The sequence below is a fragment of the Papio anubis genome, chromosome 14 (assembly GCF_008728515.1).
Source record: "Papio anubis isolate 15944 chromosome 14, Panubis1.0, whole genome shotgun sequence".
NCBI classification, from domain to species: Eukaryota; Metazoa; Chordata; class Mammalia; order Primates; family Cercopithecidae; genus Papio; species Papio anubis.
In genome coordinates, this window is record NC_044989.1 from 95,955,417 (window position 1) to 96,027,505 (window position 72,089).

General features: G+C 40.4%; 1 protein-coding gene and 2 long non-coding RNA genes across 5 annotated transcripts; 1 reads left to right on the forward strand and 2 right to left on the reverse strand.

Annotated features, from left to right (window-relative positions):
- Positions 1 to 17,794: 17,794 nt before the first annotated feature.
- Positions 17,795 to 44,293, forward strand: LOC103877200. Of its 2 annotated transcripts, XR_001894395.3 has the most exons (4): positions 17,795 to 17,857; positions 18,069 to 18,321; positions 24,580 to 24,739; positions 44,166 to 44,293. It is a non-coding gene; the product is annotated as an uncharacterized LOC103877200 (long non-coding RNA). The 2 variants fall into 2 exon arrangements; XR_004178352.1 differs by lacking the exon at positions 44,166 to 44,293 and having other exon boundaries at positions 24,580 to 24,884.
- Positions 18,320 to 57,385, reverse strand: LOC103877201. 2 transcript variants are annotated; one of them, XR_002516820.2, is made up of 5 exons: positions 57,208 to 57,385; positions 56,615 to 56,644; positions 31,676 to 31,843; positions 26,141 to 26,291; positions 18,320 to 19,299 (listed from the first exon to the last, which is right to left on the reverse strand). It is a non-coding gene; the product is annotated as an uncharacterized LOC103877201 (long non-coding RNA). The 2 variants fall into 2 exon arrangements; XR_002516819.2 differs by lacking the exon at positions 26,141 to 26,291.
- Positions 57,386 to 58,256: 871 nt separating this feature from the next.
- On the reverse strand, positions 58,257 to 60,164 carry LOC108581720 (tripartite motif-containing protein 43B). Its single transcript, XM_017947831.3, is given in 2 exon segments — positions 58,257 to 59,437; positions 60,013 to 60,164. Coding segments are annotated over 2 exon segments (705 nt in total). The 3' UTR covers positions 58,257 to 58,884.
- Positions 60,165 to 72,089: the final 11,925 nt, after the last annotated feature.

The window sequence follows — 72,089 nt, forward strand, 5'->3', positions numbered from 1 at the left end:
TCAATAAAACACAGAAGACAAAGTGACCCCCTAATGCCTTAGATTCATATGCTATGATCCTCTAGCATCTTTTCAAGGAATGAAGAGAAGGTGGAATTGCACCTGCTTCTCTATGCCTAGGCATTCATTATTACAACACTAATCGTTTGCAATAGGGTTTCATTATTATTAAAACACTGATAGTTTCAAAGACTTACAAAAGGGAGGTTTTTTTCTTCCTATATATGTTTGAGAACTATATTTCATAAAATCACAAATCTATTTTGTGGAGGCTAGGCTTTGTCACTTGACTAGGCTGGACTACTGTTTGCAGAACTCCCTTCTCTGTGTGTTTCTGGTTCTGTTGGGTTACAAGAGACCTTCCTTTCAAGATCTGGTGGCAGAAGTGAGACAGCAGCCGTTTGGTACACGATGCGTGTTACCCTTTATCTGATCACTACCTCATTGGCCTGGGGCAACAGATGGAACTGAAACTGTGACACCTCCCCCTGAATCCTCCCTCAGTTTCTCTGACTCCCTGGGCCGATGTGTATTTGGCTCTGTGATAAAGGATTCAACTTGTCCTGTAGGACCCCAACCATCAAGGCCAGAAGCAATCTGATGGACTTCAGCACATTCTTATGGATTTCAGTTTCTCCCTGCTGTCCTCCACTTCAGAAAAAAATCACAAATGCAAATCCCCAAAGAGCTTCTTATGTGCAATGTCTAAATTGATCACAAGGGAGAATGACAGATTAGCTCTTTTCAGGTGAGAATCTTGGACTTGACTTTTCTTTTTTTTCTTTCTTTCTTTTTTTCCTTTTTCTTTATTTTTATTTTTCTTTCTTTATTTTTTTTTGAGATGGGATCTCACTCTATCACCCAGGCTGGAGTATAGAGGCACTATCTCAGCTCATTGCAACCTCACCTGCCAGGCTCAAGCAATCCTCCCACCTCAGCCTCCCAAATATCTAACACCACAGGCAAACACCACCACACCTGGCTAAGTTTTGTATTTTTGTAGACATGGGGCATTGCCATGTTTCCCAGGCTGGTCTCAATCTCCTGAGCTCAAGCAATCCTCCTGCCTCAGCCTCCCAAAGTGCTGAAGTTACAGGCATGAGCCACTGCACATGGCATTGGATTTGACTTTGATTGTTATAGAAAATCCTTAAAGAGTTTTGAGAAGAAGAATAAAATGATCTAATTTTAGTGTTTAAAAAGCTCACTCCAGCTGCTGTACAAAAAAAAAATCTTTAGTGGACAAGAGGAAAAGGAGGAAGAACTCTTTGATGGTGCCTTGGACTGGAGTTTTAGCTGTGAAGAAAGTGAGATATATTTTAGATCCAGAATATATCTTTAAGACTCAGCAGAAGAACTGAAAGATGGATTGTGTGGGAAGGTGAGAGAAAGAGAGTAATCCAGGGTGACTCCCAGGTTTTTGGCCTGAGTACCTGATTGTCTAGTATCATTTACTGAGATGGGGAACAGGTCAGGGTGTCGAGGAAAATCAAGAGCTCTGTTATTGAACATGTTGAGATTGTGATGCCTTTCAGATATCCAGATGGAGATGTCAGATCAATGGTAGGATGTACTCACGGAGCAGAGCCACATTCGCAGCATCTTCCGATGTGAACCTAGTGTGTTAGTGTCTGCATTTTGTGGATACATTGATCTAAGCTCATAAAGCAATGTTTGTCATGGGGCTGTATATCCAATAGAGGCTAAAGACTTAAATCAGCTTAGAAAAAAAATTGGCAGGCCACCAGTGTTTGGTTGGTTTTCCACTTTTTATCTACATGCAGTATACATGGAACAAAATTAATGAAATCATCAGAATAAATTTTATGTTATCCTGGCAAGTGAATATAAATACCCTTCCCCTCCTTTATGTGTATCCAATTCTTGCAAGTCTTTAAGCATAAATTCAAGTGTCACATAAGATGTCCAATATTACCTTCCCCAGAAAAATCTTTCCTACTTTGATCTCTTTGTTCACATCTCCCCTAGTGCTTACAGTCAGTACTGTATCACTTAGCATATCATTATTCTCTAATGGCTTCATTTACCTCCTGTTCCACTGAATTATAACCTGCAGGCAGGTGTGCCGTATATCTAGTTTTTTTTTTCATATCACTCACAGACTGAGAAAGTAGACCAAGGCAAAGACTGAAGAAGTATTCACCAAATCTATTTCTTTTTTCCCTTGGACACACAGTTAGTTCCAGGCTTCCTTGCAGTCTCACTGGCTGTTATTTGGACAATTAACAGCCAAGGAAAAGTGGGTGGAAGTTAAGTACAACATTTACAGGCCTGCCCCATGAGACTCTGCCAAATGGTCACCCTCTTTCTCTTTTTCTGTCTTCTGGCTGGATGCTGATGCCCAGGAAGACACATGGTGAGGATGGCAGATTTTCTTGTCACCCTGGGTCCCTGAATGATTGTATGGAGCAGCGTCTAAGGCAGTCATTGGACTCTTCATCACTGAGAAATACATTCTCCTAAGTTAGTACACTAAAATTTGGGGATGTATCTGTTGCAGCAACTAGCATTTTCTTTAACTAGTATCTTGTGCCTAGGACAGGCTTACAAAACTTTTATTTGGAGGCTGTTAGAACCTGTGAAAAGACTGTTAGAACCTGTGAAAATAATGGCTATTTTAGCTAGGCAAGTAAAGTCACTTGCTGTATTAGGCTGTTTCTGCATTGCTATAAAGAAATACCTGAGACTGGGTAACTTATTATAAAAGGACGTTTAATTGGTTATACAGGAACCATGGCTCTGATATCTGCTTGGCTTGTAGGGAAGCCTCAGGAAGCTTTTACTCATGAGAAAAGGTGAAGCAGGAGCAGGCACATCACATGGTGAAAGCAAGAGCAAGAGGAAAGAATTGCAGGGAAAGTACCACACACTTTTGAATAACAAGCTTTTATGAGAACTCACTATCACAATGGCAGCTCCAAGCCATAAGGGATCTGCCCCCAAGGTCCAAATACCTCCCACCAGGCCCCAAATCCAGCTTGGGGGATTATAATTCAACATGAGATTTGCCTGTGGACAAATGTCCAAACTCTATCACTTGCTCAGGTCATTTAGTTAATAAGTGGTAGACACAGGACTGTGTGATGTCAAAACCTATGTCTTAACCCTTACCTTGTATTGCATCTCCAACACCACTGGTAATTAATGTTGTGGCAATAAGAACATTATTACAACTTTAGGCGGTAACAGAAGTAATGGAAACCGAAAACAACAGCAACCACAACAACTTCCTATGTAAATTTCAGCAAACTAATGACGAGGCTAGAAGTGATTGGGATGAGCTATGCAGAGCAGAAGAGGAAGAAAACACAGAGACAAATGGAAGGAACGGCAATGCCTCTTCTTCCGAACCCTGTAGCACACATGATTAACCGCTGTTGGCTGTAAACAGATCACTGCGTTCTGATTAATTGTCAGGCAGACCCAATCATCAAGAGATATAGAGCAAGGCCTCCAACATTTCATTCCAAATGTCTTACGCAAGATGAAACCCCCCGCGTAATTGAAGACTGGGAAGAAAAATGTAAGAAATAAGCTAATAGACAAGCAGTAAAACTTCTGGAAATTGAAGGAGAATCAAACCAAAAAGTACTTCTCGGGGACAATATATTTAAATGAATGTGTATGTACATATATCACAACAATTCCATGTCAATTAGCTTCACCAAGATTTCAAATATATATATTTCAACTTAAAAAGCAAATAGGATAAAATACCTCAAACCAGCAAAATTTAATCTAGAAAATCGGCCTCTTATAAATGCCATGCTACTTATAAATTATAATGTGTTTGTGCATTCTAAATACAATGCAATGCCTAATATGAAAATGATATGGATAAAGAAAAAGCTGCGTCTTTATGGGTTTGGTCCTATGAGTCTCCCCTTGCATTATTCAAAGAAAACTTTACTAAATAGATTGACCACATCACCAGTCCAGACCATCTGACTTACAAATGTAGGTCACGGTACACAGGAGGGACTGAATAAAAGATTCTGGATCACTTATCACTTTCTTTAGCCACGCAAAAATAACTCTGATTTATAACCATGAGAACGGTAACAATATTTATATTTCATGTTAGAAGTTGCTAAATCATTTTCATATCCATTATGTAATTTGACCTCACCAAAACAGATGTTAGTTCTTTGCAACTGTTATATTTATATTTGACAAAGGAGAAAAAGGAACTCTGAGAGTTTAAGTTGCTTCCCAGAGGCCACACAGTTTTTGAACCCAGGTCATAGAACTGAAACGCAATGATGTTATCCATTAAGCTTCCTCTTCTATAACTTACATTCTAAAGCAAGTAGCATTTACAGGGCATTGAGGCAAGTAGGGCAGATAGTGTAGTCCCAAATTACAATTGAGGAAACTGAGGCTCTCAAAGTGAAATGACTTGCCTGTGAATCCATAATTAATTTGTAAGTGAAAATAACGGGGTTCAATTCAAGGAGTCTTGAGGTCAAGTTCAGTCTTCTTTCCCTTGTAGCATATTATGCATCAAATGTTTGTGTCCCCGCAAAATGCATTTGCTGAAATGTTCACCCCCAATATGATGGTAGTAGGAGATGGTACATTTAGGAGGTAATTAGATTATGAGGGAGGAGCCTTCAAGAACGGGATTCATTGCCTTAAATGAGAGACCCCAGAGAGCTCCTTTGCTCTCTGCACCATGTGAGGATACAGGGAATAGACGATCATCTGCAACCCCGAAGACAGCCCTCACGAGAACCTGACCCTGGTGGCACCCTGATCCCGAGCTTCCAGAACTGGAAGAAAATAGATTTCTGTTTTTCATCAGCCACCCAGTCTATGGTGCTTTGTTACAGCAGCCCAATCTAAGACGTAGTGCTACCACTGTGGGCCACAGGTAAAGTCTCATTCACAAGAGACCCAAGCTTTGGAATTGGAACCAGGTTCACATTCCAGCCACACTGTGTGCCCGGAGCCTGGTAGTTGAACTCTTGCAAGGTCAGTGACCCCATCTGCCTCCCGCAGCTCCTCAAGCTCTGTGTGATAAACCTGAACTTACGATTCGCTGCGGCCCTTCCTGACATGATGCTATTTTAATTACGGCTTTCTTTGCCGTGGGTACCCAGACCCACCATGTTAAGGAAACCAGAAACGGACTCTGATCTGACATAGCCAACCCATCGCTGGGTCTACCTCATGCCCTGGCTGCTTCTCCAGCTCCTGTGGGCCTCCACATTTGTCTCAACTCTGCAAAGAAACCAGTCTAATCAGATCATGTCACATCTCCACCAAAAATCCTGCAATGGTTACACATTGCTCTGGCAAAAACCAAAGTCTCCTACATACTCTTGTATGACCTGGACTCAGTCTCCTCCCCAGGGTCCTCTCAAGGTCCTCCCCTGTCCTCTTCACTGGGCCAGGTGCCAAGAGTCTTATGTGCATTATCTCGCTGAACACTCAAAAATTCCACCAACCCATGCAGGAGTATTACACAGGCTTTGCACTAAGCCCTTCTGCACTCTATTCTTTCTTATGCATAATGGCACAAATAAATATATTTTTAAAATATTGGGCTCAATTTCCTAGCCTAAGCTCTTATTATTGTAAAGACATGTACTATTAAAAACAATTATTAAACTATAGACTTGCTAAATAAAACAGGACTTTTGACATCCAACCACATTTGCAGAACTTTTAAAAAGCTTAATTGCTAATGGTTGTCAGAAAGACAGATGATATTTGGCCACAATTTTCTAAATTAAAATTTGACCAAGAATTTGACTTACGAATTGTTCTTCGTTCAGTAGAGATTCTAATTTGTGTTCATCAGTGACATGTTTATATATGTATCTGCATACGTGTCCCCTGATATTAAGAAGCTTAGCACAACCTAGTAAAGCTGTCTCCTGAACCTTAGGTTAGCCTGTCCATTCTTCAGTGTGGAGATGCAGTTGAAAAATGACTACTTGTATACTTTTAGAAGACTTTCAAACATCAAACATATTAGAAGGTTGGTATTGCAGAGTTTACACTTTCTGGAGTAATTGAATTGGTGATATTAAAATATCCATTGGTTCTGCTGCAGGTAAACCTTCAGCCCAAGTACTTATGTTGTCAACTGAGGCAACTAAAAATTTCTTTTTAAGATTCCGGGAGCTCAGAGAGGAAGGGAGGAAAAGTTGAAGAATGCATATGGTAGGAGTTAGGTAATCCAATCCGACTTACTTTAAAATATGAAAAATTTATGACTGACTTTAGGGGAAAGAAAATTGAATGCTGCCTGTCTCGGGAAAGTACATGAGCATTACAGGTCATGGCAGCCAGTATAAATCAAGATTTGATTATTTTTTTCCTTATAGAATATCTAACAAATTTTAGATCTTAAAAAATAGAATTATGTGGGTTTAAACAACTGACTGAATAAGAAAACAACTTTATAATAATCAATATGTGTCCACGTGATATGGTTTGGGTCTGTGTCCCCACCCAAATCTCATGTCAAATTGTAATTCACCATTTTAGAGGTAGGAGCTGGTGGGGGGTGATTGGATCATGAGGGAGGATTTCCCTCTTAGTGCTGTTTTCCTGATAGCGAGTTACCATGAGATCTGGTCGTTTAAAATTGTGTGGCGTCTCCCCGCTTTCTGTCTTGCCTGCTTCCCTTTCACCTTCTAGCATGATTGTAAATTCCCCGAGGCCTCCCCAGTCATGCTTTCTGTAGGGACTATGGAACTAGGAGCCAATTAAACCTCTTTTCTTTATAAATTACCCAGTCTCAGGTATTTCTTAATAGCAATGTGAGGACAGACTAATATACCACGTATTTCTAAAGTTACTATTTATGCAATTATACATAGAGTGAAATGAAGCACGCTGTTAAATTAAATTACTAAATCACTGGGAGAATCTTTCCAAGATGTTTCCGTTTCTTAAAATACAAATGCCAGCATGATAGGAGTGATCTCTATTGTTCAACTAAACTCCCTCATTGGTGATGGGCATCTAAATGAAGGCGTCAAGAAACACCAGTGTCATTTATGTCAGCTGAGGTACACAAAGAAATATAGGCACCCAGAGAAGCAGCGTCCGCAAGATCACCCTGCGCAGTTGATTCTCTGAGATCAACCACATTGGGGACAAGGGTACTCTGAGGCATTTAATAAATGCTTGTTTTTTAAAAAAATCACTTAAACAACACAGTTGACAAATGAAAAACAAACTGACTTTACAAAAACTTAAAACATTTATGCATTAAAGTATACTAACAAGATAGTGAAAAGACAACATACAGAATAAGAGAAAATATTTGCCAAACATATATCCAATGAAGAAATAACATCCAGAATGAATATATATATATATATATGTGTGTGTATATATATAAACTTCTATAACTCAGTGACCAAAAAAAAAACCCCCACAAATAACCCAAATCAAAATTTGCCAAAATCTTGAATAGGCATTTCTTCAAGGGAGATATATGAATGACCAATAGGCACATTAAAGATATTCAACATCATTAGCCTTTGGGGAACTGCAAGTCCAAACCACAATGAGATACCACTTCATACTCATTAGGGTAACTATTGTCAAAATAAGAAAATAACAAGTGTTGGAGAATATGGAGAAATTGGAACCCTCATGCCTTCCCGGTGGAAATAAAAACTTATGCAGCATCTGTGAAAAACAGGTCAATGGTTTATTTATTTATTTATTTACTATTTTATTTTATTTTTATTTTTTTGAGGTAAGGTCTCCTTCTGTCACCCAGGCTGGAGTGCAGTGGCTCAATCTCTGCTCACTGCAACATCTGCCTCCTGGGTTCAAGAAATTCTCCTGTCTCAGTCTCCTGAGTAGCAGGAATTACAGGCATGTGCCGCCATGCCCAGCTAATTTTTTTTGTTTTTTTTTGAGACAGAGTCTCGCTCTGTCGCCCAGGCTGGAGTGCAGTGGCACGATCTCAGCTCACTGCAAGCTCCGCCTCCCGGGTTCATGCCATTCTCCTGCCTCAGCCTCCCGAGTAGCTGGGACTACAGGCGCCTGCCACCTCGTCCGGCTAGTTTGTTTTTTTTTTTGTATTTTTTAGTAGAGACAGGGTTTCGGCATGTTGGTCAGGCTGGTCTCGAACTCCTGACCTCATGTTCCACTCGCCTTGACTAAATATAGAATTACCATGTGATTCAGTAATTTCACTTATCGGTATACACCCAAAGAGATTGAAAGCAGGGACTCAGAAACATATATTTGTACACCAGCATTCGCGGCACATTATTTACCATGGCCAAAATGTAGAAACAACCAAATGTCTGTAACTGGATGAATAAATAAACAAAATGTGGTACAATCAGCCCCTTGTATCTGTAGTTCAGCACCCACAAATTCAACCAATCTCAGATCAAAAATGTTTGGAAGAAACAATTTAAAAACCATCAAAAATTAATAGACATAAAAATACAGTATAACAACTATTTACATAGCATTTACATTGTATTACATATTATAAGTAATCTGGAGATTATTTAAAGTATACATGACATGTAAGCAAGATATATGTGATTACTACATCATTTTATATCAGGGACTAGAGCATCTTCGAATTTTGGTATCTGCAATGGGTCCTGGATTCAACTCCCCATTACTGAGGGTTGACTGTGTACACATACAATGGTATATTACTGACCTTTAAAAGAAATGAAATTTTGATGCATGCTACAACAGGGATGAAACTTGAGGACAGGCTATGTGAAATAAGCCAAACATAAATGGACAAATACTATATGATTGCACTTACACGAGATATCTAAAACATTCAACTTCATAGAGGCAGAAAGTAGAATAAAGGTTCCAGAGGCTGAGGGGATGGTAAAATGGAAAGTTATGGTTTTGTATTAGTCAGGGTTCTCTGGAGGGATAGAACTAATGGAATATATATATTTAGTATTAACTCACACAATCACAAGGTCCCAAAATAGGCCATTTGTAGGCCGAGGTGCAAGGAGAACCAGTTTGAGTTCCAAAACTGCAGAACTTGTCCATGTTCGAGGGCAGGAAGCAACCAGCATGGGAGAAAGATGTAGGCTGGGAGGCTAGGCCAGTCTCTCTTTTCACATTTTTCTGCCTGCTTGATATTCTAGCTGCACTGGCAGCTGATTAGATGATGCCCACCTAGATAAAGGGTGGGTCTGCCTTTCCCAGCCCACTGACTCAAATGTTAATCTCCTTTGGCAACACCTTCCCAGACACACCCAGAATCAATACTTTGTATCCTTCAATCCAATCAAGTTGACACTCAGTATTACCCATCACAGATTTCATGGGTGCAGAGGTTATGTTTGGGATGATGATAAAGTTCTGGAGGTGGTTGGTGGTGATGGTTGCATAACACTGTGAGTGTGCTTAATGCCACCAAATTGTATAATTAAAAATGGTTAAAATGGGAAAGGTTATGTTATGTATATATTTTGCTACAACTTTTAACAAATAACCTAAAAATGAAACAATTTAGAAAGGTTTACTTCTTTAAAATGTTGAAAGAGAAGTATAAACTCTTGTTTTTCCTTTATCTATGTGGGATAGATGGGATTAAACCAAGGGCTAGATTATGGGATAGAGGTTCGTCATCCCCAAAGCAGTATAAACAGCCTTCAGCAATGTTGACTTTTCTTAACTAAATGGAACAAAAGTAGTCACAGCATTAAGATTTGAGAAAGAAAAGGAAAATAATGTAGAGAGGAGTGTGTGGTGTTTTTTACGTAAAGTCAAATAAACCTTTGCACCCTCTGCTTTCCTTTGGGTGAATAGTAATTTTGTGAAGTAAAGTAATAGAGTATTAAAATATGTGCCTATCATCAGATAACGTTACTAAACACAGTAGCTGAACTTGACTGCATGCCCTTTAAGAGGCAGGCATTCCACCAGGCACGTTTAATCCTTTTAAAAGAATGTGCGTGAACTGGCTATTAATACTAAATCCAATTTACAAAAAAAGAAATGAAATGAGAGCGCTTAAATAATGTGCCACTGAATGCACACCTAGAAATAGCCAAGGTAAGATTAAAATCTAGGTCTTCTAAGATGAAAAATCCAGTGTCTGCTCCACTTCACTGTACATGGCAAGATAATACACGCGCACACACACTTTAATGTTTTAAAAGAATCACATATCCACTTTCGATCATTCCTCTGATTCAGATTCATCCAAACCTACTTTTGGCCTGCCTATTTGCACATATAAACCCACATAATAGGTGAATGCATGTGTCTGTGTAAGTATTTGGCAGCCTGTGGATAGAATGTAAATTTCAGCTGTTCTCATCTGCTGACAAAGGAGACCACCAACCTCCCAACCTTGCTGGGCACGCCCTTTCTGAATTAGCTGAGGTTGATGTTTATGCTTCTCTGGATTAGAGTCACTCTATTCATCAGCATGATTCCACTGGGAACTTAGAATGATCCACCTTTAGTTTCAAATTGCAAGCGGTGGTTATTTCACTCCAAGCAAACAACAAAAACACAAAGGTGGCAAACTGTCATGTCCTCTGCCTTGCTGTTATCTCTGCATCTTATTGCCCCCCTGCTTTGCTTTTAAAGGGATCAGGTTTTAAAGCCTGGAAATTCAAAACCATCAGGGTAATGAGGAGGACTGGCTATCCTTGTAATAATTGAAGGTCCCCTCGACTAGGCCAATAGTTCCCCCGGGTGAACCAACCCTGACTCTCAAAAGAGAACTACTCATTTAGGCAGGTTTTCTTCACCCTAAACAGTGTGATTTCCTTCACCAAGATCGTCAGCATGTGTTGATTTATCATCAGCTGAGGTTTGGGGATTCCTTAGTTACTGAGTTTGCTTTTGAAGTTGCAAGTATCACATTATGTTGATTTTTGTGTGAGTCTTTAATGAAATATTGCAAAGTACAAGGTGCTCTGTTATGCCTTGTTCTATGTGTGTGTTGATTTCACTGACCTGACACTGCTTGGGGTACAGCCCAACAGCTGTCTTAAGAACAAATCCTCCAAAGCCTATACATCACCCAGTCTTCATTCCCTTTAAGCCATCACATACAAATATTTGTGTTGTCTTCCTTGATGGTACTATTGGGAAACCATATTTACAACAATCTAGACTTTTGGCAGTTATTTCCACAATGAAAATTTGCTATTCCGCCTTCTCATCTTATTAAAGAAAATTCCATTTTACATGGGATAATGTATTTTTCTATTCTTGTCTTAATCAGGGGACCCGGCGAAGAGGTTAACATTCAACAAAGTTCTGCTTTGTATTTTCAAACATACCCATGACTGCCTTGCCCAGTTAGCCTGACATTCTGTGTCCTCATCACCCTTTCTAGCTCTGGACGACACCCATAAATATGATTTATATAAGACCACCCTGCAGTTATTTGCAAAAGAGACAGCAAATGATGTTCTTGGCCCTGTCTTCCTCTCCCAGCCACCACACATGCATCAATTATAGGGGCTCCATGCAATGGGAAGGTATCTTACCTCTGTGCTTCCACAGATGGAAGGGAGTTAGGCTTAAAAAAAAAAAAAAAAAATGTTCTCTTCCTGTCACTTCCAATTTCTAATGAAGCTCCTACTATAATCCTTCCCAGAAGATAATGCAAATCCTCTCAATTTCTCTTCTATCGTGTCATATGCAGCTTGATTTATGAGGGCTGGTTTCTGCTAACTGAAAGCTAAGCACAAAAGCGTGGCAAACTGAGTCAATAACAACCGTAACAATGGGGGTGGATAATTCTTATGCGCTATTCATTGAATACGCATGTCTGTAAGACCCTGGAGCACCATGTGGGTCTACATCAAATCTGCACATATACCATACTTATGACCACACACATATCTGTGTGCCTGATGCCTGGGACCCACTTGTATTAGTCCATTCCCCATTGCTATGAAGAACTATGTGAGACTGGGTAATTTATATGTATATGCATATACAGGAAACATGACTGAGGAGGCCTCAGGAAACCTACAACCATGGCAGAAGGCGAAAGGAAAGCAGGCACATCTTACCTGGGAGCAGGAGAGAAAGAGGGCGAGCAGAGGGGAGTGCCAGACATTTATCAAACAACCAGATCTCATGAGAACTCACTCACTATTACAAAAACAGCAAAAGGGAAGTCTGCCCCCATGATCCAGTCACCTCCCACCAGGCCCCACCTCCAACACTGGGGATTACAATTCAACATGAGATTCGGGTGGGTACACAAATCCAAACCACATCACCACCACAGCCAGAGACCTCTGCTAGCTGGCTTACAATAAGCCAATGATTCAGTTTCCTGTGGATGGGAGAGACTGAGGGCATTTTAACAATCCAGAGAGAAGAAATAATGACTTTAAACATTGCAGCACCTCTCCCTCAAGTAGAAAAGCTCAACATGTATACAGGTGGGTCTACAGTTTCCCCCATGCAAGGGAATGAGGATGCAGAGTCACCCCTGCCAGTGTTCCATCATCATTGTGTGCATCATTCAGCTTACATGTAACATGTCCAGTGCTGCAGGATAATGTAAGGAAGTGGGCAGGGCAGAATGGAGGGAGGAAGGGAGAGAGGGAGGAAGGAAGAAGGGAAGGGATGATTTTTGTAACACAGAGTGAAAAATTGAGAAAAACAGATATTAATTTAAAAATCTATACTCATAATATTACAACATCAAAAAGTGCTGTTTAATTAGAGGTACATGGTGTTCAAAGTGAGGTTAATAGACTTGACCTAGTTAGATCAGGAAAGGGATATGGAAAGTCTCCTTTATCTTATGAAGCAAGACCACTGTGTATCTGTGGGGTGGGTGTAGTGTGTGTGTTCGTGTGTGAGTGTTTGTTGGAGGGAGTTGTCTAGAACCCAAATAAAGACCTCAAATACAGTGAAACAACTGAAAAGTCATATTTCTTTTCCCCATAATATTGCACACCTCCGTTATCAAAGGATTTGAAGGGGTATTTATGCCCTTATTATTATTATTCATCTTTCTTTTTTAAAGTGATATATACCAATAGGTATTAATAATGGAAAACTGGCTGTTAAAGGAGTAGAATCCTGCCTAGAACCCAGGAAGAGCTCTGTAAACGGCAGGTACAGTTGTTATGGTGGGAGCCTGGGAGTAGGAAGTGGCCTCAAAGATGGCCGGCCCAGCCCTGCTCAGGCCAGGAGTCCTGGCATTGGAAACCATGAGTAGCCCATGAGCCAGTCACTGGAGTTTCCCTGACACAATGTAGGGCTAAAATTAGTGAAGCAGACTCCCCGCCAGGTGCTCTGAGGTTGAAGTCTTCAGATAATGCCCAGGAAAATGCCCCAGAAGCAACACTTGTCTATCGGAGGAGGGTTGCTTCAATTTTGAAAGATGTCATCTGAAACCCTCTAAGGCTTCCTCCACACCTTAGACTGTCTTTGGGTTCTTCCACCCTGGGTGCCTCAACCCCACCTCACCCATAAGTGCTCTTAATTTCCCTCTCTTTCATATTTCCTGGGTGTTTTTGTAGATTTCCAAAATCAAATCCAAAAACTATTTATCATGAATATGTTGATGTCAGGAATCGTATGTTCATGAACATGCAAACACTAAGTGGAAACAGCTGATGTGCAAGATAGTAAAGTTTTTTTCCTTTTAAAATCAAAGCCTTTGTGTTGTTGTTAGTATGTTAAACATATATTTTACAGTTGAATCCAGACTGCATTTTACTATATCAAAATAGGGAGAGAAAAACAAACACGACATGATTACATTACATTTGAAAGGAGCCATCCTGATGAAGTGATAGAAACGGAGGGAATACCGTTCAATATTTCTATTGTTTAATAGTTATTTAAAAATATTTTCAAATCTCAATAATAACACAAAGAAAACTTCTTTAAAAAGTGTCATGCATTTATTTTCTATCTACCACACCCCACTACATGTCTTTAAGAAGGTGCCAGGCAAGGAAACAAGATTCTGGAATGACTGAATCACAGAGGAGACACCAGAACCATCCAGGATTGTTCTAAAAATGCCCTTGGACAATGGTCTTTGTAACTTTTGGAATATCTAGAAACTTGATTAGCACAACTTTTCTCATTCATATTTAATACTCTAGATGGATTAAATGTCCAAGACTGAAACAATAAAAGATGCAGGAGAAGAAACACTCCCACTGAAACACTTAGCCTATGATAACTCTGAAAATACACACGCTATGGCAATTAGCTATATTCTAGAGATGATATAGAGTCCTTCCACTTTGACCCTGGAATATAAGGTTTCCTTTTGACATGACCAACACCTTGAGATTTTGGAGCTGTCCCTAGACAAAAATGATGCAACTTTTGATCATTTGAGCATCTCTATAAAGTGGTCACAACATTTTAAGCATACTATGCTAAAAGACATGCTATGACTTTACCACATTAAGTCATCATGTTCTAAGGAAATACTTGTAAAAACATATTCAACATATGAGAACGAACTTTATTTAAAGTAAATTCTCATTAATTAAGAATTTGCTAACGTAAAATTACTGGTAATTTACACTGTGTGTCATTGAGCTTCCTCAGCTCTTTTGATATCTTTGAAATCGTTCGACCAAAGTAACAGTAAATAATAAATGACAATGATAAGATGGCAGGGGACATTTGTGAATTTGGTAGCTTTTCCTTTAGACTTGTTGCATGCCTGACCTCAAAAAATCTGCCTGCCTCAGCTTCCCAAAGTGTTGGGATTACAGGTGTGAGCCACTACACCCAGCCAAGAGAGATTTATTTTAAAGAGTTGATTCATGGGATTATGAAGTCTAGTAAGTAAAAAATCCTCAGGGTAGGCTGTCAAGCTGGGAACCCAAAAGAGTTACTGGTGCTGTTCAAGTCCAAGGGCTGTCTGCAGGCAGAGTTTCATCTTGCCCAGAGATGAGTCTTTTGTTCTATTTCAGCCTTCAACTGATTGGACAAGTCCCACCCAAATTATGGACAGCAACTTGCTTTCCTCAAATTCCACCAATTTAAAATAATCTTATCCACATATACATAAAATCTTCACAGAAACATCCAGAATGATGTTTGGCCAATTCTCTGGATGCCATGATTCAGCCAAGTTGATGGGTAAAATTAATCATTACCACTCTAGTGCTTGTGCCTCTCAGACTGTGTCCTCCTCTCACCTGCTCGAACTACCTTGTCTTTGTCATGCTAGGACTTCTCATCATCATTCGTTTCTTCAACATTTACTGTGGATACTATAGAGCAAAAATAAATTCAGTTCCTGGCTTCTTGGAACATATATTCTAGCAAGGAACTTGTAATGTGTCTAGAGAACCATTAATCACATAAACATAAAAATGAAGGCAAAATTTCAAGGGCCATAGCTAATATCAACTAGAAGTACAAAGTGCTAAAAAGCAATGATGCAAAAATTTGACCCACGCTGGGAAGTGAGGGGAAGTTTCCCCAAGGGACAGGTGCTTGATGGGGAGAGGACAGATGTGCAAGTGTGCTGAACTGAGTCTCAAAGTATAACTTTTCACTGCACCATCCATATATTCAAGATGTCATGTCAATGTAGCATGTGTCAATGTTTTAAAAATTATAGGAGCCACAATTAAGAGTGTGCTCAAGTCCTCCCTTCCATCCCTGGAGTAGCATTGTTTGATTCAGTACAGAAACTGAGAAACAAGGAGGCCTCAAGAATGCCTTCCAGGGTGTTTGAGGGCAGAACTGATGAGACTGAGCTTTTATTCCATCAGGACTGCACTAGAGCCATAGGGAAAGAGGTCTTCAGGGAGTCAACAGCCAAGAAGGGGAGCAAACAGGTGAACAGTTAATTATCTAATTTTTTGAACTCTGCACCAGACTCCGCCAGGGTGTTGAAGCAGTCCTGGGGAGGCTGAAGGAGAGGAAAGGAGGTGACAGGCAGACAGATGTCCCAGAGGCAAGCTACAAGCTAAATCTTAAAGGATGAGTTCTAATTACCTGAGTAAATGAGAGAAAAGGCAGTTCATCCTAGAGTGGAAAGCATGAGCATAGGCCCAAAGGGAAGCAAAACATCCTAAAGCTTTTGAAGTAATCTGTATTGGGTGGAGGTCCAGAAGGAAGAGGCTATCTTTGAAAATAAATAAGTAGGCAGGGGGCTTCTGAAAGAGTGTTTTCCAAATGTGTTTGACCATGACCCATTGTCAGAAATGCATTTTGCCCCAAGACCCTGTACACACACACACACACACACACACACACACACACACAGACGTCCATAAACCACAGCATAAGTTTCATGAGCTGGGATGTGTGCTTAGGCTGATTTGCAAGGCATTGTAATATTTCCTATTCCAGTTTGTCATGGTTTTCATAAGATAATGGTCCTGACTCACTAAATGAATTTTATGACCCACACCACTGTTGCTCATAGCATTTTGATAAACATGACTGTAAGATACACTAAAACGTTTTCATTTCATCTTGAGGGCACTAGAGAACTATTCGAGGATTCTAAGCTGGGTGGGAGACATATAAGGCTTACATTTTAGGAAGATCCTGTGAGAACATTGAGGGAAGGAAATAAGGGGAGCCATATCTAGGGTCTGGAAGTCAGATCGGAGGCTCTTTAGTGTTAGAGCACAGTCTGAACACTTGCTTTGAAGGAGTAGAGCTGTTGCTAAGGAGCTAGAATGCTCCAGACCAGGGACTGAAGGTAAGGAGCGAAGGAGGGGAAGCGGCAGTGGGACGTTAGTTTTCTGCATAAGGCAGGACATGGACTAAGGAAAATGAGATGCACGTGAAGGGGTTCGGCCTTGGACATGTCGAGGCACACATGGGATGGTCCCAGTGGAAGTGGCCACACAGGTGAGGGCTCAGGAGAGAGGACTGTGTGATTTGGGGACAAAGTGTCTATCCCCAGGAAACTTCCAGATGGCTTAAAGGGGTCAAAGCAATTTTATCACAATGCTAGGATGTCATTTGCCTCTTTCACCTTCACTCTGTCATAAATATACAATGGACATTTCCAGCGGTTTTGCAGCATGTGGTATTGAAAAAGGTTGACTGCGGAGGCAGATGTGACTATCTGGCTGTTTGCTCCGAAGTTAGACATCACAGAGATTGGCCAGTCTTCTCATGAAGTTTTTTGTTTTGGAAAACGTATTTATTTTTCATAAAATATGGTATTTATGACAACATGTAATAATAGTTTGTTATGTTTTAAATGAATAAAGAAATATTTTAAAATATAAGCATTTCTCAGTTTTAATTTGTGATCTAGTAAATATCAGTATATAGAACACATTGCTCTATAAACAAAATTGTTAAGATTGTAAAAGTCACCTAGGACCAAAAAATTTGAAATTCACTGGCCTAGAAGATCATCCCCTCCCCCGCTCCCTCTCCCCTCCCTCAGCCCCTCCCTCAGCCCCTTCCTCAGCCCCTCCCTCAGCCCCTCCCTTACTTCCACTTCTCAGCCACAACTACCATTGGCCTAAGTTCGATTCTTCTTTCTAGGTTAGGTTCAGGTGCCCCTTGTCTGCAGAGTCTTTGCTAAGTCCATCGGCATAATTCAGGGCTGCCTCTTGTGGGCTCACCAAACCTTAGCTGTACATATCTACTATGGTACTTCTGCTATTATTTTTTTTAAATATTTGTCATTGAAAAAAACGTGTCATTTACACTTCAGAAGCTATTTTGAGCAACCTACTCGACAGTAGCCACCACAAATAAATAGGAACAGCATAAGAAACAGGCCAGAGAGAAAGACCAGTCCAAACTGTGGATTCAAAGTTACCTCACAGTTATCAGAATTCCCTGACAGAATCTGGAGGCTCTTTACTATTCTAACACATAAGACCTGTGAGTACCGAACCATTGAAGAGGAGCATGTACATTGGTAGGGAAGGAATGAACGGAGGGAGGACAGGAGGAAGTGAAGGGAGGAAGTGAAGGGAGGGAGCCAATTTTTAATTACCTGTGGTATAAAAAGACAGGATTAGGTTTAGTTAATGATCCTCATGGATAAACAGACTCCTAGAAGTCTAATTTTAGCAAACAATTTCTTTCCCAAACTTGAGATGTTGGAGTTTCTTTTCTTTCCTTTCCAGGTACTAATGAGCAGTGAAGATATAGCAAAAAAAAAAAAAAAAAAAAAAAAAAAAAAACAAGAAGCCTTAATAAGTTCAACTTTTGAAACTAGAAGTATTACATCAGAGTCAAAGAGGTGACTTTCCAGCCAGAAGATGGTGAAGATCTACGTCATAATTGAAAGATTGCTCATTCCAACCCAACTACCTCATCACTAATGTCTGTGTAGATTTTGCCTAACATACACTTATTGTTCTGAGACTACGATTAATTGTAAGAAAAACCCCTACTGCAATTCAATTTATTTTCAAAAACCTATCTAGGAGTTCACTATTCACCCTCAGTATTTGCAAAATTAGTGTGCAGTGTCAGCTGGCTCCACTCAGGAAAAGTCGATTACTTTTCCAAGAACAAAATAACTTCATGGTCTGTTCTGAACTGCAAAATTGAGAGATTAAATGCTACAAGCGTATTTAAAGCAGGTTATGTATGTACTATTTTCTCAGTCGTGTTTTAAAGGCTTATAATGCTTCAGTGAGCTATGCATGAAATAATACATGCAACTGCCAACCAGATTCCTAACTTGTGGTCCACAAAAGAAATGTACAAGGTTCAGTGTCAGACAAAAGAGGCCAGATTCAGGGCAGCAATACCGGGTGGGTCCTCACTCACACATACTCAGGGAAAGATCTCTTCCTAAGAGACACTTTAATGAATCTCTTCATAAATATAATAACTCCTAAAGTTTCTAGAGCACCAACACTTTTCATTAATGTCACTAATTATGTAATGAATGTTTAGAATTTTGTGACATTTCATGTAAAGAAATTTATAAATCTGAAAAATTTTCATCAAACTATGAGTCTCAATTTGGATTCCTAAAAAGATGGTCCACATTCATATAAAAGGTCCCTGGACCTTGTGGGATGGGATCCCTGATCAAGTAGAGATGCTGCACAGAGGTCCAGCCTGGCTCCGTCCTATGAAAATCCCTATGTAACATTTAGAGTGTGAGCTGCTCAGAGCAAAGAATAACAACTTGCCATTTCTGTTTTTAAAATGTTGTCATAGTAAAAAAACAAAAACAAAAACAACAAACAACAACAACAAAAAACATTAAAATGGAACAGTTTATCTCTCTTACTGTCCTACCCTTCCTTTTCACTTGCTCTCATGGGAAAATGCTGGATCACAAATGGGCAAAGGAGAGCCCACTGCCAGGTCCACACCAGCCACCTGTTTCTGTATGGCCTGTAAGATAAAAAGGTTTTACATTTATAAATGCTTAAAAACGCCTAAACAAGAATATCATGACACGTAAAGCGTGAAAACGTCAAATGTCAGTGTTAATAAAGTTACACTGGAACACAGCCAATCACATTCGTTTACAATATCCACAGAGGCCACATCCTGGACAGCAACACAGGGGAGAAGTTGCAACAGAGGCCTCGTAGCCCACAAAGCCTAAGAAATTTATTCCCTGGCACTTAACAGAAAAGGGTACCCATCCCATGCTGGTGACCTGAGTTCTCAGGAAGAGGGTGGTACACACAGAAGCTCGTGCCAACTGCTCATGGGACTAAATATTGGGAACTTGTGAGAATGCTCTGCAGACTTAACCTTTAAAATGCTCTCCAAGGCAACCAAGATAAAACACTCTACACGCTGACAGATACCACCTTTGTCCTCCTTTCCATGACATTTACATAATCTAAATTTTTAACAACAGGCCGATCATAGACAGATAACCCTTGTGAGTCATCCATGGAAGAGCATAAAGTTTGTGTTATGTTTCTAGTCTCAATTTCTTCAGGAACATCTGTTGCAGTCTAGAGCTTGACACTTTAAGAAGGATGTGGGAGCGTAGAGAATATTGAAAGAGATATATAAGAATGACTGGGTAGTTGATTCATAAAATCAACAATCCCTGCATGAACACAGATTGAGAGTGATAATGCAAAAGCCTAAGCAGGGTGTGATGTTTAGCTAAGGGCATGAACAGCTCTTTTCCAAGTAAAGTATATGACTTGTCTCTGAAAGCATAAGGACCACATCAAAATTAAATCAATGAAACAGGCAAGAGTGCGGAGGCTTGCTCTAAGGGACAAGATTTCCTGAGAGTGACTAAATGTTCAAATGAGTCCTGAGATTCCCTACTGGAGTCTTTCAATGGGAGAAGGGTTTCTTATCTCAAGGGCTTCCCTGGAGGGAGAGAGAAGGAATAGACGCTCCTACCCTACACATCATGAACTATGACCCCTGTGATAAGGAAAGAGGTTGGTTCTTTCCTTTTGGCTGGTCCCAGGCAGGATTCCATCCCCTTCCCCAGGAGAAGTGGAGAGGAGAGACAGTAAAAAGCCCGGGAGGCTGATCTTTGAGGGGAGGAAAAGAAAGGGAAGTTGTTTGTCTGTTTTCCTTATAATATCCCTGCTGGATATATTTAATCCTGGCTGGCAACATTATCCTGCTCTTTTGAAACTGGTGTCTGTGATGACTCAGAAGAAAAGGAGAAGCTGGAATAGGGGAAGTAATTTTTCTGAATCCAGAGGGATTTCCTCTTCTCTAATGTGTGCACATACCCACAGGCTCACCTGCCTGGTCTGGGGGCCAAATGCATGTGTGGGTGCTTAAGGTCATCATTCAGATCTACAGAATAGGTAGAAAAACCGATGCCTTGTCTTTGCTATCTCTTTTCACTGCAAAACTCGATTCTTTTATCTAGGAACAGGGTAGGAAAAATGGGAGGGAGAAGGATGAAGCAGCATTGACTATGAGTTGACTGTTGAAGCTGGCAGATGTTCTCATCAAGTTCATTGTATTATTCTCCCTACTCTGTTCTGTGTTTGAAAAATTCTATACTAAAGAGTTAAAACGTTGTAGTGCTGGTGCTCCATCAAGTTGGTGCATTTCCTGATTCCAAAAATAAATCATTTTATCAAATTATTTTTTTCTCTCCAGTACTTAAAGTTTCACAAACCTTGAGCAAAATTTTATACACGTGCTTCAGTTTCACTTGCTCTTAAAAATAGCAAAGTGTAGGATTTCTCTTTAGGAGTGATTAGATGTCCCAGATGGTTTGGCTCAGACTGAACAAAATCCTCCATCCTAGAAGCAGGAAATCACAGCTGCCAAATCAATGTTAATCTGAACTTCTGGATCCAAGAGACCTTTGAGGAGCCCATGGTCATTACAAAATCATGCAATGCTCGTTTTTCCTTTGCTCAGGTAATACATAGAAAAAGCAGAATTCAGCAAATTTTCAACATTTATATCCTATACAGAAATAAAAAGGTGAACATTGTGCCAACATTTTCAAGGGTGGAACTGTTCATGGTGATGGCCAAGTGATATCTCACCGTGAGTGTGTTTCTCATCCTCTCTATTCTTGGACTCCATCAGCCAAAAGGCCCACCTGCTTCAGATCCCAAATCAGCAATATACACTGTTATGTCCACAAATTTTGTAAAAAAAAAAAAAAAAAAAAATGCAATTTTTGAATACTGTGCTCTGAAATTCTGGAATTCTGTGTGGATTTACACGGTATGCTAACATTGTATTATAAAAATATGCTGGTTGTATACTTGTCATTTCTCAGTGACACAAAGCCAGTTGATGCTGTCCCTCCCTGGACCCTGCTCCTTGTGGAGCTGCCACTCATGCTGTCCTCACCACAAAGAGAGTGGCCTCCTCCCATCCTCCCTCTCTAAGGTCATGAGAAGTTGTCCAGGGCCTCAGGTCAATAAAGGACTGGTTGTATTGATTTTCTATGCTACATAACAAAATATCGCAAATTGAGCAGTTGAAGACAACATACACTTATCTCACACCCCAGTGATGCAGGACTTTTCTTGGCCCCTTCATTGGACTCACGACAGGGGTGAACATTTATTCCGACTGCCATACTCAACCCCTTGTGGGAGGGAGCACATGAATGAGTGAGTGCAGGACCCAGTCAGCCACACTGGGCACCAGCAGGAGCACGCTCTGTGCAGGGCCCATAGCCAGACTAGGTATGAGTGAGTGAGTGTGGGGTCTGGCCACCACTCTGAGTGCAAGCTCCACGCAGGCCTGCAGCAGTGACCAGGTGGGGGTGCCTGTGACCCCAAATCCCCAATGGGAATGTTACATTACTCGTTTAGCCTCCACCATCTGTAGACGGCTGTTTGTTAACAGCTCAGTTGGCTCAATGCCTCATCACATAGGGTGGCTGCCCTCCACCAGCCAGGGCAAAAGGCTGGTGTGACAGCCTTTTAGGGTGCCCTCAGTCAGTGGGTCCTGAGCTCTTGTCCAGCATCAAAGAAGAATGAGGTTGTGCAGACATTTGAAGGATAGTGAAAGCAGAGAATTTTACTGAGTGATGGAAATGACTGTCAGTGGAAAGGGGAGATGAAGAGGGGATGGGAAGGGCAGGTAGTCTTCCCAGAAGTCAGTTCATCTTCTCCCTGAAGTCCAGCTGTCTCTTCCCTGATGTCAAGCTGTCTCTCTTCTCCAAAGTCTGGCCATCTCTCTCCCCTACCAACTGAGTCTGGGGTCTTTATAGGCATAGGATGGGAGTGCGGCAGGCTGTAGTTAGTTTTGGAAAAGGCAACATTTTATTGATAAAAATATATTATTCAGAAAGAACCAGTTGGGAGAGAGAGAGAGAGCACAAACAGGAATAGAAGTTCTCACTTTAGGCTGCAGGTATCAGACTACTTTGGGTTGAAGGTGGGGTTTCACTGTGGACCTGCCCCTGTCAGCCTAAAATTTATCTGCCTCCTGCCTCTATCACCAGGTGTCAACAGTCTAGGAACAGCTTAGCAAGGCCCTCTAATCAGGGTCTCGTGAGGCTACAATCAAGGTGACAGCTAGATCTGAGGTCTCATCTGATGTTTAGGGTTTGCTCCCAAAGGCATTGTTGGTCAGATTTGTTTCCTCACTTCTACAGAATGCATAGCAGCTTCAAGGCCAGGAGGAGACACAGTATTTTGAAGAACCTGATTAGGACAGGTCTACTCAGGATCATCTCTCTTTTAATTAACTCAGAATCAATTGATTGGGGACCTTAATCACATCTGCAAAATCGTGTCACTTTTGCCATATAAGTAATCCAACCAAAGGAGGGACATCCATGATATTCAGAGGCTGCCCCCATGCTCAGGGGAGGGGACAATACTGGAGGTACACACTGTTGGGGGTTGGAGAGTGGGGATCTTGGGAGCCACGGAGGACTCGACTCTACCATGGAGTTCAACACTTCCCAAAGGCTTTGAGCTCTTTGGCTGTGAGTAAGTAAAGACAGCACTGGTAACAGACAGGGATAAGTTCTATCTTCAGATAGGATGAGTGGTTCTAAATCCTAGCTGTACTAGAATCATCTGGGAGCTTTCAAAAATGCTGATCTTGAACCCAAAGACCAGAGACAGTGATGTGTTAGTCTGTGGTGCTGCCTGGCACCCTAAGACTCCTCAGCTTGATATGCTGTGCAGCCAGGGATGACAGTCTAGCCTTGTAAGAAACATGTTTTCTCCCGCTCAGTCCTAATGAAAGATGCCATTCCAGCAAAAGGAAGGTGGTAACAAAGTGGCACGTTTTGGACTTCACAGTTTGGCAAATGCAGAACAAGTGGCATTGTACAAAACTTTATCTCAGATGATCCTGAGAAAGGGAATCGATTGGGACAGATAATAATTCTCACTTTTTTGTTGTTGTTGTTTTAAGATAAAAAGATGTAAATCTGAGACTTACTCCAGGTCACACAGCTGCTAAGGAAGATAGCAAAACTAGGATTCCCCTCTCCGTATTTACTGGTTGTCTAACTGTGGACAAATTGCTGAATTCCTCTGCTCCTTACTTTCCTCACGTATGAAATAAGGCAACTTTACTGCCCAGCTCAGAGCATCGTTGAGAAGATTAAGTGAGTTGCTTTGTGGAAATAAATGGTTTGAGCCCCAGGCTGAGGGGTCCAGTAACAAGTCCCTGGTGCTCAGAGTTAGGGTAGGATAAAAAGTACAGAAGAGCTTGGCCATCTTTGGAGTCTGGATTTGAATTTATATACAATTGGATTAGATTTCACTGGGAACAGATTGAAAACTAAGCGAGTCGGTGGGGAGGGAGGTTCACTGTCTCTTTGATATTCTTGATTGGGATAGGCTCCAGGCAAAGACAGAGTTGAATTTGCCTTGGTATCCAGCTGCCATACGTGTCCTTTTGCCACATCTGAAGTGTCTTTTTATCGCCCTTCACCCAAACCCAGATTAGCACCTCACTGCTGCTGCTTCTACCCTCCTCCTTCCGAGAATTCATACTCTAAACCATTCCACCCTGGTCCTCACCACTTTCTCACAACTGAATCTAGGTATCATTTGTATAATTACTAAATGATACAGCCTTCTCCATCTCGAATCTTACCATCTTCCCTCCAACTGCTTCCTGCCCAGCAGCCACAGTCACCTTTCTAAAACATTTCAGTAAAAGGGGCAATGTCACTTCCTTCTTTGAAAGACCTCATCATCTCTCTGCAGAGTTCCAAAGTTCTCCTCCCTCCCACAGCTTTCCATGGTGCGGTCCCCCCAGTGGAGTCAGCTGTCCTTCCCAGATCCCCACACCCACCACGAGACCGGCATCATCACAGCTCTGATCTCCCTGTGTTCCTGAGTCCCGTCTCCTCTGCTAAACTGTGAGCTCTGTGAGGGTGAGAGTGGCTTGGCAGGTAATGCCTACGTACAGTATGACTCAGTGAATATTTGCTTGGTTTATTGACACTACGGTGCAACAAAACCTAACTTCCCGGGGTATCTGTGTTTCAAGCCCTGAGCTTTTGAGGTAATGGAATACATTAACTACTCAGGTCCAAACTGGACTTAACTCCCCTCCTCTGTTCTTCAGTGAGGCACCCATACGTATAGGCCACTTTTAAAACACTGTCTCAATCATGAATAAAATTCTTCAAAGTCAGTATTGTGGTGACCCTTTAACACATGGCAAACATATGGACTTTAAGAGAGTCTCTATCTCTTCCTCTTAGAGCACAAGTAGAATCCAAACTAAAAATGCTCTATAGAATATGGACCTCAGAGCAGGGTGATGGTTCTCCTCTGTTTAGAACCAGAGAAGACGAAAACAAGGCCAGCAGGCTGGCTCCCTTGATGTAGTCAAAGGAAGGACGTTCCAGTGGCAAGGCAGGTCTCAGAAGCCCAGATTGGGGGCACAGGAGTAGATGTTGGGCACTCCTGATCCAAGGAGAAGGCAGTGCTATCCATAAAGCTGCTTCATCTTGGTTATGTTTTCCTTCCACTAAAATAAGTAAAAATTTTGTCTTAAGCATTTTTCAAAATTCCTTGAGCCAAATCCAGGTTCTTTTTGAGGCTTGCGGGGAGGCAAGGGAAATGCAGCCCAGTGTAATAATAATTAATGGCGCCCAGAACCACTGCTGTGCTCAGTGATGTTTTGCAGGAGCAGGTGACCGTGTTTCTGCCGTCGGCTGAATCTCATCATCATGAGTGCTTTCGGATACAGAGCGCGTTTCCAAAAATAAGTGCCCTATATTTCTCAGGGCTGGTAACTGTGCCAACAGCTGCAGCAGAACTAGGCAGGCACTGAAGAGGTTAAGCCAGCCAGCAGCATCTCATCAGTGGCCCAAATAGCTTAATAGCTCCACTTTCCGTGTGCTTCCAGTTCTCACCTGCTTCCTGAGCAGTTCATCAGGAGCGGAGGGGCACGTGCAGGATTGCTATGTAACGTGAATCCTGATTCCACGTTTGCCTTTTGGGGTCTGCTTTACAAAGTGGAAATGCTTCCAATCGGTTTTATGACCTGCAGCCACCTGCCGGCGGAAGCTTCTGACAGCCAGCCTTTCAAAAAGGCAGGGTTGGTTGGTTTGTTTGTCCTGTGGGATCCTACTGTCTCCTATTAATCTCTAATCAGCTAATGGTATCACAACATTGCCCTGGGTAGGAAGCAATGTGATAAAGGACAGGTGAAGGAAGTCAAGGAGGGAAATGACACGGGAGGATGGAGGGGAGGCTCCCACCTGCAGATACAGGGGCCACAGTCAGCCCTGGACACACAGAACACCTTTAAGAAGGAAGAAGAACTGGAAACCTGAAATTACTTTCTTCTAATGTTGTCTCTTTCTGGATCTGCTCGGCTGGAAAGCCCAGTGCAGAGCGATTTGTCTTTGTTCTGACTTCTTTCTGTTGTCTTCCATGTGAAGCCACCACCCCAGAGACTCGAGTTTCCTGTGGATGTTGATGTGCCCATATCTGTGGTGACAAATCAGCGAGTAACTTATTTTTAGAGAGCTTGTGTTCACCCTGCCAGAAATACCTTTTTATCAAAAGGGGAAAATAAATTACAAACATGCTTTAGTCATCTCTCTCAGCCGTACAGTGTGAAAAATGTGTGATTTATGATCCTGTTTTCTCATAGCCTATTATATTTCCCTAAGCCTTTCCCCAAGGTCTGCTGGGGGCTCCATTAGCCTACATGGCCGTTTCAACACACATCACATTGAACACAGTTCCCAAGAAACTCGGGATTTCTGGGATGGGAGTAGAAGAGTTGCAGGGAGCTGGGGAGGAGTGTGAGAGCCTGAAGCTGCCACAGTGGCCTTACAGCACCCAGAACAGCCCTGTACCACTGACTCCTTGACCAGTGCTCTCCTTCTCCTGCCTGGGGACAAGCCCTGCATTGTGTTGGTTCTAAAAAGAACTAGAGGTTAGCTGTGGTGATTATATGGTGGAGGAATTAACTTGAGACAGGCTGGTTCCAGAAATCTTCAGCAGAGCCCCTTAATTTAATAAAAATAAATGTGCCTGAGCTCTTTCAGGTTCTATGGTATTTTTAGAGCTTGGAATCGTGTCTGGCTCATAGTAACATAGCTCATATTTGCCTACGGTATCAACATGGGTATCATGGATACTCATTGATCGCCTATTAGTGTCCTTCATCATAATCTCTGTGGAAAGTACAGCTACACACTGTCCTTCATCCATTCTATTTTTTTCATTCATTCAATTAATATTTATCGAGCACCTTTTTCTTACCAGCTATGGTTAGTCACAGGGTCTTCACTGATGGATGAGACCTGGTGCCCAGGTTGCTCACAATGTTGAGGGAGATACAGATGCAAATAAACATGAATCATGTGCTGAGTCTTGAATAATATTATGCAGAAAATGTTTCAGGGGTAGCCTGGTAGAGAATGACTGACTTGGAGCTAGAGGATTCTACAAACAGTATAATACTTGAATTGAACCAGAGGATAATATATTAGTTAGGGTTCTGCAGAGAAACAGAACCAATTGAATGTGTGTACGTGCATGTGTGTGTGCATTGAGAGAGAGAGCGATGTATTGTAAGGAACTGGCTGACTCTATCATGGGGACTGGCAAGTCCAAAATCTGCAGGATAGGCTGGACACTCAGGGAAGAGAAGCAGTTCCTGTCTAAATGCAGTCTTCCGGCAGAATTCCTTCTTGCTCAGGAGACCTCAGTGTATTTGTTAAGACCTCCAACTAACTGGTTGAGGCCCATTACTTCAGGGAGGGTCATCTGCTGTACTCAAAGTCTACTAATTTAAGTGTTAATCCTCCCCACTCTTCCCGTAATCACCTTCACAGAAACATCTAGAATACTGTTTGACCAAATATCTAGGTACCATGATCCAGCAAAGCTGACACACAAGTTCAACCCATCACAAATAGAGGCAAGACTTGGAAGGTCAGGACAGGGAAAGACAGACTTTAAGTTTTTTCACGGCCCTTCCTGGTCTTCGGGATGAGCATCACATTCCTTAGCAAGCTAGTCAAGGCCAATCATGGAAGGCTCCGTCACAGTGTCTTCCAGCCACACATTTGCCACTTCTCCATGTTAGATTCATACACCAGCCAGAGTCAACTACCTGTAGCCACTGAAGGGGCTCTGTGTACTCAGCAGGGGGCACCCTATTCTCTGGCCCAGCTCACCACCAGCCTGGAAAACACCCACTGCCCTGTAACTCAAGAACCCTGTACCCTGGGAAGCCTCCTCTGCTCCCCAGCTGAGTCAAAACCTTAAATTACAAACCTTAAATTCTACAATGAGGCATTTCAACTTTATCTCTGGTCAAAGGGAGTCATTAAAGATTTTCAAGCAGGTCAGATTTTTAACTCAGATCTAGTCTGACTTTCTGAAAAATCACCATGGCAGCAGACAAAGATGGATTCGAGGAGGAAGAGACCACAGGCAGGAGCCAGGTGGGCGGGTAATGAACTCAGGACAGATTCGGGGAGATAAAAAATGTATAACCAGGTAGAAAAAATATCAAAGCCAATGTGAAGATCATAAATTTATACCATCAGAGTTCATGTAGGGGAAAAGAAAATAAGCATTTATGGAAACCCTGCTATGTACCAGAAACTCACACATACCACCTAATTTTGTGCTCATAATAGCTCTTTTTAATAGTATAATTACCCATTTTCAAATCCACAGAAAGTAAATATAGAGCAAAATTACCCTAAGTCCCAAACTAGATTCAATTCAGGTTTCATGGAGCCAGAAGTATTTTTTACAATTTTTGGTACATCTTGGAATACAAAATCATAAATATAAAAGTAGATATGAAAGTGCACGTATACTTAAAATGAGAAAAAAAACTACAACTTAACTTTTTCTATTTTTATAGATTCAAAGATACAAATGCAGTTTTGTTATATGCGTATATTGCCTACTGGTGAAGTCTGTGCTTTCAGAGTACCCATCACCGGAATAGTAAACATTGTACCCAAGTTTTTCAATCCTCGAACCTCATCCAGCCTCTCGGCTTTTGAGTCTCTAATGTCTATTATTCCCCTCTGGAATTACAACTTTTAAAAGTAAACCAAAAGGTCCTAAAACCCAGTAAAATAACGTGTTTTCATGAGTTAATTATCAACTTTTATAATACATTTCCCCAAAACTTTTATGTGTATATTCCTTGATCTTTTCTATCACCATGGTTTTGTAATATTTTCTATGAAAAGAATAGAAATATAATTCTACATATTTTTCTCAGCTTATACCTGATGAGGCGAGTTACCCCAAAGAACATTCCTTGAAGTCAATCCCATACTGGGCTAGCAATATATAAAAGCATATAAATAAAAAGAAAAAGAAAAATATAAAAGCACATAAACATACCCCTCTAAAACTAAATTAAATAATTCCTCACTCAATTCCTTTTAGATACATCCCAAAATTGATCAGAAAAGAAAGAAAGTTTCTTTTACCTTCACAACTCTATTTTGTAATGTCACGTAAGCTTTTAGGATTATTGTCAAATTTGGGAAGATTTTCATCAAGTTTCTTTTTAATATGATCTGCAAGATTTCAGAGCTTTTCAAGTGTTACTCAGTGACTCATCTTAGATTCTCTTTGAATTGTAAATGGTTGGTGCTTCTGGCTCCACTCAGATATTTTCCATGCCAGGCATCATAGGATTTTTTTGCCACAGGACATCTAGCCCCAAACCTCTTTATTACTATACCTGGTGAGGTGAGTTAGCCCAGGGAACATTCCTCAAAGTCAATCCTATTGGGCTAGCAATAGCTGACCAATATACAAAACCACATAAACATACCCTTCTAAAACTAAATTAAATACATTCCTCACTCAACTTCTTAGCTACATCCCAAAATTGCTGGCTGCCCTTCCAATGGCATTTGAAGTGAGAGAAAGTGTAAGAGAGGGAAAGTCAAGTGGAAAGAGAAAACGGCCATATCAACTGAGATGAAACAGCTTGTTTTTGCAAAATTTGAAAAATATGTGTCTCAGTGAACAAGTTGCTAGAGCCCCTCTCAGTACCTTGGAGGTGGCCTAGGCAAGAAGGGGTTCCCAGTCAAAGTCAAAGTCGATCAGAATCAAGGTCAAATCTAGATCCACTAACTGAAAAGCCCATTTTTTCCCTAAAACTCTGAATAATCCTCAAAGCTACTTTTTAAAAATTTACCTTTTTAGCAATTTTTTAAAGTACTGTTCAGTGGCATTGAGTATATTCATATTGTTGAGCAACCACCACTGACATCAGTCTCAAAAGCTGTCATCTTATAAACTGAAACTCTACACCCATTCAACAATAGCTCCTGATTCTCCACTGCCTTCCACCCCAGATAACCTATAAATTTGACTGTTGGAAAGTGGAATCATACAATATTTGTTTTTTATATCTATCTATCTATCTATATATATATATATATATAGAGAGAGAGAGAGAGAGAGAGAGAGATATGAAGTATCGCTCAGGCTGGAGTGCAGTGGTGCGTTTCTCGCTCACCACACACAACCTCTGCCTCCCAGGTTCAAGCAATTCTCCTGCCTCAGCCTCCCAAGTAGCTGGGACTACAGGTGCATGCCACCATGCCCAGCTAATTTTTGTATTTTTAGTACAGACAAGATTTCACTATGTTGGCCAGGCTGGTCTCAAACTTCTGACCTTGTGATCCACCTGCCTCAGCCTCCCAAAGTGCTGGGATGACAGACGTGAGCCACCGCACCTGGCCACAATATTTGTTCTTTTATATCTGGCTTATTTCACTTATATGTTTTCAATGTTCATCCATGTTGTAGCATGTATCATAATTTATTTCTTTGAGGTTGAATAATATCCCCTTGTACATGCATCAACATTTGGTTTATTCATCAGTAGACATTTGGGCTACTTCCACTTTTTGGCTGCTATAATAATGCTGCTATGAACATGGGTGTACAAATACCTCTTCCAATTCCTACTTTCAGTCCTTTCAGTAAATATCCAGAAGAGAAATTTCTGAATTATACATCCATTCTATTTAATTTTTTGAGGAACCACAGTATTTTTTCCATTGCAGCTGTACCTTTATACGTTCCCACCAACAGTACACAAGAGTTTCAGTTTGTTGACATCTTTGCCAATTCTTGTTATTTTCTAATTTTTTTGGTCTTATTTGGTTTTGTTTTGATAATAGCCATCCTAGTGGATGGGATCTCATTACAGTTTAGATTATCATTTCCCAAATGATTAGTAATATTGAGCATTTTTTTCTTGCCCTTATTAATATTAAAGCCACTTTTAACACTTATGCAGTTAAGTCCATTGATGCTGTCATGAAAACTTTGATTTTTAAAAGTTAATTAGTTTGTTCACTCAATAAAATAAGCACGACTAACTTTCAATGGGTCAGACAACAGAGGATTCTCCTGAAGGATGAAGAGTAGGTTTCAATTAGAAGAAACAGAGTCCTCCACTTAAAGGATATCTGGACTGCAGACAGTACAATTCAGGATTAGAGTCACTGCATTCATGAAATGCAGTGACTCATGGTGAATAGGGGGTGTTTCAGTGGGAAGAATACTTAGTAACTCTAAATTTTGACAGTATGGTTTAAAGATCCCTAGAGAGCCTTCTAGCTTATTCTAGAATCTCTATCTCCAACTGGAATAGTTCATAATCTCACCCATAAATATGTGTGTCTAGTATTAAAGCAAGCTACCATCTCCTTTACCAACATGTGCCAGTGTTTGACAATCTTTGCTGTCACGGAATATTAGACCACAGGCATTTATATCAGGCCTCTTCACAAACATGGGATAGAGCCATGGGCAATGTCACTGTTCACACTGACATCCTTTGGTAGAAAACACATACTTACGGTCATGTTTTAGTAGCAGTCATCTGTAGACCTCCTCTGTTTCCAGCAGCCTCACAGAATGAATCAGACGCCAGATGGGAAACTGTGCAAATTAATTCAGTCTGACCTCCTGTCTCACCATCCATTTGGCAGACATGAGCGGTGTCTGGACCAGTTTTGACTCTAATACTGTCACAAAAGAAGAGTATAATAGGCAACTGCAGATGCTAGGACAATGGGTACAACTTCCTTAAGTATTAATTGGCCTAACATCACACTACATATCTGAGAAGTAGAAACTATTGTTCAGTCAATAACTTCAAAGGACATAATGGAAATGGTGCATTTTAGCCTGGAATGTCTAAAACAAGATAACTAACACATGTATGCAGTAAGGTACCAAGAAGAGTGGCCACTTATATGGCCCTGACATCAATTTCAGAGAACATTGCTGTAACTAAGGATATGGTTAACTTCTTCCCAGTGCAGGGGCACCTGTTTAACACAAAAGTTGTAAACTGAATGCCGAAGTTAGGTACAGGGAAGTGAGACTACCAGAATGTTCGAAAGCCTCTCCCGAGATTTACTAATAGAATTGTGAGACACTAGAGCCCATTATGCAAAGAAGGATCCTGTTTATGATTGGGCTGGGCTGTCCAAACTGAGTTACCCTAGTGTTTATTAGTGTTTATTTCAAACATCACTTTGTGAAGATGTATACTTCAGTCAGTTTATGCCACTCAGAACCAATCTTCTTCATGGCTCCAGCTTTAAAAAGAATTTTATTTAAAATTTTTTAAATTGCTTTAGTCGGCCGGGCGCAGTGGCTCAAGCCTGTAATACCAGCACTTTGGGAGGCCAACACGGGCAGATCACAAGGTCATGAGATCGAGACCATCCTGCCTAACACGGTGAAACCCCGTCTCTACTAAAAAATACAAAAAAAATAAAAACTAGCCGGGCGAGGTGGTGGGCGCCTATAGTCCCAGCTACTTGGGAGGCTGAGGCAGGAGAATGGCATAAACCCGGGAGGTGGAGCTTGCAGTGAGCTGAGATCTGGCCACTGCACTCCAGCTTGGGTGACAGAGTGAGACTGTCTCAAAACAAAAAAAAAAAATTGCTTTAGTCAAGTGTTAAAAATGAGGTCCCTATAAAAAGTTAATTTTTAAATGATTTCAGAAGAACACTCAAAAAGTTTTGCTTAATATACCCTTCAATGCCTTATTTCAATTGGTGATTTTAAATGTCTATTTTTAATATTGGAAATAGTTACCAGTTTGCTAAAGTCAGCAGTTGCACAAGTGTCAAATCATGTCAGTTTAAAGAAAATGAACATCGTTATAATTTGCAATTATTATAAACTCGAATAAAAAATGCTGCTGGTACTTATGACAGTTTCTGAGATCTATGTATTAATTTATAGCAAGAAATGAATCTTTTTTAGCTGAATGCTTCCTTTTAAGTGATTTTTCAATCCTTTAAAAATACTTATAATAAATTCCCACTCCCTTTGAAAAATAGAAAATGGCTTTGTCACACTGGTCTTTAGTTTTTGAACACTAAGGTGGGAGTTAACCAGCTCCTACTACTTTCTGGTAAATGAAGAAAAAAAAGTTGATGTTCATCCTTCCTGCAACGTGAATCCACTGAGTCCTCTAAAATACAAACCATGCAATGCTTTCTCTGAATTTCTCAAACACATATGCAAAAATTCAAGTATTTTGGACTATGATATTGTCACCTCACAAAACTATAGCAAAATCTAAATTCAAGTGGATAACGAATACTTTAAATCAATTTTGTCTTCAGTTCTCCAGCAGGTAAATTGAAAACCTACAGCTACAGTATAGTTCAACTGAAAATAAATACTGCAATTATCCTACTCTTGATTATTATAAAGATAGTGCTGATCAGAGAGGTTAACATGCCAACACCTAGAGAAAAGTTAAAGTTGGAGGAAGGTGCCACCGATCAAGGGTGCCAGGGGAGCAAGGCTTTGAGCCTAGGATTTAATCACCTTCTTTGCTCCTCAATCTGCTCTTAATTACAATTCCCTTTGGTGGAGGAGATGGTGAAAGCACACTTCCTTATGCAGATCTTTCTCAGCAAGTATCCTATAATTAAAATAGAGGTGATGAAAAACAAACAAAACATGAGAATGATGGGAGAACAAGCCCAAATCATAAAACTGCTTTTGCAATCCTTTAGAAATGCAGATAGAATTTTCCTTTTGCATTAGCAGACACCATGAAGTCTCAACAAAGAGACTGGCCAAGGCTCCATCCCTCTGACACTTTTGAATATTCATGGAACTCATGGATCAACAGCATTTCCAGATAAATCCTTATAGATAGAACCACCTACTCCCAATGATCTGAGATGGAGTAAACAATAGATAGATTACTTTACTTGCTTTCCTGTTTCCTTTAGTGGGAATAAATAATTGCAGTCAATCTTCACCTCTTCTGGAAAGAGGATTTAAAGTCGAGAGAGGTTCCCATCTCTGCTCATCTGAGCTCCAGAATGAGCCCCCTGCCTTCCCATACATTTCCCTGATTCTCTGCCCAGTACCCCAGGGTCTGCTGTGTTCCAGATTGTCCTTTCATCTCCCTCTTCCCCAGACCCAATTTGATTGTTTATTATATTACCCTTCCCAATTCTGGAGGCTCAATACTCTATGTAAAGAAACATCCATAATTTGCAATTCCAGGCAGAAATTTTGAGAAAGGGCATTCTTTGTGTTCCTTGTAAGATGCCCCCAAATATCCCTGCAGGTCCCTCCAAACTCTAGACCAATAGTCATTTGCCCTGTCTCCCTTGACATCTGTGCTGCTATCTCCATCCCCATACTGAATTACAAAGTTATAAACTCTTGCCCCTTATTAATAGTGTTAGTTGTCATTTTATCATGTCATGTCCTATACCAGGCATTCTACAACAATCAGTTCATTTAATTTTCACAGAACTTTGCCAAAAAGTTTGTTAAAGCTACTGTTAAAAAAAAAGTTTTAGCCAAAATAAATTTGAAAGAGTTTAGCTGAGCAAAGAATGATTCACCAGTTGGGCAGCCTCCTGAGCCAGAGTAGGCTCAGAGACTCCAGCGCAGCCACAAGGTAGAAGATTTATGCACAGAAAAAGGAAGGTGATGTACAGAAAATGGAAGTGAGGTACATAAACAGCAGGATTGGTTATAGCTAGGCGTTTGCCTTATTTGAACAGGGTTTGAACAATGGCCACATTTGATTGGCCAAAACTTAATGATTGGCACAAGAGTTGGCTACAGTCTTTTTACAGGTTCACTTAGGTTATAGTTCATGATGTACAGAGAAATTTTTAGGCCAAACTAAAAATGTATAAGGAGGCAGCTTCAGGCTAAACTTGATTTAACACTACTATTATTCTCATTTTGCAGAAGAGGGGATTGTGGCTAAGATGACAGAACCAGTATTCAAACCCAATCTGTCTTCAAACTCCATCACTTCCCTCTCTCACACTCCCACGGTGCCCTCCAAAAGTGCTCTCATAGAAGGAGATTACTAAATAAGGGAAATGTTTAAGATTCTGCTCCAATTATGAAACAAAGATAGGCCACAGTCCCCTTGAGTTATTTCATCTGCCAAATGAGGTGGCTGGATTAGCACTAAAACTCTTATTCAGGGGGAAAAAATGTATGACTGGCTTGTATTCTGCCTTGGTCTTAAAGTCTGCATAAAAAAAGAAGAACGTTTGAGCCTTTCTTCTGTCATTATCTCCCTGAACTTGCATTTTCTACTGAATTTAGTGTTTTTCATAATTTCCCCCTAATTCTATGATATTGACTTTCCTCTCTCACCCTGGGTTTTATTTGTACTGCCCAGAGCTTGTCAATTCCTTTTAATTCTGCAATTGAATGTGGTTTCTAACAGGCATCTGAGCCCAATTACAAGCATTGACTCCGATCTCCAAGTGACACCATTTTATTTGCTGTGTAACATCAAGGCTTGATCTATAGACCCACTATGGGAGTGGTTACCAGGTTTAGATATGAGGGTTAAGATGCTCTTGGGATTCCTATTTCTAACATTTATTTGTCTAATGTGAATTCGATAGATTAAATCTAACTGCCAGAGAGCAAAGAATTGCTCTGGAGAAGCCAAATTTAAAATAGACTGTTTCAAAAATTCTCAAAACCACATCATTGTGTAACGTGCAAGCACGGAGGAGCATTGCCTTCCACAAGGAGTTAACACCAACTCAGCAGCTAAAGTTCATGTGTTTGCCAGCGACTTCGGACACCAGAGAATCGTGCAGAAAGTGACTGGGATTTCACTGATTAAACAGTACATACTTCCACAGGAATTACGAAGAAGGAGAAATTAGGACCACACCATGCATAACACTGTTCTGTGTACTATAGACATTTGACTCCTACCTTGCTACCTGCTCCAACAGCATTTCCTTACATTAAATGTATGATAGTTTGTATATCCCTAACCCCCCAAAATATAAAAAAGATACCATAAATTGTGGCCAGATACAATGACACACATCTGTAATTCCAGGACTTGGGAGGCTGAGGCAGGTGGATCACTTGATGTCAGGAGTTCGAGACCAGCCTGGCCAACATGGCGAAACCCTATCTCTACTGAAAATACAAAAACTAGCGAGGCATGGTGGTAGGCACCTGTAGTCCCAGCTACTCGAGAGGCTGGAGCAGGAGAATTGCTTGAACATGGGAGGTGGAAGTTGCAGTGAGCTGAGATTGTGCCACTGCACTCCAGACTGGACAACAGAGCAAGACTCCATCTCAAAAGGAGATGTCATAAATCGCTTATATTGTTAGTCAAAGCATAGATTTTTTTAAGTTCAACTGAACCATTTCTCCTAGTTTTTATTATTCAATAAACAAGTTAAACCAACAATGGTATTAAAATAGCATTAAGATTCCCAGAACAAAACAAATTCTAAGAAGCTTTCAAGGTTTTGCCCTAGGTGATATATCTACCAAGGAACTGTTCTCCCGCTGGTTTCCCAGTATGCCTTGATACTCTATTTGAAGAGCACTACCATGAATGTAATCTCATATATACTATTTTAAAGGTAATGATACAACTTTCCTGTCTAAAAAGTATTTAGACAGGATCTTAAATCTAAGGATCAATGGCTATATAAAACCGGCTGTGGTTTTTGAATGCCAAATTATTGTCCTATAGAGGGAAAATATTTTCCGATTGTATTTGAACTCATGTAAGAATAGATTGCATATCTAGTTTTGAAATAAAGCAAAAAAATTCTAAATAAAATTAACATATAAAACCCAGATTTGCTTAAAAGGACAAAGAAGAGGGGGAGGAGAAAAGGAAAAGGGAGAAAAAGAAAGGAGTAGCTCACTTCCAAAATAATTTATAACTATTTTTTCTGAATCAACAAAATGTGATTTATATCCATACTTCCTGTTTACAGAGCTGAATACAATTTTTTTGAAGAGCAAGATAAACCCTTATGAAAGTCACATAATTTTTATTTGTTTAGAGGCTTATAACATAATTAAAATCCAAAACCCCTAGCCTGGTATTCAAAGCTCTTCACAGTCTGGTTCAACCTAATGTTGCCAACCTCATCTCTCATTGTAGCACATTCCTCACCATTCTCCAGCTACATACCACTGCTTGCTCTCTCCAAAAAAGACTCTGTCTTCATTGCCAATACATTGCTTCCACATTTCCTGCACCCTAGAATGCCCTTCTTTTCCTTTTCCTTTCTCTCTCTCTCTCTCTTTTTTTTTTTTTTCTAATTCCAACCCCTTCACATTTCCCCTGTCCAATTCTTAGAAATTATTTGGTTCCTTCTCTGAAAGCCCATGTCACTTTGCTTGTTCTATCACTGGTGTCACTTTAGTTGTTTGCATCTCTGTCTCCTCCACTGAACTGCCTCTCAACCTCAGAGGCAGGAGATATCCCATAATTATCCTCATATTCTCAGAGCCTAACATAAGTGTTGGCCAATGAACAGTAGTTGTTGAAAATGAATGAAGCGATAGAAGACTGAACAACTCAATGAGTTAATTTTTACAGACACTGATCCAAAGACCTCCTATTCAAAGAAAAGCTATGTCACAAAAAGATGTTGAAACCACAAGTATTAATATCAGTAATTTTTATACCAATAATGCCTGAGCTCTGAATCCCAAAGGGCATACTTACATTGGGCCTTAATTCTACATATACATCTGTCCTGACAGAATGCATTATCTTGTAAGCAATAAAAACACAAAATGACTTAATAAAAAATAGTTACCTCACAGGAACAAATGTTCCAAAGAAGAACTACTCAAGAATCGGTTCACTAACGTCATCAAAGTCCCAGGTTCTTTCCATTTTTCTGCTCTGCTCTTTACAACACATTACTTTTCCCATTAGACTGACATCCCTCATGGTCTCAAGAAGGCTGCCCAGTTCCAGCCATTACTATTAGATGTGACATCACCTTCAGCTTCATGCTGCAACTCCCTTGTAATAGAACCCTCTCAGTCCCAGCAAAACAGGAAGGTTGGGCACTTTACAGCAAACTCAAGACAAATGGCAAGTTTTCACACACAAGCCTTTGGAACCTAAGAACAAGGTATTTATGGGAAAGGGCTTCTCCTTATTTTGCTCATATTTCACAGAACACCACATAGTCTATTAGACTGAAAATCATTTAATTATTATTCAAAAAGCAAAGCACTACCAACATGTAGATTGATTACTAATACCATCCTCCAATAAAAGGAGCCAGGTATCCCTGGAGAAATGGCTGATTCTAAGACTGTAGCATGGAGCATGCAAGATGAGTGCAGAGCAACTTCAAGTGTCATAAAGTCAAGACATGCTCAACAATGTCAGAAGAGTGTCAGAGGGTCACAATAGTCACCCTGAAAGAACTCCTAATGGCCAACGCTGGAACAATTTGAGCAACAAAACAACATAATACTAGATTATAATGCAAGATTGAAGATATCCTTGAATACATACTGATATATATAAATAAATGGCAGTAGTGGTGGGGGGAGACAAATCTCCTACACAAGAGAATTCCAAATAACTGATGGAGTTACCACCCCCCTCAAAGAGGTGTGCTCAGTTGCTTGCTTTCAAAAAGTAGAATATGGAAAAAAGAGGATGGGGGGCTTTACAATGAAGAAAACTGGCAAACACTATTTGGGCCAGATGGTCAAGATTAGCATCATCGGTGGTGAGGGAAATTGACAGCATGTACCTTAGTTATGGACGATATGAATGGCACTTAATCTCTGTGGTCATTTTCTTAAACACCCAGAACCCCAGTCTAATCAGAGGAAAAACATCAAATGAATGCAAATTGAAGGATAGTCTACAAAATATCTGACCAACTCCTCAAAACTGTCAAGGTCATCAGAAACCAAGAAAGTCTGAGAAACTGCCACATACCAGACAAGGCTACGAAGACCTGATGACTAAACCCAATGTGGAATCCTGATTTAGGTCCAGGAACAGAAAAAGAAAATTAGGAAAAAACTACTGAAACCAAATAAATGTGGAGTTTAATTCCTAGTAATGTACCAATATTGGTTTTTTAGTTGTGACTAATCTACCATAGTAATGTAAGATGTTAAAATGGGAGAAACTGAATGAGGGTTATATGGGAATTCTCTGTATTGTTTTTGAAACTTTTCTGTAAACCTAAAACTATTCTAAAATTAAAAGTTTATTTAAGAAAATATAAGCCATACCTGTTGAAAGCATAAAAGGTTAAAATGGAAAATTGATAAACTAGACCTTATCAAAAGTTAACATTTTGCTCTGTGAAAGACCCTGTAAAGATGAAAAGATATACCACAAACTGGGGAAAATATTTGCAAACCACATGTATGACAAAGAACTCATATCTACAACATGTTAAGAACTCTCAAAACTCAACAATGAAAAAACAAACAATACAACTAGAAAATGGGCAAAAGACATGAACAAACATCTTATCAAAGAGTATATACAATAGCAAATAAGCACACGAAAAGATGCTCCAATGTCAACAGCTATTAAGAAAATGTACATTAAAACCAAAATTTCACACCTACTAAAACTAAAAAAATAATAATGAAACACCAAATGCTAAAGAGAGTATGGAGGAATGGAATCTTCCATTCATTGCTGATGAAAACATAAAAGCATAAAGCCACTCTAGAAAATAAGAGGGCAATTTCTTACAAAATAAATACGTACGTGTCATAAGACCCAGTGATAATTCTCTCAGGCATTTAACCCAAAGAAATATTAACTTAGGTTAACAGAGAAAAAAAAAATACACCTAGCAGCTTTATTAGTAATTGCCAAAAACTGGAAACAACTCGAAGATCTTTCACTGGGTGAATGGTTAAACAATTCTAATACATCCATACCACGATGATTATTAAGTGGTAGAAAGGAGTGAGCTATTGATACATATAACCTGGATGGATCTGAAGGAAATTTTGCTGAGTGAAAAAAAAAAATCTCAAAAGGAAACATACTACTATATGATTCTATTTATATAGCATTCTTGAAATACAATGTTATAGAAATCAAAACAGATTATTGGTTGGCAAGGGTTAGCACAGGGATGGGGAAGGGGCGGCAGGAGGGGTGTGTACGGCTACAAAAGGTAGTGTAAGAGATCCTCACAATGGAACTGTTGACTATGGTGGTGTCACATGAATCTATGGATATGATAAAATTGTAAAGAACTGAATACACACATACACAAATGAGCACATATAGGACTAGTGAAATCTGAAGAAGGATATTGATCTTATCAATACTGATTTGATATTGTACTACAGTTATATAAGATGTTACCACTGAGAAAAATTGTGTGAAAAATATACAGGTTCTTAGTGTATTATTTCTTACAACTGCATGTGAATTTAAAATGATCTCAACATTAAAAGTTGGGAAAAAAATAATGTAATCAATGTAGAAGAAAACACCAGGTTATAACAGGTGATTTTTATTTTCAGGATTGAAATATCAGCATTTTCACCATCTAGTTTTGTCTAATTCAGAGGAAAAGAAAAAAAATTAAAAGTTCCCTAAAACGTAGCAGCTATGTAATCCATCCCCTTCTGCTATGTCATGTCAGTATATCCGAGGAACCACAGGCTCAGCAAATGGAAGCTCTACAAGAAGCCAAGAACATAGCATTTGTATGATTCTGTTGTTGGCTTGTTGTATGAGCCCTTAGGAAGAAATTTTCTATTTAACTCTCTGTAGGACAGAGCCAGAATTCTGTGGTATATTTCTAGGTTCCCCTAGGTTGATGCTGACTTACTAATCTCTACTCTCCAGACACAATTGCTCAACCAAATATAAATGTACCTACTGACAGTATTGTTGAATACATTTTTTCCTCTATAACTATAAGCATGTCAGTTTTTAAAAAATGTTTTATGGAAACCAAGATAGTCTCCATTTATAACATTCCCTGATCTATATTTGCCATATAAAAAACCTTCTTAAAAAATGTGGTTAATCTGGCATGGCCTTGTTTTACATAATCCATTCTGACTCATTGAGATTTCTCTCTTTCTTTGAAAGGCTCTAAAAATGTTATTGAGTTTGTTTCAGGAACAGTCCTCAGTTTTCTAATCTCTAATTTAAAAATGTACCTTTATTGTATTTTTTGAAAATTAGAACAATGATTACTTCCTTTACAAAAAGTCACAGTCCAAGGATGAATATACAAACAGGGAGGTGAGGGACAGGAGAAATTTTGCCTTACCCAGGAGATTTGGGAGTTTTAGGCTTCCCAGTTCAGGTAAGCTTTAAGTGGAATGTAATATATGATTAATGAAAAAAATGAATAGAAAAGTAAGCCCATATTTGTAGAAGATCTATGTAGAAGTGTGTTTTTGTTTATAATAGAAACTAATTCAAGCTAAGTGACATTAGAAAGGATCTGTAATCCCAGCACTTTCGAAGGCTGAGTTGGGAGGATCACTATAGCCCAGGATTTCAAGACCAGCTTGAACAACATAGTGAGACTCTGTCTCTAAAATAAAAGAAAAACAAGAAAAAGGTAAAAGAAAAGAGTTTGGTTAAAGGACACATAGCATGTAATTATAGCAGTTGTTAAAATACATGAAAAAAAAGCTTTAAGTATCAATTTGCAAAGACGCCCAAAATATCATATTAGGTAGAATAAATGAAAATAGAAAATTGCAAAGATATATGCACATGTGCATGCATAATCATATAAACAATATCATTTTATTTAAATATAATAATTATACATAGAAATCTAGAAAAATACGCAATAAGTTATTAACCATTGTCTGTGTAGCGAAGGATAATGGGTACTTTTATATTCTTTTTATTCCTCTGATATTTAACTTCTTAACATAAGCTTTGTTCAGAATGAAAAAAGAATCTAAGAAGATGAGTAGGCGCAGCATCATCGAAGAAGCGAAAGGTGTTGTAGCCTAGGAACAGTTTCTGTGGGTGTCACACCTAGGGGACACCACGTCTCCTGACACATCTAAGGCCTTGTCTTGGAGTTGGAGGCTGAAGAAAGATGTTCAATAGCATCTTAATTAATAATTAATTAATATGTTTGGTGTTAATATTTTCTATAAAGCACGGGATTTTAAGAAGGGGTAAAATCATCAAGCCTGCATTTTAAAAGGTAATTCATTCATGTTTTCATCCTTGGTGATGGCACCTCTGCTTATTTTGGAGCTATATTTTGAGGTCCCCTTGAACCATACTCATTTTTTTGAGATGTCACTTCTCTGCCTGTTCCTCCTCTATTTCTCACTGGGCTGCTCTGTAATTGCACGGTAAGAGCTCTGCTCTTGAGAGCCACCATCCCTCGTGAGCCCTCTTTCCTTCACAGTGCAGTGCCTTTTAGCTTTTCTCTGAACATTTGGAAATCTTTATCTTCTTTAAGTCATGAGTTTGTAGTTGATTCTGCCCCTCCTCTCTTTGCTTCTATAGTTTCTAAGGAAACGTGATCACAGTCCCATTTTCTGTCATTTACTCACCCTTAGCCAGCTTTTCCTTATTTTCCAAAGTAAATCAAAAGGAAAATTTTGTCACTGATGCTTCTAACTCCCAAGGCCCAGCTCCCTCACCGCTGAGTTGAGATGACCAATGCCCTGAACAAGCTAAATGCCCATCCCAGAGGCAAAACTAGAATTGCGGTGCTTTGCTCTCACTTTCCACTTGGCATTTTTCCTCTATACTGAATGACTCCCAATGGGACAGATGGCATGGGGGCTGGAGGAAGGTTAAGGAGCAATTTTCTTCTTTAAGCTGGTGCTTTTTTCTCACATAAGATGTGAGAGAAGAAGACGAATGAGGATGCATAAAATGAATTATGTCTTTTTTAAAAATAATTTAAATCCAAGATAGACCATTTCTTATCTTTACCTCAAACTCCAATCTTTGAAAGAGACCAATTTAATATCCTCTTACAACATAATGTAAGGCTCAGTACTTTAATGGGAGTCGACTAAAGCATCTAAATCCTACTAGTCTTGTCTCTTGAGCTCTTTTTTACTCTATAAAATATAAGCCAGAGAAGATTTGCAGTGGAATATTTCTACCTTTTCTCATCCACTTGTCTAGTGCCCTACAATAGTCAACTTCCCCATGTGCCACCACCAGCACCATCACTAAAATATTAATATTTTTCGCTGGGAAACAGCAGGGAAAACCAATTTGGCTCACATGCACTTGAGATTGTGTTAATGCCTTCAGAAAACTCAGCTCTGCCCCATGCAGACTTCAGAAATGAGTGGAATCTAAGAAGCATCACTAAAACCCTGAGGTAGCATTTCTACCAACATGAGTGCTGTGTCCTCCCACAACCAGAGGCCTCGCCAGGTAATAAAGAGAAGTCAGCAGTTGAATAAGGAGACCGGAGCTCCCATGGCCATGGCTGCTTATGATCCGCCCTTGGGAGCAAGAGCCAAGTCGCTGATGGGGCAAAGTCCAGCAGGTGCAAGTGAAGCTTATAGGGGACCTATTGTTGTCGATAGGATTTTACATACTTCTAGTCACAAATGGATGTGCACTTAAGAGAACACAGTGTCCCTCCAACCACCTGGCTAGATTCTAGTTAGGTCTTGCAAAAAAGTAAAATATTAATATTTCACCAGCCTGCAGCTCTATGTGTGTGGTCTGTCTTTTTTGGCCATAGGACATAAGTTGATGAAATAGCTTATATGATCATTCTCCTTATTTATCTAGAACAAATTATTACTTTCCCTCCACCAATGGGCAACTTAGTTATATACAACTCAGTGACAGCCAATCCTTATGGTTCCTTGGACATGAAATCATAGGATTCCAGATCTCAAAGGAGCCTTGCAATGTACCCCACATCATTCCACACACACCCATTATCACCAGCTGGCTCCTGGGTTCCAGCCTCCCTTCTCAGCACCCTGGACAGGCTCTGTGACTTAGCCATCAGACTTTTTGTTTGGAATAACTTTTTCCCATGTATTGCCTGAAAAATTTTCTCATCCTTCTAGGTGCAGGCTAAGGGTTACTTTCCTTGGAAGACTTTCCAGCAATCCCAGACACAGACAGAGCTGCTCTGGACTCTACGTGTATTTGTATATATTTTTATTACAACACATAAAACACTGCATCGCAGTTACTTGTTTGCCTATCTTTCTCCTTTCTCTATTCCCCTGAAAAAAATTCCAACAAGGTTCTAAGGTATTTGAGGACAATGACTTTCTTTTATGTTTTAATCATGTTTGGAGGCAGAGAGATTAAGCGATAAAGAAAGGGGAGGAATCTCAGTGACAGTGAAATCAGGGTGGATATGAGCAATTATATCTGTACACACGCATGTGAACAGATTCTTTATATACTTATCTGTGGCATGCTTTTATGTGGCTGCGATGTTATTATATGATTAGGGATAATATTTTTAGCCATTCACAATATTTTTAAAATAAAGATCTATGAAAAACAGGGAGGGTTTTCAAATCCTCTCTTAATCATTGCAAAATAAAAGGAAAAGGTGATTATGTGCTTTTAGTTAACAGGCTTTTCTGTTGCAAGTCTGAGCCTGAGGCATCCACTTAAAATGGCTTCCAAAAGCAATTCCAGGTGTAGCTTCTCCCTTCTTACCACAAAAATGCTGAAGAATACAGAAAAAGCCTAACTCTTGTACTACCTCCCAAGATCTAGGACTGACAGTTCTGTTGGAAGAATCTGGGAAAATTTCCAGATTCGCCAAAGTCACTGAACACAGAGCTCAAAGGGGTAGCCCATCCATGCTCTGATGCCACAGTCACCATCTGTCCCTGGTACCCCGACACCAACCCTACAGCCCTTTACCCCACCCCCCGACACCCAGTCCCATCCTCACAGACTCAGAATCTGAAGCTGTCTTAATCTAGGGTTGTCTGCTCACCAGGCAAAGAAACTTGCTGCAACTGGCCCAGGTAAAGCAGTCGTAGGTGTAGCTCAGAGAACCCAGGAGCAGGAAAAACAGCCTCAGGTGCTTAAACTGAAAAATGAAGCTCGAAACTCACTTTCCTCTTCAGGTCTCAGAAGTTGCACTCTCCGAGCTATGTTTTTCGTGTTTTTCTTGTTTTGTTTTTGTTTTTGTTTTTGTTTTCTGTCTCCCGAGAACTTCCTGCATGTGGGGCTCTGATGACTTCCCTGAGGCCTGACCATGACCTCCCAGTCCAAGAGCTTCACAGACCTCCAGGGCCTGCTTCTGTACTTCCGGGGCAGGCTCTGAGCGGCCCAGCAAAATGGAGATGCACAGTGTGGCTAGGGAAGAGGGGTTGCACGCAGCAACGGAGTGTTCTTCAGCCTTCCAGAAAACTGCTGTTGACGAGCCTCCTCAGATTCTGAAATGTGTATGTATTTGTTTGCTAGGGCTGCCATAACAAAGTACCACAGACCAGGGGCTTAAACCACAGACATTTATTGGCTCACAGTTCTGGAGGCTGGAAGTGGGAGAGGGTTGGTTCCTTCTGAGGGCTGCAAGGAAGCATTTGTTCCAAGCGTCTCCCCTTGGCTTGGAGATGGCCATTTCCTCCCTGTGTCCTTCACACCTTTTCCCTCTGTGCATGTCTCAGTGTCCACATTTCCCCTTTTTATAAGAACTATTTGTCGTAGTGGATTAAGGCCCAATCTAATGAACTAATTTTAACTTGATTACCTCTACCAATACCGTAGGTCCAAATAAAGTCACATTCTGAGGTCCTGGGGTTAGGGATTCAATGAATGAACCTGGGGAGCAGAGGAAACACATTTTACCGCCTAACAGCACAGTTCCTAAAAATGAGATCTTTTTGCATAGACCCCTGGGAAGTCTAGTGTTTGGTGGCCTGCCATGTCAGAGCGGCAGCCTGTCTTGCTGCATCAAGAACTGCTCAGGCCAAATGCTCATCAGAAACTGAGTCTCGGGTGAGGGGTGTATGGGCACCAACCTGCCTTTCAGGTGTGGCTCTGGAAAGAGGGCTTCCAAGCATGCTCAAGTGCCTAAGAGTCAGCTTAGTAACTAAAATAATACAAAACAAGACAGCAACAAGATCACATTTATGTCGATCTTACTGGCAGAATGTTAAGACAGGACTGCATTTTGAGAGGAGCACACACACCACACATCGCTCAGGTCAGCAAAAAAATGGAACCACATTTCTGGAAACAATTTGGTGATTTCATCAAGGGCATTAAAAAAAAGTTGTGCAATTTGACCCGAGATTCCTGCTTTTAGAAATTTTTCTTCAGAAACTAACAAGGGCTACATTGAAAATTTTCTATTAAAACAAAATTCTTCTTAGCATCAATTTTAATAGTTAAAAAGAAAAACCTGGAAAACTGCCTCAATGTCCAATAAAAAGGGGATACGGCATATTCACATGATGCAGTAGTACAATGAAACTAGGAATTTTCAAATAATTAGTTTTAATGACATATTTTTTTGATATAAGGTAAAATATTAAGTGAAGCAAGCTACAAACTTATAATACATTATGTAACAAACTATATTTACAATATTCATAAAAATAATGGAAATTTTAGCAATTTTTTTTGGTGATAAGATTAGAAACTTTTATTTTTAAATTTCTGTATTTCTTAAACTTCTTGCAAAGAATATATTTATACATTACCCTTGTAAAGCAGAAAAAATAGCATGTTTTTTAAATATTGTGCTTCCTTTTCTATTTTCACTTCTCTTCCTTCTCCTCTACCCTTACTTTCAACCAAGGCTAGAGGTTGAACAGTGACTTAGTGCTCACAAAGTCTATTGCCCTATTTGACCCAATAGCTTTAGGTCTATTTCTCATTACTATTGCATCCACTGTAACTTTTTCCATACCCTGATGCTCATGCAAAGTACAAAAGAATTTCCAGTTGTTTAACCTCTTATTACCTGTTTAACTTGTGATTCACTTTCCCATTGCTTTGGCTTGCATAGTGACACTGGTGAAAATGCTTTAGTGAATGGGAAATTAACTAACCATGGAATCATAGTAAGACTTATAAGGACTTGAAATGGAAATACCCTGGTAGAATTACTGTCATATATAGACTATACTTTTCTGTATTTCTCTTGTAATTCCTACTTTAGAGTTCCTCCCAGTAGGAAAACACTGTCCTTCATGTACAAATGTAAATATATAAATATAAAAATATAGCAATATTATAGCACTTCAAACTTGCCATGAACTTTTCCAATCTTTTTTTAGTTCTGACAAGATGATTTTCTAATGAAAGAATTTGATCACGTTAATTTCCCAGTTTGAAAATCTTTTGGTGGATGTTGGGCTATGCTACCCAGGTCCTCCTTTGGGTGCTGTACTGTGCTACCTAGGTCCTCCTTTGGGGCTGAGCACCACTTCTCTACAGTTGCCAGGAACATTGGGGCTAATGGCTGTCAAATGAGTGGTTTCCCAGAAGGTACGCTCAGCTGAAGACAGCAGCTTCACCCAGGGCCACAACCCCTCCCTAGGAACAGCCAACCTCTGATGACTAATCAATGCGGGGCTGCAGAGCTTAACCACCTTGCCTTCAGTTGGGGCAAATCTGAAGGGTCATCTCAGTTCTAGAGCTCCCTGTAAGATCTGCCCTGCAGGTCACTTCTTTCCTCTGTCCACCTCTCCTTTCTTCATTTCCCTACAGATATTGTCCTGTGAACACACTCTAATAAACACCTGCATGCAAATAAATGTCTGCCTCTGTGTCTGCTTCCTGGGGGAACTCAATGTAAGACTTTGTACCAGGAATAGTCTGAGGGAGCAGACTCTAAAATGGGGGTCTCTAAATAGGGTATAAAGTGGGGACATGGATGATCCCTGATCAACCAGTTATGAGAATCCTATCACTGGTGGTAAATGGAGCATGCGTAGCCACAGGCATCCTGTAGCAGGGAAATTGCTAAAGCTTTTCCCAGTAGTGAAGTGTAATTGGATACCAATGGAAAGGAATGCACTAGGGTGAGAATTATCTCAGTGCTTGAGAAATTTCAGAAAAGCAGAAATTCTAAGAACTATGGAATTAGGTATCTATTTTGGGGTGCAATCAATACACTGAAGGAAAGCAGTTACATTCTGAGGGTTGGAGAGCTTAATCGCTTAATCTAAGAGTTGGAGAGCTTCATTGGCATGATATAGAGTGCCCCTCATCTGCCGATGAAAAAGCTTAGGATCAAAACTCAGGACACGCTCATAAGAGAGTAACAGGGCTTCAGAGGAGATTGAATTCTAAAGCTCATCAAGTCTTCTGTTGCCAAAGGCAGGACTCTTGGAAAGGCACAGGACCCTGAGACATGGGATGGGAATGTCTGAGCTAATGCACTTGAAATCTTGAATGCCAGATCCCTGTGAAATCTCTGCAGCTGCTATCACAGTCCACTCTTTTTTGTTACAGGGTAGTCCCCCACCCCACCTTGATTGAAGATGATGAAAAGCAAGGGGGAAGATCCTCGCCCTTAACAAGATAATACACACTTTCTTAAATGCCTACTCCATATCCCTTCCTTGACACACACAAATAACTAGGATTAAGTCATATCATAAATTTGCCAGGAAGGTAATAGGCTTACTAAGAGAGAAAAGAACTATTCCCTAAAGAAGCCACAGGACCTAGCCAACATGTACCAGCAGGATCTGACAGATGAGACTACATCTTGAAGGCACTGGATCAAGGGAGGTGGTAAAGTGGTATAAAAGAAAGTTTATTGATATAGAAGTACTGTCCCATGATACAAAATTTAACACCCTGGCAAAGACCCAGTCATGCTTGAATAGTTCTTGGAACCTTGAGGAAAGCATGTAAGGTCAACATGGAAGAAAGGCCAAGGAAGACAATAAAATAGATGATCAAATGCTGAGAGAAAGGAACGTGATAGAAGGAATGTATTATGCAATGCCAGAAAACCAACTTGCTGACTATGTTCTGTGGGCAGCATGGGGAAAAGCGTTTACCAAAGCAGTAAAAACATGCGCTGGTTAGAGGCACAACTGCATCCCTGAGAATCTCAGAAATGGCTGTGTTCTACAGGCCAGGGCTAACAGTGGGTGATGATCTTACGGAACTGGGCTCCCTGACATCAATAATAACGATAAAATCCCAAAATCAAAGAGGTTGGATGGTGCATTTAAATACTAGAATCAAAAGGGAACAAGTTTTCTAATAAAATGCAAAGTCATTGCAGCAGTCAAAAAGCTCTGGAGGTAATAGAACATGTCACACAGACAGTATAGATGAGTAGGCAACAAGGTTAATGTTCAGTTTATACAGTCTACATAAACCAAAAATCAATGATCAGAGGACTGAGGAAAACTGTCCCAGTAAATCGTCACACTCACTTTTCCAGCTTCTGGACCTAAGCACTCAGACCCAGATCCCGCAGACTGAAGTAGAGACCATGTCCCCAGGAGAAACCTGCCGTCCTATGGCAAGTGCCTTCACTAATGCTATCGTCAGTCCTTTTCCAAAAAGACACAGGGCCCTTTAAATGAGTAACCAGACAGTGGGGAAAGGAAAATACCAAAATACTTTATGACTGGTACACAATGTGCAAGCTGATAAGACACTGGGAGACCCATCATCCCTCTTTTAGAGAGGGGGCACAGGAGGACTGAGTAATGAATGAAGCCCTGGCTCAGATCTGGGGTACAGTGCGTCCAGTGGGTCCATGACCCACCCAGCGGTCATTTGCCCTGTTTTCTAAATGATAATTGGGAGGGATATATGGCAGAAACCACACACCAACTTCTTGCCGTGTGAGGTAAGAGCTATCACAGTGGGGAAGGACACATGGAAGTCTCTAAGCCCTCCCCATTCTGTCACCAAAACAGTCATGCACCATGTAATGACATTTTGATCAACTATGAACCTGAAATATGACAGTGGTCCCAAAAGATTATAACGGACCTGAAGAATTCCTATCACCTAGTGACAATGGAGCCGCCGTACCATCTTAGTGCAATGAATTACTCATGTCATTGTGATGATGCTGGTGTAAACAATCCTACTGTACTGCCAGTCATATGAAAGTTCGGCACATGCAATTATGTACAGTATATAATCCTTGATAATGACCATAAACAACTATGGGCCTGGTTTATATAGTTAGTGTACTATCTTTTTCATCATGATTTTAGCATGTACTCCTAATTACAAAAAAAAGAAAAGTTACCTGTAAACAGCCTCAGGCAGGTCCTTCAGGAGGAGTCCAGAAAGAAGACACTGCCATCACAGGAGACAACAGCTCCCTGCGTGTTATTGACCCTGGAGACCTTCTCGTGGGAGAGGATGTGGAGGTGGAAGACAGTGATATTGATGACCCTGACTCTGTGTAGGCCTAGGCTAATGTGTGTGTCTGTGTCTTAGTGTTCAACAAAAAGTTTTAAAAAGTAAAAAATCAAAATCAAAATTTTAAAAATAGAAAAAAATTTAAAGAATAAAAATATAAACAAGAAAATACAGCTGTACAAGGTGTGCTTTAAGCTGAAGCTAAACATTGTTAGAAAAGAATTCAGAAATTTGAAAAATTAGCTTATAAAGTAAAAATATTACTATAAGCTCAGGTTAACTTATTACTAAGAAGAAGGTTTTTGTTTCATAAATTTAGGGTAGCCTAAGGCACAGTGTTTATAAAGCAGTGTGCAGTAATGTCCTAGGCCTTCACATTCACTCACCACTCACTCACTGACTCACCCAGAGTAGCTCCTAGTCCTGCAGTGCCCTGTATGGGTGTAATGTGTTTTTTTTCTTTTATGTAATATTTTCACTAACCTTTTCTATATTTATATGTATTTAGGTAGAAAAATACTCAGCATTATGTTACAGGTGCCTGGAGTATTCAGCACAGTACCATGGTGTACAGGTTTGTAACCTAGGAGCGACAGGCTACACCATTTAGCCCAAGTGTGCAGTAGGCTGTACCACCTAGATATGTGTGAGAACACTCTAGGGTGTCTGCACAATGATGAAATCACCTAATATACACGTTTCTCAGAACATATCCCCATCGGCAAGCAACACATGGCTATAGTAAATCAAGTACAGTTTAGCATACTGAAAAAATTTCAGAGATTATTATTACCGTTAAAAATATAGAGCACAACAGGGCTGGCCCCCAACATAACCCCATTAATTCACCAGTTTAACGGAAAGCAATCCAGAGAGATACTAAAAGATTGGCAGTAGAGTGTCACAAACTCAGCCACATGGTAATCCCAACTGCAGTCTGTACCACACAGGGCATCTCTGCTAGCGTAGAGCCGCACTGCCTCAGGTGTATGTCGTGCCGCCACTGAGCTGATAAATGCATTCTTTTCCATCCCTACTGACAAAGAAGATATGACAGAGTTTGCATTCACTTGGAACACACAAAAATATAATTTATAGTTCATCTCTCTGAGACGACCTGACCACCTGGGTACCTTGTCCACTACAGTGATGATTTTCATCACATCATTTCAGAGGATGAGAGATAAATTTTATGAAGATGTAGGGCCTCACCATTTTAGTCAATATTTGTTCAGGACGTACTGGACCCTTCATTGTGAGACTCAGGCAAGAAGGCATGAAGGACCCCAGAAGCATGCCAATGTACCCCTAAAGGTATCAGGGTTAGGAAAAAAGGTACATGATCATAGGGTACAAAGTAACCATACAGACAGAACTTTCCATTATGACCAGTGTTGTGTAAGACTCCCCAGATGACATTTCATCACATCATCATCACATCATCAAAAGTAATTTACATCACATCATTTCAGAGGATGAGAGATAAATTTTATGAAGATTTAGGGCCTCACCATTTTAGTCAATATTTGTTCAGGATGTACTGGACCCTTCATTGTAAATAAAACATTGTTGCATCTGACACTTCTTATCAGGTTCAAGGAAGCATTATGCCTATGAGCCATTCTAGGCCTTGGGAATTTCCATACTGGGGTTCAATCCATTTATTAGGCATATTGGTCAGGGTTCTCCAGAGAAACAGAATCAATAGGATGTATAGAGAGAGAGAGAGAAAGAGAGGAAAGAGAGAAACATTTATTCTAAAAAATTAACTCACATGACTATGGAGGTTAAGTCCATGATCTCAGGGTAGACAGGAAAATAAGAGGCCAAGAAAAATGCTGCTGTTGCAATTTTTTTGATGGCAGTCAAGGCTGATGGCCACCTGCTAGCAGAATTCCTACTTGCTCGGGCAAGGTCAGTGTTTGTTCTATTAAGGCCCTCATCTGATTGGACGAGACCCACCCACATTACAGTTGGCAATATGCTGGACTCAAGTCCACCAATGTAAATGTGAATCTCATCTGAAGAAACACTCTCACAGACACATTCGGAATAATGTTTGACCAAATATTTGGATACCACGGCCAGCCATGTTTACATAAAATTAACCAGCATACCAGATAACATCAAAGGTTGCCACGTTTCAGTGGGGCCCAAAAGAGAAAGTCCAAGCTGAAGGCAAGAAGCCCTGTTGTTATAGTAGGTAGCTAGTCAGGCAGGAGCAAGGCAGGAGAGGGCCCTCCCACCCCCAACAAATGTCAGAAGACCATCTGGTCAGGTGGTTGTTCCACTGTCTCTGTAAAATAATAATTGGTCATAGCCAGCACCGGGAAAGGCAGTCTCTCAATAAATAGATACCAGAAACTGGTGATAAGATCTCAGAAGTCGGGGAGTGGACCCAAGGATGCACATTAAGAGGCAAAATGGCAGAGTTTAACTGGTATGTGACCTTCTAGGGATATTCAACTGGTAAGGGAAGAACACCTCAAGTGAGCATGTGGATAACTCCAGTGAACACACTCTGCATGCCCCCTCCCAAGCACTAGCAGGCCACTGTGCATGCAGACAGCCCACCCTAAGCAGAGAATCAGGCAAGAAGGCATGAAAGACCCCAGAAGCATGCCAACGTACCCCTAAAGATATCAGGGTTAGAAAAAAGGTGCGTGATCATAGGGTACCAAGTGACCATATGGACAGAACTTTCCATTATGACCTGTGTTGTGTAAAACTCCCCACATCACAGTATCAGAGCAAAGCAAAAACAACTTGTAAAATGCAAATGTTACATCTGAGACCGGGCATGAATAGGGCCAGAAGACACAGATAGCCTACGTGAACAAGTGGCCCGGAACCCGACGTGATCCACCACTATGGCATGGGTGCAAATCTTTTAGTTCAAATCTTTAGCCACATGGAGTGTCCCTTATCACCAGCTCACCAAGGGAGAGAGGATTTGTTTTAGTTCATAAATGGATTGGCTCCACAGCTGGGAGCAAGCAAGAAATTGACTGCCATTGCTCTTGAATTCTATAGCAGTGAGGATAAATCCTCCCAGTGGGCAGAGCTGAGGGCAGGCTCTGCATGGAAAGAGAAGTGATCCAAGGTAAGAATGTGTAACACATGGGAGGTAGCAAATGGCTAAGCTGGTTAGTTGGGGCCTGGAGGGAAGATTGAAAGATAGAGACAAGGAAGTCTGAGGAAAGGCATTTAGGTGGCCTGATAAGAGTGGGCAAGAAATATGAAGACGTTTTTATCTTATGGTAACGTGTACCAGAGATTATCCCCCATGGAAGGAGTACTATACAACCATGCAGATACATTTGTCAGCCAATCGACACCGCCAACCTCTGCCACTAGCCATTCAGGCCTGGCACAGTGGGAGCATGAGGAGAGTAGCCATGGCTGCAGGGATGTGGATTTCATAACATAAACATGATTGAGTGAATCACTGGCCACCTGATTGAGCTCAATCTCTAGTCCATCTCCCCTCCTTGGAGGTGGAGCTGTCCCAAAATTTCAACCTTCTAATTATGTAATGGCTCCCAGCCTGAAGCCTTCTAGGGGCTTACCCTGAGTTACTTCATTCGTATAACAGAGACAGTCTTATGACTCAGGAAATTCCAAGCCATTCTGAGCTCTGTACCAGGAACTAGGAAAAAAGAACAGATGCGTTCCTTATACCACTCAAGGCGACTGCCCCTCCTTGAGGGCAGCCTGCATCCAATAGGCTGCTCAAAGGGAGATGTGAGCTTAGAGTGAAGGCATAATTGTCTCATGGTGGAACATCTCTGAAGAGCCATCTGGCTCCAAAGCTCCTCTGGCATCGGCGGTAGCTTTTATTACAGTTTAAGTTCTCTGATTATCAGGAGGCATTGACGTGGAAAAGCAATCTCCAATAAACTTTCTTCATGCCTGCCTTTTTTTTACTCTACTTCCAAGGTAATCTAACCTAAGACAGTTTTCATCGACTGGCAGGATGAAATTCAGACATCTAAGGAAACAAGGTCATTCATGTGCTCGCTACCTAGTTATCTAACATCAATTTGTAGAATCTTTGAACTTTACACTTCCGCCATATTGAATTTCACTCTAAAGTCCCTGAACTCCTGCATTTAGCTGGTGAGTTGTGATAGCTGGTGCGCTGGGTTAATGGGCACTCTCCAGCCCTCTGTAAACTATGCTGGCTGCTTGCTGCAGGTGGACTACTCATAAAGATCCCCACACAGCTGTGCTTCCCCAGTTGTATCAGTGCACGCCTGGAAACAGTTCTTCCCGAAATGGTTTATGCTAGCACTTATTGTCATTGCCATAGTATAATTTAATTTAAAACTACATAAATCAGTAAAACAGGAAGATAAAAAAGAGATTGTTTTTATGAAAACTAAATTGAATGTATTAAAAAGGCTTGACAGAGGTGAATTTCTGATTATAATGGCTCTCTAATTTGGATGAAACAATAATAAAACAGTGAGAAAAGGGTATAACTCTTTAGAAAATGTTCTCAAGAAGCTTGTTTCCCCATGACTTCAATTTCTCACTCCACTTGAAGAGAAATAATAATTCAGAGGGTATATTAAGGATGTATGTTACACAGGAGAAAAATGTAGAACAGTATATATATATATATATATATATATATATATATATATGATCAAGCAAAGTTACCCTTTATAAAAAACTGGACAAACATAAGTACACTTACATGTTTTAATGTAAGATGAAATGTTTAAAGTACTTGTGTCTTTCTTTAATAATAACCTGTGTTAACCAGCAGTCTGAACCTGAACCAATCAGGCTCACATCACATGAGGACACCTCCACTGGGCGCTCATTCCCTCAGGCTACCCACTGCACTTCTGTCTAGGCCTTTCCACACACTGCTCAAAGTCCTGAAAGCTCTCCCACCCTTTCAAAACTCAGCTCAGCCATCACTTCCTTCAGGGAGCTTTCCCAGACTTCCTAAGATTTCACAGGCTCCTCCTTGCCCTCTGGATAGATGTACATCTCATAAGTACTCGGGGTATTGCATTTGTCTGCTTATTTGTCTTCCCCATAAAACTATAAGCAATGCCTGCCTCTCAGTCCTCCTTGCAGAACTGTGCTCAGCATGGTCTGGCACAGGGTCAGAATTCAATAAATATTTTTTCATTAATAAGTTCATGCAGAATTTGTCAATATTCCATTTTCTTTCCATAAGAAATTTGCACACAAACCCACATTCCCCTTTTTTTTTCTGGCTGCTGTCCTCTCTCCCTTTACATAAGAAAATGAACTTGTAGATGTTAGGGACATTTGCAGATGGTAGAAAGTGAAGTAAAGGTAACTGCGAACTTTAGAGAAGAAACTGGAAAACAGAATCTCGAACATTTACCAACAATAGCCAAGAAAGGTAATTAACACAGGTTTTATGATAGCATCCTTATAGCATTTTTAAATTAATGAAAAGGAATTGCAACTTACCTCAATGAAATGTATCTTTGGAGGAAAAAATATATATTGATGGGTTTTACTAGCTTGGGTAAAAGAAATATAGACATAAGGTTATTTCTCCCTATCTTTCTGTTTTTGGAAATAAAGCCCAAATTGTCCCCCATGAAAATGCCCACAGCTGCCAGATCTTTTTTCTTTGATTTTTTTCTTTCGTTTTTTTATTCCTATAAATATCTTGAGAACATATACGATGGTTATAATAATCCTCATATTCTAATTCTATGTAATCAAATTCATATAACGGCCCTTTAGTGATTAAGGAAGATGATTACACTTCTTCAAGAAGAGAACTGACCATTGCCTTCAGAAAAAAAGGTGCAATTTGTAATTTACTGTGACGCTAGTAGCAAGCTGCGTTAATTAATCTGCCCTCCACACACATCATTTCACCACTTCTAGAGAGATCAAACAAGTTTTGGTGTACTTTGTGTAGAACTGGTTACCTGACAATACATTTCAATAATAACTGAAAATTTCAGTAATATTCTTGACAGTATTGCAAAGTCAGTACAACGACATTGTGCCAACTGGACTTCAACTGGAAAGTAACTAGGAACCTCTGTCATTTGTGACTCAGTGTTTTTAGTTGGCAGAATCCTGCTGGCTCCCCTCCTCCCCTTCCTCCAGTAGAATCTCCATTCAGAAAAGATGCCACTGCAGGAGGTTAGTGGCAATGTCCCAAGCAGAGATGTGCACTTACCTACTTATTATGAAGTCCGAGGCTGCTACTCTACCAAGCAGTTAGAACAGAGAACAAACAAACAAGAACGTTAATAACAACAACAAAAAGAGAATTCTTCAGTTTCTCAGCATTTAGGGAATTTCTTAAGAGTTCAAGAAAAATCCTCAGAAGCCGTACATGTTTTCAGTTCAGAGTTACTAATAGGAAGAGTTAATAAAGAGTTGTAGGCCGGGCGCGGTGGCTCACGCCTGTAATCCCAGCACTTTGGGGGGCCGAGGCGGGCGGATCACAAGGTCAGGAGATCCAGACCATCCTGGCAAAGACGGTGAAACCCCGTCTCTACTAAAAATACAAAAAACTAGCCGGGCACGGTTGCGGCCGCCTGTAGTTCCAGCTACTCAGGAGGCTGAGGCAGGAAAATGGCGGGAACCCGGGAGGCGGAGCCTGCAGTGAGCCGAGATCGCGCCACTGCACTCCAGCCAGGCGGACAGAGCCAGACTCCGTCTCAAAAAAAAAAAAAAAAAAAGAGTCGTAGCAGATGCAGCCAACTTGGTGTTGACTGTCCTTAGGCTACCAGACCCACTTTGCCTGTGGAAGGAAACCAGGAGTACCTGGGAACTTGGGGGGTAGCCCTTTATCCACAACTCAGTGGGTCAGTGGCATAAATAATCGACTACTTTGTGCCTGACAAAGTTCCTTTCCCTGGGGCCTCTTTGGTAGCATATTTTGATTGGTCTCCTGCCCTTTTCCTCCCAGCTAGGGTGACCAACCACCCTGGGTTGCCTGGGACTACACCGCTTTAGCGCTGAAAATTCCACATTCTAGAAAACTCTTGGACAGTTGTTCATCCTGTGCTTTCCTGATCCTGTACCACCACATCTCCTGAGAACGCTCCCCAATAAGTTGCCTTCACAGGAACCCTAATCTCGGGATCTGCCTCTGGGAAACCCAAGTGAAGAAAACAATCCTTAAAAACATTGACTGCCTAATAAGAAAACCTCTTTAACCATCTGCATGTCACCAGTACAACAGAGCACTTCAACAAGCAGAATCGGCCCTCGAAACACTTACAAGGAAGGGAGGTTGATCTCTTAAGATGCAAGCAGACCTTGTCCACTTTTCACCACGCCCACTGCCACCTCCGACTACCAAACCATTATCATCACCTCTTGCTGGGACAACTGCAGTAGCCACCTTGGGTCCTTCTTCTGCTCCTGTGCCTGCAGTTTATTCTCAGAGTAACTTAGCTAAACTATAATCCAGTTCACGGCACCTATTTTCACAAACCCCTACAGTTACTCCTTAGCTTACTCCCAGTAAAAGTGACAGTTCTGCTGACACGGTGGCTTACACCCATAATCCAAGTACCAGAGTACCAGAGGCTAAGGCCAGGAGTTTGAGTCCATCCTGGGCAACATAAAAAGAATAAAAGGGTTTTTTTGTGAGTACTTTTAAAAATTATTTTTATTTTTGTTTTTTGAAATGGAGACTTGCTCTGTCACCCACGCTAGAGTACAGTAGCACATTCATAGCTCATTGCAGCCTGGACCTCCTGGGCTCAAGCAATCTTCTTGCTTAAGCCTCCTGAGTAGCTGGGACTGCAGGCATGGACCACCACACTGGCTAATTATTTTTTTTGTTAGAGATGGGGATCTCACTATGTTGCCCAGGCTGGTCTTGAACTCCTGGGCTCAAGCTCCCCCATTGGCCTTCTAAAGTGCTGGGATTACACGTGTATGCTACCACCCAGCCAGAAGTTTTTTTTAGTAAGAAAAAGTGAAAGTCCTTACCATGAGCCCATGGTTCCCCAGAGGGCTGCTCTGACCTCTCCTTCTGTCTCACTCTGGCCACCTGGATCTGTGCCAGATGTGCCAGCCCACCCGAGGGTCAGAAGCTTACTCTCCCCTCAGTCTGGAAGGTGACTCACTTCTTTTGGATCTTGACTCAAGTCACCACCTCAGCAAGCCCTCGTCTGGGGTCCCAGCTAAAAGGGACATGCCCTCTCCTCCAGGGGCAGCCAAGCTCTGTACTGCTGCCACCCCTCTTTTTGCACCACTCTTTTGCCTTCTGTCCTTGCATCTGCCCTGCAGGGTGTAAGCGCCCTGAGGGCAGGTCTGTCTGTCTGTTTGTTTGTTTCATTTCACATATTGTTTATTTAATAGCAATACAATGAGATTGCATTAAATTAGAAAAAACTTAGGTAAGATGTATGATTCCTTTGCTTCAACTAAGACAGGTGCCCATGTACATGGATTTCCCAGACACACAGCCAGCTTCCTTCCTCCTGATTACCTGTGACCAGTGACAAAGAAAGGCATGACAGGGAAGTTGAAGGACCCAGCTGGATGCCTCCATGTGAGAGAACTCTTAGTGACATTTCAAAAACTCACACTTCCACTTTAACAATTAAGAAACACACCAATCCAGCCCAGAGGTTTTTGTACGTAGTGAGGAAGCACAGGGGAGGTGGTCAGGAGACTGCAATAATTATCCTCCTTCACACATAAAAGAAGAAATATGTCCTCAGATGCAATCAGCGTTCCATTCTTCCTTACCCGAAATTCCTCTCAGACTCCCAGAGACCAGTCCCACGAGTCAACCACATCCAGCTCCCGGTAAGATTTCCCAGAGGAGAAGCCCTGGGCTCCCAGTGCAGCAAAATAGTCAGATCTGTCAGAATTCAAAGATCCATCTTCCTGGTCACGTCTAAGCCACAAACTTCCCACATCCTCAAACAGCCTGGTACTGCGATTGGTTACTTCATTACTGAAGGAAATCTCCACCATGGAAAGAAGATAATGTTCCAATCTAATGCCGTTTATAAATTCCTTTTTAAATGTACTAGCCAACATTTTATTAAATACTTATTATTTACCATGAAAATACATTAATGGGCAAATCATCATATAAATCGTTTTTTATTTTTATTTCTTTTTTATTTTTTATTTATTATTTTTTAAATTTTTTTTTTTTTTTTTGAGGCGGATTCTTGCTCTGTCGCCCAGGCTGGAGTGCAGTGGCACGATCTTGGCTCACTGCAACCTCCGCCTCCTGGGTTCAAGCGATTCTCCTGCCTCAGCCTCCTGAGTAGCTGGGATTACAGGAGCCCGCCACCACGCCCGGCTAATTTTTGTATTTTTAGTAGAGATGGAGTTTCACTGTGTTGGCCAGGCTGGTCTAGAACTCCTGACCTTATGATCCACCCACCTCAGCCTCTCAAAGTGCTGGGATTACAGGCATGAGCCACCGTGCCTGGCCTATTTTTTAAATTTTACTTTAAGTTCTGCAATACATGTGCAGAGTGTGCAGTGACTCTGTCTGATGCCCACCACTCACCCCAGTCCTTGAGAGTGCCAGCTCACAGCAGATGCTGTCATGACTGGTGGTTGTTCTTTCTTGTCTCTCCATCCTCCTACCTCTGCTGACCCTCTTGAGATGAGGGTATGGCATCAGAGGCCCTAGCTGAGTCCTCACGTGGTTGCTTGCCGGTGACCACCAGTGATGCACACAGCTGCTCCTGCCCCATGCCTGAGCAGCCCAGGGATGCAGTACACTTCCCTCCAGACATCCCCTCTAAGGTGAACAGGAGTGCAGTTGGAAAACAATAATCCACATCAAAACAGAATATCCAATGGAAGAAAGCGAAACTCAAAGCCATGTGGGTGCATTTGGGCAAAGTCAGCAGGAGAAGCATTGCTCATCCCAGCCCAGAGGTATGCACCTTTGATGACATCTTAGGCTTCAGGTATAAGACAGCCACAGCCCAGCATAGCACAGGGCTTCTCAAAGTGAGTTCCCCAGACCAACAGAGCCAATATTACCCGGAACTTGTTTAAAATGAAGTTATCAGGTCCCACCATAATCCCTAGGTTTATGAATCAGAAAGTCTGTGGGTGGGCCCAGCAATGGGTGTCTAGACCATCTAAAGCCCCCACAGGAGATTCAGACACACTGAGTCTAGAATCACTGGCCTCACAGGTAGTTCACATTGGGAATTATCTGTCTAGAAAACTCTTACTAAGGTTGTTTCATTGCAATCCCCTAGACCAGTGTTTCTCAACCTTGGCACTATAGACATTTGGGGCTGGATAATTATTTGTTATAGGGGAGTGCCCTGTGCCTTGTGGGATGTTTAGCAGCATCCCTGGACCCCCCATGCTAGATGCTAGTAGCACCCCCTCACCTCTACCAGTTGTAACCAGCAGGTCGATCGCCAGGCTTTGCCAAAAGCCTCTTGGAGGACATAATCACCCCTCGTTGAAAATCACTCCCTTAGACAATACTTGGAAGGCAAGAACAGCCAGTGGCATCCATGACGCCACTGAGCCTGCCAACATCAACAATTGGTGGCAGCCTCCCATTTTCAACAGCTTGATCCCAGAGCATCTGTTGCAGGTTGGGCTCCCTGGGAACAGACTTTGAGATTGATATGCAGGAGGCTGAGCAGGCAGTTTGCACAGGAACAACTCCTGTACGGGTGAGGGAGGCAAGAACAGCCAGAAGGAGAGATTGGGCTGTGATACAACTGAAATGGAGGCTCCACAGGGAGCTCTGGAGCGGGATGGCCCTGCAGAGGTGTCCCAGCAGAGGCACAGGAAAAAGCCCTTTACAGCCACGCCAATTGATCCATCATACCATAGATCACATGCTATTTCCTTGGGCGTAATTGTAGGTGAGCTGAATTCCTTCAGCTGTGTCAGTTCTCGGAGAGGGACTGAGCTGTGAGCTGTCAGCAGTAACACACCAGGTATCAGCACACGCATCCTGGGTGACGTGCCACGGAATCCACAACAGCATCTGATCTCCATGGAGCTGAGACTTAATCTTATCAGAACACCTGTGACTCCAGTGTATGCTATTAAGTGCTTAAATCCCAACCACAGTTATCTAAACACTTGAACAAAGAACATTCGTTCATTCAAATGATATGTTTTTATTCTAATGCACATTGTGAACAGATCCAGTAGTTCATACTGTATCCCTCTGTGTTCCACTGGAGCGATCCTTGTTCTCATAAAAAAATATAATCTGCGGATTTGTCCTCCCCAGAGCTTCACCAAGGAGCCGGTGTGAATCAGGCCCAGGGACTGATTTTCTGGCTCTGATATGACTCTCCTCTGGAGGAGCTAAGTAGAGTTGAGGAGAAGGTTTCTGGGTGTGCAGAGTCTCATCTTCTATTTGGTGTCTGTTCAGAATGACAAACAATCGAGCAGTAATTAGCACTTGTCAGTTCAGACCAGCCCTGCTCAGCCAGACACGGGACTGAGGTCTTCAACCTGCAGACGCTGTACTGTCTGCCTCTGAGCCAATCAGAGTGGGCCCCGTGTTGTTCCGGAAGTCAGACTCCTCTGTAAGAGCCCCTGGAATCTGTCTGTTCTGCTTCCCTAAGGCAGATATCTGGATATTTGTGTGGGTCAACATGCCCTCAAAGAGGAAGTCTCCCTCTCATTAATCACTGTAAGTAAAAATATACATAAATGAAAGCTAGCATAGCATGTAAAGAAGGAAATGCCTTTTATCTTTTGTCTTTTCAGGAATTTGCCCCCAACACAAACCCTTATCTCATCACCTAGCACCATTTCTTGAAATGATGAGTTCATGTGGCTGTTTCTACCCCAGAGTATAAGCACTTAGAGGACAGGAGCCACAGACTTATTTCTGTTCCAATTGTGTAAGTTCAGGAGCTGGTGGGTAGGAGTTAGGGGGATGCCAGGCTGAGATAAGAGAAGACAAGAGAACTGTTAGAACCTCACACAGACCATGTGTACAAGATTTTGTAGGAGCTGTGGCTCCTCCTCTATTTGGACTCACACACAGCTTTGTGAATGCGATTCATTTTCCTCCCCACCACCACACTCACTGAACTTATCTAAGTTTGCATACACCTTTAAGGGCTTCATCAACTTCAGACTTCCCACCCACTCTGAAGTCCAGGAAAGGATTCCAAGCCCCCAGACAGAAGAGGTACCTGTAGCTTCTCTTACCTCTCCCTGGCAAGTGAACCACCTAACTTTCTCAGAGGCACACAAGAAGATAGCAATTCATCCACTTCGTGTTACGGCTGCATAAAGTTAACACCAAGACACATTCTGTGAAGTAAGAGTAGTCAAGTGTGACACGCGACTTCCATCACTCAGCTCTCAGCCTGCATCTATTTTTGCCTCAGCAATATTTGGAAGAGCAATGGCCTGTAAATATATATAAGTGCATAATCACGGAGTTTCATAGACTATCAGTTGCATGCGTCCATTTTCATAGAATATAGAATGTCTTATGAAAACCTTTAGAGGTATTTTCCTCCCAACAACATACATTTTAAGAAATAAAAAAGTGGGCAAAATGAATATTGACTCATATACCAACTGATGGCAATAAATATACTCTTCACAGTATACAGGTATTCAATCACATTCCAAGCATTCACATGACAATACATCAAGTCTAATCTCTTAATAACTCAGATCTTAGTTGAGTTTTCATTGTTAAAGGAGAAAAGAAAACGCTGCTTTGGACTCAGGATTTGACGTTTGGTTGTGGCTTACACATCTTTTGACAAAGTTTTTCAGGTTGAAGTAAAATTGTTTAGAGAATAAATCATAGATCATTTTTACCAGGCTCATCACCTAAGAAATTCTTCAATATTACTCCCCCATTCTCCATTCACGAAATCTTCTCCAAGATTCCTTTTTACCTGTCGAATTCTTACTGTGATGATACAAATACTGGCAATTTTGCCCTGGAAAAGTCGAGTTGTCTTTCAGGAAGGCCATAAATTCAACTGCCTCCAGGAAGCCATCCACAAATGTGCAATCCATACACCACTCTCTCTTTAAAATTCCTATAGCACCTAAAGTTCACAACACTCCTTTAAATACTTAATTGTATAAAACTTGGTTTCAAGTATGGGTAACGTCAGCGCCATCCATTTATGTACTTCCCGAAGGCTGAACTCCTGGCTGTGGAATGTCCAAATGTGTGACCCTGAGCAAGTCCCATCAACTCGGAACTTGTCTCTTCCCTGTGGAAGTCCCATTTCAGGGATATTTTAATGATTGAAAAAATGTCTCGCCATTGAGAAATTTGTCAGGAATGGACAGTAAAATCCACAATGCTATCAATTTATTTCATGAACAATAATTGTGAAATTCTTATCTGGAAGAGAATGCTTCAGTACTTACCAAGGTTGAATCAGTCATCTTAACTAAAACTAATGTTGTAGTGTGTAGTAACTGTCCTGGTAAGCACAGGCTAGAGATATCAGACATTCTGGAAAGCTTCTACTCCAAATTCGAAAGATATTGAAACAAACCACTTATGGCTGGGTGCGGTGGCTCTTGCCTGTAATCCCAGCAATTTGGGAGGCTGAGGTGGGTGGATCACTTGAGGCCAGGAGTTTGAGACCAGCCTGGTTAACATGGTGAAACCCCATTTCTACTAAAAATACGAAAATTAGCTAGGCATGGTGGTGCACACCTGTAGTCCCAGCTACTTGGGAGGCTGAGGCATGGGAATCGTTTGAACCAGGGAGGCAGAGGTTGCAGTGAGCTGAGATCATGCCACTGCACTCCAGGCTGGGCAACAGAGTGAGACTCTGTCTGAAAACAAAAACAACAAAATAAATCAAAAACAACAACAAAAATAAAAACACTGCTTATAAGACAGTTTATGAAAAAATAAAATAATTTTTGTCTTAAAATGTGGTCTCCGATATAAAGAGATGAGCCCAAATATTTCTGTATACTGATATCTGTCAGATTACATATAAGATTAAATACTAGAAAACATCACACATTTCTAAGAAATAGGGTCTATACAATGTAATATTATTCACCCATTAGAAGAACATCTTAGAAAAACATTTAACAACATGGTAAATATTAAAAATATATAACATGTACAGTAGAATTTTGTGTTTATTTTGATGTATTAAAATCTGAAGAAAAAAGTAGGTAATTTTTTAAAAATACAGTGATTAGCACCTGGTAATGGAAACTTATTCCTCATTTGCATCTTTTTGTATTTTACAAATTTCCACAATATACATATATCACTTTTATAATCAGAAAGGAAGTAGTAAAGATGTTCTCAAAAAAATGTGATACTCTCTGTTGAAAATATAGTTTTTAAATAAAACCTCCAGTTCTAAAGCGTAATTTTTGTTAATGGCAAGAAAAATGGTGAGAACATAGGGCTTTCTCTGATAGATTTAAAAAAAAACAGAATGTAATTCCCCTAATAGTCAGATTTTGTTTTAGAAATATGTTCTCCAACAACAGAAACCAGGGATCTTCAGGGTAATTACTGAATTCCAGGTCTAAGGCAGGGAAAGTACAGAATGAGCCTGGAGCATCTTAAGATGCCAGAGACTAAGGACATGCACAAACAATGACGCAGATGTAGCAAAAGACACAGGCGGCAGCTCAAAGGGCTCCCAACGTCCAAATTTGGGGAAATTTGAGCATGAAAGTAATTACAGAAATGAATTATAATCCATAGAACGAAACAGATGTCCATGAGTCTATACTGATATGAAGAAAGATGGTAGTAGATAGATAGATAGATAGATAGATAGATAGATAGATAGATAATAGATAGATACATACATACATACAGATACTTACGTGGATACAAAGATATACAGGTAGATAGACAAATATAAATAGATGGACAGATAGAGATAAATTGATTGATTGATTGGTTGGGTAAATAGAGATGGATGGATGAGAGGAGGGAAAAGCTCCTGCTTACTGTACAATTCCAGTTAATAAAGGTAGTTTTAATTATTGTACTGTGGGTACATAAAATGTTACTATGTGATGAGGTTTGTTCTAGTTTGGCAACTTCTTTTGTAAATTTAAAATTATTTCAAGATCAAAAGTTTAAAGTTAAGATAATCTAAAGAAAACGATATAATTAGTGTATATTATGAAATTGGCATGTTTATAGAAAATTAAAAAGGAGAAAAAATAATCACAACGCATAGATCTATGATACAGAGATTCATTTCCACTGTCAGCGCTTTCTCCTGGCTACTTTTTAACTAATACTTAACAGGCAAGAATCTATAAAGCTCTAAAGAGAAACTTGTGATGCGTCCTGGGTTTATTCAGGTCTATGACCCTGAGCTCTTAAATAGGATGCTAGACAGCCATACTTCTAGTGCTCTGAGTCACAGAATTAAAGCCACATGTGAAAACATGGGAGGAATCAGGCCAGAATCAGGAATGCCAAAGAGGGCCTCTTCCGAACCACTCAGAGGAGGTTTCCTGCCTGGAAACCACCATCAGCCCATCCCATCTGGAGAGCATTAGCGGGAATTTCCACTGGTAGCATCAAAACCCCCTACAGGCATAAAGGAGTCTTCTGACAGCCTGGAGATGGTCATAAGATTTCCAGTGGCAGAGAAAGAGTGAAAATTATGTTTAAATTATCTCAAATTGCTTCTCTTAATATGGAAACTTGATCAAACACCACCACATCAAAAATAATTACCAGGCGTCTACCCGGTCAGTATCATTACATAACTCATAGGCAAACAAACAAGAGGCATTGAAATAGACTTTGCCTCCATTCACATCCACTAGAACCGTATTTGCTGATAGGATATTGTGTGCCCCCATCCCATGTTGCCGAAATGGCAGCTTACAGCTGGACAATGGGGAAAAGCAAGCTTATAGTTCTGTGGGAGCCAGTGCAGTGATCCTGTTCTCTCCAGCAGGAACTAGGTTGTTGCTATAGCAACAACCAAATGATAGACAGATTTTTGAATGTGCTGTGGTCTACTGTGATAAGAGCTCCCAGGATATCCAGTCAGTATTTTCAAAGTGTGCTAAAACATGCACACTGTGTAATTATACTAAATGCTATGTTTCAAGATCAATTTTCAATGCCTTTCTTTTAAAAATTGAAATGATAGAGAATCTGAACTATTTTTAGCTCTAAATAACCATTTGTGCTAATATCAGTTTTATTCACTACCATGTCAAGTCAAAACTTCCATTCTTTGTGCAGCCCTTATATGCTTTAAGGAAGCTTGAGTCGAATTAATGAAAAAATATAATGTCTCCAAGATAATAGTAACTTCTTGCTAAGGTGAATTTCATGGCAAGTGTTGTATAGGTTCTAAGAAATCAACATAGTGAAAACACAGTAAAATGCTTTCGCCCTTCTCTTGTTCTATATATTTGGCTTGTTGCCTTAAGAAAATAGTGCAACTACAAAGCAATTTCATTTTGGTTGAACTAGAAATGAATAATGCCCATAGTACAGTAGCATTTCTACGCAATCAAGATTCAGTTCTCCAAGTTTTATGCAAAATGTCCCTGACTTCAATACATCTAAAATGCTTTTAACACCCTACATTAGAAAAGAATGCAGTGAGATTCTTAGAACTGCTAAAATTTGGAGCAAGTAACTCCCTCAGATCACTGCGTAGCAAAGACCCTCATCGTTATTTATGCCATAGCTAATGTCTAAAGGAACAATCTTAAAATCCAGGCAAACCTTTTCGTGCATTTTTAGTCATAATTTAAGTTTCTTGGATGGAATGCAGATTGACTTTACTGAGAACCACAGGTTAAAAATCATCTATCTTGAGGTGAAGATTTTCAGACCGATGACTGATTTCTTTTTTCTTTCTTTTTATAGAGCTGGGGACTCACTCTGTTGTCCTGGCTGGAGTGCAGTGGCACACAATCATAGCTCAAGCAACCTTGAACTTCTGGGCTCAAGTGATCCTCCTGCCTCAGCCTCCTGAGTTGCTGGATTCAGACTGATTTTCTTAAATAAACGTTTTATTGCAGTATGTTATACTCAAATAGAAAGAAGTATCCATGTCATAAGTATAATCAGCTTAACTAATTTTTGCCAGAATAACACACTGTGTAACCAGCACCTAGCTTAAGAAACAGAACACTACAAGATCCAAAGGAGGCCCTCGCTTTGGATATGCGGGGTGAGTAATGATCCCCCAATGATGACTATATCCTGATTCCATGAGTTAGTTCTACCTATGTATAAACCTTATATAAATGGAATCATACAGTATGTGCTGTGTTTGGCTCATTTAACTCAACATGATGTTTGTGAGATTCACCCGACCTGTCACTTACAGCAATTATTTGTTCATTCTCATTGCTGTATAGTATTTGATCCATGGATTCACTGGAAGAATGATCTGGGTCAACTCTAGGAAATGGTTACAATTTTCAGAATAACTTTTTCTTGATGCTAGATAGCAAAAGAAGTAACAGAAAGTTGGGAGGTGCAAATGTGCTTTTCTTTGAAATTTGAGTGATCATTATTCCATTCCACTGTTTGGTGGGAGTTAGAGTAAACTTCAGACATTATAGACTTTTGGAACTGAAAAGTGAAGAGAAATATCAGTGTTTTTTATAGTCATCCTAATTTTTTGTGTGTGATATGTTCAAATCCCACATATGTTTCCACTTCTTAAATGCATCCTGGTATTTAGTAGAAATGTTTCAGCAAGATACGAATTTATTTCTTCTTTTTTCAGTCTAAAAGGCCTAAAATGATTATTGGCAAGGAAAAAATAACACACTGTCAGCATGGATATTTTTATATGACCAGTCAGAAGAGGCAAAATTTCCATACCTCTGGACCTGTTCTCTATCTTCAGAGACGTCCCCGTTTTTATTATGATTGTTGGAATTGTCAAGGGACAATTTGCAACAGCTCCAAAATAAATATATTATTTTCAGAACCTGCAACATCTTACCCAAAGCACAACTCTAAATTTAGATTGCTTTCTTAGAGATTGCTTCTACAAATTTCTACCATATCATCTAAAAGGAGACAACACGGTCAATGATTCATTCAAATGCCTAATATTCTGAAGCTCATTTCCATAAAGAAAAATGTGGCCTCTGTGTCTAAAGGTAAATATAGACCAAGGCTTAAAAGTCAAAATTAATTCTATTTTTTACACTCTGCTGCATTAACTAATGAATCAAATACAGACTCACTTTTCTTCTGAATATAGGAGCTTTAGAAACCAAAAGAAAAGAAACTAGGTAAATATTTTATCTTACATATACTCCAAAAGATTTAAAAATAAAATTCGATTTGCCTCTGGTGTCAAGACTAGCTATGAGACTTTTGGATCTTGGTTTTCTTATAAAGTGAAAGGACTTAACTATACAGTCTAAGTTTCCCTCCAAAACTAACATGCTTTCTTTCTATTTCAGGAGTAATAAATCAGGTTGTGAGAGCCAGGAAGGAGGTCAAAGCAGAGGCCAGGAACTTGAGTGATTACGGTTAGAGGGAGCTGAAGGCCTGGCAAGGCGGCAAAAGGTTAAGAATAAATAATTAGACCTCTAAGGATTTGGGAGAGGATTTGGGATCTAGGAGCATCAACAGATATACAGAAATGAGCCTAATCCTAGTGTCCTTTGAATTTCCTGCTGAGTAATGGTGTGTGCAGGACACAACAGCAACAAAAAACTGAGTCTGTCCCATAAGGTGGCAGAGTTCAGGGAACAGACATGACAGGAAGGTGTGGCTCCTCCGCCCTGTTGGAGAGGGGAGCAACCAAGGCGGGATATGGGATTTGAGGTTTTTTTAATAAAATTTGTAAATAATAGGAAAGTTGCAGAAAATTACAAAGATAGTACAGAGATTTCCTACCGAGTGTCGCCATTACTAAAATTATTAGTTATTATGGAACATTTGTCACAATTAATGACCCAATATTGGTACATTATTATTAACTGAAGTGTATGCTTCATTCAGATTTCCTTAGTTTTTCCGCATGTCCTTTTTTCCGTTCCAGGATCCTACCTAGGATACCGCATTGCAGTTAATCATCACATCTCCCCAGGTTCCTTTTGGCTATGACAGTTTCTCAGACTTTTCTCATTTTTGATGACCTTGACAGCTTTGATAGGTATTTATAGAATGTCAGTGGGGGATGGGCTAATGTTTTCTTAATGAATCAGAGTTGCATTTTGGGATCTGGGGAGTAGGACTATAGAGATAAAGTGTCATTCTCACCACATCATATCAAGGATGCATACGGTGAGCATGGTTTACTGCTGCTGAAGTTAGCCTTGCTCTTAACCAAAGTCGTGTTTGTCAGGTTTCTCCACTACCAACTTACACTTTTTCCCCCTTTTCTTGCAGTGATATTGAGAAGGAAGCCACCATGTGCAGCCCACAGGAAAGGGTGAGGAGTTACCCTCCACCTCTTTGAGAACAAAATATCTGCATACATTATTAGGACTAGTTAAATCATCAGGGACTCATGGGTACTTATTTGACACTTTGAATTAAAATCCAATAGTACTTTATTTTCTTGTTGGAATTGTTCCAGCTTTGACCCTTGGCAGTTTTTTCAGTTAACACCCTCCCGTGTCCCTGTGACATACCACTATCATTGTGGAGTTGTTTCATCTGACAACTTTGGAAATTTCTGGGACCTGGAATTTGGATTTTGATAAGAGTGGCTGACCTAGGATAGCTTGGTCTTATGCATACTGTTTTGTTCCTGAGCTTGTTGTCCTGTTTACCTTTGAAATGATCCAGATCATCTTTACACTTAGACATTTTCAGATTTTACTGAAATATCAGGGAACAAAATATAGGATTTCTCTCTAATTGCCTTAGCCCTAGGGATCTGTTTTCACTACCTGGTATGTGTCACTATTGTCTTAAAGAGATATCACTTTTTGTCTTTGAGAAAGATTCTTCTTAGCATTTTTGATAAACATTGCCCCTACATTTTCTTTGTTTTCTCTTTCTAGAACTCTTGCTAGTAGGATAACCTTCTGGACTGATGCTCCTGAATTTCAAATATTTTCTCTTGTTATCTCCTTATCTTTTTGTTCTACAGTTAAAAAGACATCTATATCCTTATCTTCCTCCCTTTCTAATATGTCATGCACCACTTAATGACTGGGATAACTTCTGAAAAATAAATCCTTCGGTGATTTCATCATGTGAACATTACAGAGTGCACTCACACAGACCTAGATGGTACAGCCTACTACACACCTGGGCTATATCATGTGGCCTATTGCTCCCAGGCTACAAACCTGTATGGCATGTTACTGCACTGAATATTGTAGGCAATTATAACACAATGCTAAGTGTTTGTGTATCTAAACACAGAAAAGATTTGGTAAAAATACAGTATACAAGATTAAAAATGGCATATCCATATAGAGATCTTACTATGAATGGAGCTTGCAGGACTGGAAGTTGTTCTGGGTAAGTCAACAAGTTAGTGGTGAGTGAATGTGAAAGTCTAATACATTGCTGTGCACTGCTGTAGACTTTATACATAGACTATACTAAATTTATAAAAATAGTTTTCTTCAACAATAAACTCTAACTTTTTACTTTATACACTTTAACTTTTTGATTCTTTTGTAATAATGCTTAGCTTAAAACACAAACACATTGATTGTCCAGTTTCACAAAAATGTTTTCTTTCTTTATCTTTATTCTATAAGCTTTCTTCTATTTTTAAATTTTCTTACTTTATTTTCTACTTTATAAACATTTTTGTAAAAAAACTAAGACACCAACACATATTAGCCTAGGCCTATATAATATCAGGATCGTCCACATGACTGTCTTCCACCTCCACATCTTGCCCCATGAGAAGGTCTTCAGGGACCATAATGCACATGGAACTGTCATCTACTTTGATAACAATACCTTCTTCTAGAATCCTCCTAAAGGACCTGTCTGTTCTACAGGTAACTTTTCCTTTGTAAGTAGAAGGACTATACTCTAAAATAATCATAAAAAGGATAGTGCAGTACCTCAGAAGTGATGCTGTGATCTTTTCAGGGCATCATAGCAAGAGATACTAGATCTTTATTTCTCCAAAAGGTAATTTTAATCCTGTTGGGAATATGATGCCTAAAAGTTTTCTCTGCCATAAAGTGATTATTTTTTCCTTTTTTAATTAGTTAGTATCTTGAGGGGAGAAATTTTGATGAAAACAAGTTACTTACATAGACTCACATTTTACTCACTGATTTTGACCTGAATCAATTATTTCTATAATGGCTGCCTTGTGATGATTTCCTAATTCTATCATTCCTTCTACATTTCTTTATTTCCTTCTTTTATTCTACAGTAAGGAGGGCATCTTATTAATTAATTATTTATCTATATCAGTGATTGATTGATTCTCATTTTATTTCATGGATAATAATTCTTCTCTATAATTACTTATTTTGATGCTTAAATTGTTCTAGAATTGATCAGTAATGACTTCAAACTATGCTACAAGGCTACAGTAACCAAAACAGCCTGGTACTAGTACCAAAACAGACATATAGATTAATAGAACAGAACAGATACCTCAGAAATAACACCACACATCTACAACCATCTGATGTTCAGCAAACCTGACAAAAACAAGCAATGGGTAAAGGATGTCCTATTCAGTAAATGGTTTTGGGAAAACTGGCTAGTCACATGCAAAGAATTGAAACTGCATCCCTTCCTTATACCTTAC